Genomic DNA, 72,089 nt, shown 5'->3' with positions numbered 1-72,089 from the left:
TTCATTTGAAGGTGTTTGCATAATTACCTTTAAGCGAATATGTAACTTCATTCAAAGATTATTCAATTTTTTTTAAATGCCCATCTCAATGGCCCACTTTGGACAAAAAGTGGGAGACAATATTGTGGCATCACCTAAAATTGGATTAAATGGGCAAGTTTGTTGGCTCTTGACTCTCTCTTTAAACTCTTCCAAACCAGGTTGAAAAAGAATGATGTACAAATGTATAGGGATACATTGATATTGTTCTTTATGACAAAGGTTTCTTCCTTTCCATATTTGCATTAAAAGAAGATTTTTAAATTTTTATTCAAGTATACTCTAGTTCCATGTCCCTTTTGTTTATATCTTAATCATTTAAAGCCATTGAGTATCATAATTGATATTTTCAATAATTCAAATAAACCAAAGTAAATAATTTCTTTTGTAGTCTTCACTTATATTGAAGATGGTCTCTTTAAAGGACTTTTGAAAGCCACTAAGATTTAGATTGATGACCTTATATTTACCCAAAAAGTAGATTATGATTAAGTCTTTCAAATCTAAGAGATTTCCCAAAAATGTCCAAGCTCACCATTGAATAGATATAATGGAGGTTTTATCTATAAGCATGTAACTTGAATAGAACATTAATCCAAATGTAAAAGTACATTGAAATGATGGATGCAGTTACCAATTGTGGGAAATTATAAATTTCTATAGTTGAAATTCTTTTTAGTAAGCTCCTTCATTTGAAATGTTTGTATAATTACCTTTAAACAAATGTGTAGCTTCATTCAAAGATTATTTAATTTTTTTAAAATGCTCATCTCAATGGCCCACTTTGGACAAAAAGTGGGAGACAATATTGTGACATCACCTAAGATTAGATTAAATGGGCAAGTTTGTTGGCTCTTGGCTCTCTCTCAAAACTCTTCCAGGTTAAAAAAGAATGATGTACAAATGTATAAGGATACATTGATATTGTTCTTCATGACAAAGGTTTCTTCCTTTCCATATTTGCATTAAGAGAAGATTTTTTTAATTTTTATGAGTAGACTCTAGTTTTGTCTATAGCTTAATAATTAATCTCCAGAATTTGGTGCCCTCTTCATGAAACCCTATTAAAGGTACTTGTTTGGTCAAGCTCCTCTTTTCACCTCTTCACATATTACATGTAGAAGTGTTAAAAGCCATGAGAACATAATTTATATTTTCAATAGTTTAGATAACCTAAGTAAATAATTTCTTTTGCAGTCTCCACTTATATTGAAGTTGATCTCTTTAAAGGAATTTTGAAATCCATTAAGATTTAGGTTGATGACCTAATATTTACCCAAAGTATAGATTATGAATAAGTCTTCCAAATCTAAGAGATTTCCCAAAAATGAAAAGCCCACCACTTAATAGATATATAAAATGGAGGTTTTATCTATAAGTATGTTAAAATAATAGAATAATAATCCAAATGTTTCTACCCCACCTTCAATTCCTTCTTTAAGCCTATTCATTTTCTCAATAGAATATTGAATGCAAAGCTACTATGTTTGAACAATAGGAAGAAAAATAACCAAAATAAACATATTCAAAGGAACCAAAGAAGGATAAAACCGAAAAAAACTAGAATTTTAGCTAGAAGAAAGGCATTAATTTGTAACTAAAGAAGATAGGTAAAGTAAAGATAAAGAAATTCCAACCTCTCTAAAGAACCAATAACATATATGAAGATAGAATAAGTCTAATATCCACTCAATAGAAGCATCTAATAATGTTACATTAGGTAAACAATCTACCTTTGATTCAGTTATCAAACTCAAACCTAGAGAATGTAATAAATGAAGTTAATATCTTGGAATTTGAGAAATATAGGGGATACAGATATAAAATTTATGAGTATGTGTAGGATAATGGCGGGCCAAACTAGGCCCTTAAGTAGCAATAAAAATCTAGAAAAATAGAGTTACACAACTTGACATAAAAATTTGAATAAGTTATCAATATTATTTCAAAAATATGTAAGAATAGAATCTATAGAAAATTGAATGTAGTTTCTAAGCTACTAGTTGTTTTCTGAAAAAAAAAAAAAGTCTATTCGGTGAAAATTTGAAATTTCAATGCAGTAGTATCAAAATTTCAAGAAAAAAATAATAAGTAGGTCTCTGTCTGACCACCTATTGTGACGTATTCACACATTGCCCCATTGCAAATGGGGACCCCTGCTCTTTTGCCTTCTAGGGTTTGTTTTCTAAGTCTTTTAGGGTTTTGTCTATTAGCCTTTGCAGGATGAGTGCTGTCAAGGGGATCACTAGATAGCAGGCTTTGCTTGAGCTAGGGTGAGTCCACAGGGCCCCAGAATTAGGGTTTCTTTGAGATTCTTCCTAAGGGCCTAGTTTTGCTCTTGTTGCTAATCATGTCTTGCTTGGTGAGTGAGTATCATTCTTGAAGTTCTGAGCTAGGTCAAGTTGGTGAGTGATGAAGTCTGGAATGTCATCCTGATCTTCAAATGCCCTAAAATTTGGCTAAGTCTGGAATGTCCTAATCCTGAAATTTGGCCAAGTCTGGAATGTCTTGATCCTGAAATTTGACTAAGTCTGGAAAACTAAAGAATCCTCCAAAAACTAGATTTTGCATTATAACTCCTGGAGGTCTGAAACCACTCTCAAACATCCTGATAGTATACATGGAATATAACTTAAAGTATAAGAAAGAAGAAAGATATAACGAAATGTCACTTATACTTAAATGTTATATTCCATAAATGTTATGTCACGGAGAGGCTAAAATTTAGAATTTCATTCCTGACCCTTCCAAAGGGTCCAAAGCGAATTTCAATTTTCACTCCTAACCCTTCCAAAGGGTCCAAAGAGAAAATTCACCAAGAACTCAGGATCTCGCCTAAGTCAAGGAGTGGTCGAGCAAATTTGCAAGGATATGGAAGGAAATGGATCTAGGATCAAGTTTAAGACATAGTCAAGTCAATTTGAAGGTGAATTGAGCCTAGAATAGGAATTTCGCTCCTGACCCTTCCAAATGGTCTATGTTGGGAAAAATGGTGTCTCAACCTTGCATTTATGCGAGGTTACTATTTATAGTAAGTTTTCATTTGAGCACGAAATGGTGCAAAACTCTCCCTGAAGCTTCTGGTTGGCTAGATAAGCATTCCGGTAAAGTTGCGTCGCAAGGTCACAGCTAATTTTGAAGATATTAAAGTTTTCGTCTTGGAGGGGTGCAATAAAATGTTTAAACTTAATTTTGGGGACTTTAGAGGCTTTGAAATGCCCTGAAAAGTGGCCATAACCGGTGAAGTAGGTTACGAGGTGATAGAGCACTTCACGAGCTTTCCGACGCTTCAAACGGTTCATCAATCGGACACCCGGTTCTCAAGTTATGGCCTCCGGAAGTTTGTACTCCTGAAATAGGAAAAATAATTTGTATCGGATACATAAATGAGCTGTAAAAAGGGAGAAACATGTGTTGATGTGTGCTTTAACATGTCATAGGGCATCTAGAAGGGAGATAAGGTCGGCTACACCTTATTGGGTGGTTTTAGCCCATGGTTTTGTAATACCGTTTGACGGTTTCTTGTATTGTATCTCCTATTTATGAGGTGTGTGAGATAGAGGTTGTGTGTAAGAGTCTTATGGCTATTGACTTGCCTCTGAATCTCTGATTAGTGGTACTCCTGTGAAGAGCTTGCTCTGCAAGTATGTTGTAATCTGTTTTTGATTGTTGAATAAAATATTGAGCTGCTTTTGGAGGGTGGGGTTTTTCTCCCGAAAGGGTTTTCCCCACGTAAATCACTGTGTTGTGGTATGATTGCTATTATATCTATTTCTATTTTCTGTAACTGTTGTAATGATCTGAAAAAGTTTTGCATTACCCTCCTCTCAAGGTTAGTGTAGGAAGTTGTTTCCGCTACTTAACTTCCTGACAAGTGGTATTAGAGCCTGATCACCTTTGGTTTCAATTGTGGGCAGTTGGGTTTTTTGAACTAATCCAGATTTGAGTGGGAGCTTGTGCAGAAGACACTTTTTGATCTTGTTGCAGGAATATTCAGATGGCGAGTTCGTTAGGGAGAATAGAGGTGGAGAAATTTAATGGAAGTAATTTTGAGATGTGAAAGCTGAAGATGGAAGATCTGCTAATAGATCGAGATCTTTGGGATGCTGTTGATGCAAATGTCCAAAGGCCCTCAGATCCTACTGCGGCAGCTCAGTATGATGTTATGGACCGAAAAGCCAAGGGTCTAATCACACTGTGCCTGGCAGACTCTGTTCTGATCAATGTCCATGAAGAAAACTCTGCAAAGAAGCTATGGACTAAGCTTGGTGAGATGTATCAAGTGAAATCTTTATTAAATCAAATTTTATTAAGAAAGAAATTGTATTCCTTGAAGATGGAAGAGGGTGGACGAATTGCAGACCACCTGGAAGCATTCAATATGTTGGTGGCTCAATTAGTATCCGTCGGTGTTAAGATGGACGAGGAGGAGAAATGTCAGATCTTGCTTTGCTCTTTGCCTGATTCATGGGATTCTCTTGTTATGGCTATCGGTAGTACTTCTATTGTTTTGAAATCTGAAGACGTGGTGGGTGCCCTACTCAGTGAAGAGATGCGAAGGAAGGTATCCATCAGTTCAAAGGAAGCCCTAACCGTTCGTGGAAGACCTAAGGAGAAAGGCAAGAAGAATGAGAAGCGTGGCAAGTCCAAATCCAAAGGGAGATCGAAATCTCCTGGAAAGTCCAAAGTCATTTGCTGGAATTGCGGTAAACCGGGTCACATCCGTAATGACTGCAAAGAAGAAAAGAAGAAGAAGAAAAAGAAAAAGTTTGATTCTGATTCTGAGTCCGACAAGGAAGATGGCGATTCATTTATTCCGGCTTTGGCAACTCATGCAGGTAATGATGCCTGGCTAATTGACTCAAGTGCATCTTTTCATATGACTTCCAATAGAAATTGGTTTTCTGAATATGAAGGATTTAATGGAGGTAAGGTGTACTTGGGTGATGATTCACCTCTAGATATTGTTGGTCGAGGTAAAGTTAGAATCAGGTTTTCTGATGGTAGAATAAAAAGGATTAATGGTGTGCTGCATATCCCTGGATTAAAATGAAACCTGTTATCTGTGAGCAAATTGATAGATGCGGGTGTGCAGGTAGTCTTTTCTGAAATAGGATGTAAGATGATTAAGGGTGCTATGGTAGTTGCTAGAGGTGTCAGGTTTGGCACTTTGTATAAGCTTGAAGCATACACTGTTGAGTGTAATAGCACTTCTGTAAAAAGTAAATCTGCGGATACTTCACTGGAAGATTTGAAGGTTTCACCTTCAGCAGATGGAAATGGTTTTTGGGTACCTAAGGGTGCTCTTTCGTCTGAAGCAAAGTTACTTGCAGAGAAGACTATGTTATGGCACTAGAGACTTGGCCACATTGGAGAAAAGGGTCTAAGGACCTTGAAAAATAAAAATCTTGTTGAAGGTTTGAATGATTGTAATCTTGACTTTGATTTCTGTGAGCATTGCATTTATGGAAAACAAAACCGCGTTCAGTTTTACTCGAGTTCTCATAAAACTTGTGGTGTTTTGGATCTTATCCATTCTGATGTGTTTGGTCCAGTAGATGTCTCTTCGATTGGAAAATCCACAAATTATGTTTCATTTATTGATGATTTTAGTAGAAGGACATGGGTATATTTTCTAAAGAGTAAATCTGAAGTTTTTAGTCGTTTTAAAGAATTTAAAGCAATGGTTGAGTTGCAGACTGGAAAGAAAATAAAATGTTTGAGAACCGATAATGGCGGTGAGTTTTGCTCTAATGATTTTGATAGATTCTGTAAAGATTGTGGAATTAACAGGCAGAAGACAACTCCGTATTCTCCACAGCAGAATGGAGTTGCAGAAAGAATGAACAGGACACTGATGGAGAAGGCTAGGAGTATGTTGAGTGGTGCTGGTCTCGAACAAAAGTTTTGGGCTGAAGCTGTTGCCACTGCTTGCTACCTGATTAACAGGTCTCCTACATCAGCTCTTGTTGATAAAACGCCTATGGAAGCATTGTCAGGTCACAAGCCTTCATTGAGACATCTTAGAGTTTTTGGTTGTGAGGCATATGCACATGTGCCAAAGGAGAAGTGAACAAAGTTGGAGAACAAGGCTGTGAAATGTATCTTCATTGGGTACAGTTATGGTGTGAAAGGATACAAGCTTTGGGACCCTGTTGCACAAAAGGTAATTCACAGTAGAAGTGTTATTTTTAGAGAAATTAAGTCTCCTTCTGTTACATTGCAGCCAGAACAGACTAAAAAAGAAGATGTGATTCAACTTCCTTCTACACCTGAAAGAGTTGAATCGAGACCCCTAGATAGGCAAGAATTTGAGGAGAGCTCGTCTAGCTCTGAATCTTCAGAAGAGGAGGAAGAACCTCCAACTCAGCTTGTTCGAAGGTCTACAAGACATAGACAACCACCTGAAAGGTATTCACCTGATGATTGGAGATGTATTTTTTCTCTGAATACTAGTGTGGATGAACCGAAATCTGTAGAAGAGGCATTAGGTATGAATGATGCAGAGTCCTGGAAGATTGCTATGGAGGAAGAAATGGCAGCTTTGAAAAAGAATGATACATGGGATCTTGTACCATTGCCTGAAGGACGAAAACCTGTTGGTTGTAAATGGGTGTTCAAGAAAAAGATTGGTTCAGATGGAAGCATTGAGAAGTATAAAGCAAGGTTGGTTGCAAAAGGCTACTCTCAGGTTGAGGGTGTTGATTACGGTGAGATATTTTCTCCTGTTGCAAAAATAACATCCATTAGATTTTTGCTTTCTATTGCTACTGCTTATGATTTAGAGGTTGAGCAAATGGATGTGAAAACTGCTTTCCTTCATGGTGATTTGGAGGAAGATATTTATATGACACAGCCGGAGCACTATGTGGTGAAAGGCAAAAGTAATTTGGTCTGTAAATTGAAGAAATCTTTGTATGGCCTCAAACAAAGTCCTAGGATGTGGTACCAGAAATTTGATACATATGTGTTGAGTTTGGGATTTGAATGTTCTAAATCAGATCACTGTGTTTATTATAAATCTTATGGTGATCATTTCTTATTCATTGCATTGTATGTTGATGATATGTTATTCATTGGTAAAGGGAAAGGTATGATTTCAGAACTGAAGTCTCAGCTCACTGCTAAATTTGAAATGAAAGATCTTGGTGCAGCAAAGCACATTCTTGGGATGGAAATTAGAAGAGATAGGGTGAACAGAAAGCTATGGCTAGGCCAGAGTAAGTATGTGAATTCAGTGTTACAGAGGTTCAACATGCAGAATTGTAGACCATTGAGTGTTCCTTTTACAGTTGGAACGAAACTATCTATTTCAGATTGTCCTACATCCCCATTGGAGATGGAAGACATGAACAGAGTGCCTTACCAGAGTGCGGTTGGAAGCTTGATGTATGCTATGGTCTGTACTAGACCAGACATTACCCAAGCAGTGGGAGTACTTTCTAGATATATGTCTAATCCTGGTAGAGTTCATTGGGATGCAGTCAAAAGAGTCTTCAGATATTTGAAGGGTACTTCAGAATATTCTTTGTGTTATCATGGTAATTCAGTTGGAGACATGACTTCCCTTGATATCCATGGTTATGTGGATTCAGATTGGGTAGGTGATATTGATAGCAGAAGATCCACCAGTGCTTATGTGTTTACTTTGTTTGGTGGTGCAATTAGTTGGATGAGTAAGCGACAGGCTGTGGTTGCTCTATCCACTACTGAAGCAGAGTATATGGCAGCTACTCATGCTTGTAAAGAGGCCATTTGGCTTAAGAGACTGTGTTCGGATATTGGAATAAAACAAGGTATAGTGACAGTTTACTGTGACAGTCAGAGTGCAATTAGCCTAGCTAAGAACCCGACATTTCATGCCTTGACCAAACATATTGATGTTCAGTATCATTTTGTTAGAGATATGGTCGAAGATGGTAGGGTGAAGCTGGTTAAGGTGGAAACTTTGATGAATGTTGTAGATGCTTTAACTAAGGCTGTGAGCACAGAGAAGTTCAGATGGTGTTCAGAGTCTATGGGCCTTATGGCCCCTAGCAATTGATTCATTGTGTTGACATTCCCTTCCGCTCTTGCAAGGTGTTCGACAAGTGGGAGATTTGTTGGGAAAAATGGTGTCTCAACCTTGCATTTATGCGAGGTTACTATTTATAGTAAGTTTTCATTTGAGTACGAAATGGTGCGAAACTCTCCCTGAAGCTTCTGGTTGGCTAGATAAGCATTCCGGTAAAGTTGCGTCGCAAGGTCACAACTAGTTTTGAAGATATTAAAGTTTTCGTCTTGGAGGGGTGTAATAAAATGTTTAAACTTAATTTTGGGGACTTTAGAGGCTCTGAAATGCCCTGAAAAGTGGCCATAACTGGTGAAGTGGGTTACGAGGTGATAGAGCACTTCGCGAGCTTTCCGGCGCTTCAAATGGTTCGTCAATCAGACACCCGGTTCTCAAGTTATGGCCTCCGGAAGTTTGTACCCCTGAAATAGGAAAAATAATTTGTATCGGATACATAAATGAGCTGTAAAAAGGGAGTGACATGTGTTGATGTGTGCTTTAACATGTCATAGGGCATCTAGAAGGGAGATAAGGTCGGCTACACCTTATTGGGTGGTTTTAGCCCATGGTTTTGTAATACCGTTTGACGGTTTCTTGTATTGTATCTCCTATTTATGAGGTGTGTGAGATAGAGGTTGTGTGTAAGAGTCTTATGGCTATTGAGTTGCCTCTGAATCTCTGATTAGTGGTACTCCTGCGAAGAGCTTGCTCTGCAAGTATGTTGTAATCTGTTTTTGATTGCTGAATAAAATATTGAGCTGCTTTTGGAGGGTGGGGTTTTTCTCCCGAAAGGGTTTTCCCCACGTAAATCACTGTGTTGTGGTATGATTGCTATTATATCTATTTCTATTTTCTGTAACTGTTGTAATGATCTGAAAAAGTTTTGCATTACCCTCCTCTCAAGGTTAGTGTAGGAAGTTGTTTCCGCTACTTAACTTCCTGACAGTCTAGAGCGAAATTCTTGAAAACACTAATTTCTCCCTTAGCCAAAGTCAGGACCAAGATGGAGGTGCATGAGGAAGATCTATGTTTGCCTCCCAAAGAGGATGAGAGTTTGAAAAATCAAGAATCAAGGTCAAAACATGATTTTCGCTCCTGACCCTTCCAAAGGGTCCAGAGCGAAAATCCTTATAACTCTTGTTTTCTTCCTTATTTTGCCTAGGCGTTGACATGATGGAGGAGGAATGGGTATGTTCTTGCCTTGAGAGGGAGCTGGATGCTTTGGATAATCAAGATTTTGCCTAAAAGATGAATTTCACTCCTGACCCTTCCAAAGGGTCCAGAGCGAAATTCACTATAAACCTCATTTGCTACCTTGAATGGGCTTAAAACTTGGTTCCTCAAATGGAAAACAATCTATATTTGCCTCCAGGAGAAAATTAAAGTTTGAAAAATGAACAATCAAGCCCAAATTGTGATTTTCACTCCTAACCCTTCCAAAGGGTCCAGAGTGAAAATCCTCCTAAGGCTCATTTCCTCCCTAGTTTGACCAAATTTTGATTTGCAAGGCATCTTGAAGGGAAGAGTGGACATGTTAAGACTTTGGAAATGTTTGAAAGCTTTGAAAAATGAAGGATTTTTAGCCAAGAAGGTGAATTTCACTCCTAATCCTTCCAAAGGGTCCAGAGTGAAATTCCTTGCAAGCCTATTTTTTGACCTTGCTTAGACCACAAACCTTGTCTCTTGGGTGAAGAACGATGTTTTGTTACCTTCCAGAGAAAATTGGAGTTGAAAAGATGAAGGATCAAGTCAAGAATGAGATTTTTGCTCCTGACCCTTCCAAAGGGTCCAGAGCGAAAATCCTCCTAGACCTCATTTCTTTCCTTATTTGGCCAAATTTTGATGTCTAAGGCATGTTGGAAGAGAGAATGGGCATATTGAAACCCTTAAGGACGTTTGAACAGAGTTAAGGAATGAGTGTTTTAGCTTTTGAAGGAAATTTCGCTCCTGACCCTTCCAAAGGGTCTAGAGCGAAATTCCTTACAAGCATATATTTAACCTTGTTCCTAAGGTGAAGAGAGAGGAGATTATACCTTGCAAAGAATATTGGCATTGAAAGAATGATGATTTTGGTCTAGAAAGGGAAATTCGCTCTTGACCCTTCCAAAGGGTCCAGGGCGAAATTGTGCAAAACCTATCTTTTCCCTTAGTTTCATGCCAAATCTAGTGTGGATCATGATTAAAGAAGGCCTTAGGAATGACTCCAAATTTCCAATGATTATCAAGATTGAAGGAATTGAGCCAAATGATGAAAATCGCTCCTGACCCTTCCAAAGGGTCCAGGGCGAAATTTCTTCAATCACCTATTTCCCCTTGCAAAATCAAGTCAAACTTGGGATGGATGTGAGAGGAGAAGTGTTTTATAGCCTTTTGAGGTGAATTCAATTTGAAATGATGAAGGAATTGAGCCAAATCAAGAATTTCACTCCTGACCCTTCCAAAGGGTCCAGAGCGAAATTCTAAAATCCACCTCTTCCTTTCACATTTGTGCCAAGCCAGGCCTAGACAAAGATGATAGAAGCCCTTGAGATTTCCCTTGAATGGATTTTTGTCTCCAAAAATGATAATTTTGGGCTAGAGGAAGAAATTCGCTCTTGACCCTTCCAAAGGGTCCAGAGTGAAAAACACTAAAACCATCCTTTTCTCCAAATTTTGTGCTAAGTCAGGCCTAGACTAGGGTGAGAAAAACTATTTGGAATGCCTTGGAAAGATGTTTGACCATCAAAAAATGCAAATTTTGAGCTAAAATTGGAATTTCTCTCCTGACCCTTCCAAAGGGTCCATAGCGAAATTCTGGATAGGTCCTGTCCCTGGCTAGGTTTTTGAGCGAATTTGACCTTTTAGGCCTTGTGAAGATCAAACCAATGTTGCCAAGCTGGGAAATGAATTCAATGTGAGGGAATCCAGATAAAATGAAGTGAAGAAAGTGAAATTTAGTGTGAATAGGCAAGCAAAAAGTGAATTTCACTCCTGACCCTTCCAAAGGGTTCAGAGCAAAATTCATCAAAATCATTATTTCCCCATTGTGTCAAGACAATATTTTGTTTCCTATGGCATGAAAATACTGGAGGGAGGTTATTTAAGCCTTTCAAGATGAATTGAGGTAAAGGAAGTATAAAATGAAGCCTAAAGAAGGAATTTTGCTCCTGACCCTTCTAGAGGGTCCAGGACGAAATTCCCATTATCACCTAATTTGCCCATGTGAGAAACTAAAAGGATGGACCCCTAGATTTTGTTGGACTAAAATAAGCATATTCTCACATTCTAGAGGATTGTGAAGTCAAAAAATGTAGTAATTGAGGCCTAACCAAGAAAATTCACTCCTGACCCTTCCAAAAGGTCCAGGGCGAAATCTTTTGAAACTCCTATTTTTCACCTTGTTTAGGCCAAGCAAGGAGCCGGTTGTGAGGTAACATTGAAAAGAGGTCCAAGTTGGCCAGGAATGCAAATTTCACTCTTGACCCTTCTAGAGGGTCTAGGGCAAAATTCTTATAGGGCCTATCGCTGGGGAAAATCTTGAGCAAGCTTCATTTTAATATCTTTTGTTGATGACTTAAGGTGTAAAATACTATGTTTAAATGAATTTATTATATGTCCTTAATCATCTTTTGGTTTGTCTTGCAGATGAAAGAAGACTAGGCCAAATCAAGGATGACCTCCTCCAGTCCATCATCATCAAGGATGACCTTCTCCGGTCCAACATCATCAAGGATGACCTCTTCCAATCCAGCATTTAAAGGAAAGGTACACCATCCATCCTGCACATCAAAGACTAAGGGGGTTGAAGCAAGAGTTAATTAAAGTTAGCTTCTCAACATCACCAAATTGAACATCAACCAAGTGTCAGACAAGGTGGCATCCCAATCATCACTCCTCCAGTTGGGTTGGTCCACCTCAGCATGTCCATATGCAATGTACCTAACTCATCAAAGATGACACTAACTTCGATATACCTACCCCGGTTATCCATTGGTCGAATATTCCAAAGAAGACATGTGTCCAAATAATGTAATTATTTCATTAGCCAGAATTGATTTTGTTGTAACAAACCCTAATTAGGGTTTTCATTGTAAAATCTTAGCCATTGATCTCAAGTTGATTTGAGCCATTGAATTGTATTGAGGGTACTATATAAGCCTTGGCTCCTCATTTGTAAAGGATAATAGTTAGTAAATAGTTGATAGTCAGTGAATAGGTAATAGAATAGCAATTATAGTAGACTACAATTAGAGTAGACTAGGAAGAGAAGGCAAGACATTGTTGCCTCAATTGTAAAGACTTCTTTTTCATTGAAGATATGGTGAAATATATCGTTTCATTGCAATATGCATGGTCTCTTGTTGAATCTTCATTTTAGATGATAGATAATTAAATTGAATGAAAGAAGTTGTTGAATGCACCTGTGTGGAATTTGTCTAATCCATACCAATAGCCTCTTACTGATTGTAAGTGCGTCCTGCGTGGTCAATAGGCGTAAAATGAGTTTAATCTCAAGTCATTACACGTCTATTGTTCATGCATTAACTTGAATGATGATCAGTATCTGATGGTGTCTGATTTGAATATATTTGAAGCATCCCCCAGAAGATCGCACTGAGTTGGTGTTGAATTGTTCAACCTGATGGTGAGACCCAACCCAGTAGGACTCCACCTAGTCATTCATCAATCTTCTTGCATTCTAGGTAGTAGAGTAGACTTCCTGAACCCTGCATCTTTTTCCATTTGTTTGTCTTCTAGTTAGTTAATAGGACTTGTGATTCCAGCAAATCAGACGTTCAGGTCGTCGAGTGTAAGTCCCCTTGTGATTCCAGCAAATCACATCATATCGCGAAGAGCTTATCCACACGTAGAGATCCTACATAATAGAACCTTGGAGTTACTTCAACTGATCCTTTGGCGAGATCTTCAACAGTCGGGAACTTTGTTCAAGAGAGGATAAGGTACCTTTTAGGTATGTCATTCTGTGTTCGCATGTGCATAAAAAACACATCAACACCACCCTAACCATAATCAAATCATAATATATTTTTAATAACATTTTAGATATAAGTATAAGATTCATTTTTGTATGTGACACATATTTTTTTATAATTTTTTTCGAAGTAAATAATAAATTATGATTTTTTTACTACAAATTTTATAAAATATTAAAAATCGTACGTTTGACCACCATAACTATGTCAAAAATTTATGAATTTTCTTTTTTAAATTACTATAGTATGTGAAGCATATAATGTGATGCATGTTTCAGATTCAAAAGATGTGATACTGTTTGTAAGCTATAGATGTTTCAATTAGCCTACCAATTAGGACTTTAGCCGTAATTCACATAGAAAATGACTAAGTATTTATTAAATTAAAAATAAAGTATAATTTATATTAGTGGAAAGCTAAGAATCTCCTTAAAAAATCCTTTTTGTTTCATCAATTTCAGTTTTAAAAAAAGTCATCAACCACGAGGGTGAAGTCTGGAAAAGCAAGGAAAACTCCTAAATTGTTGAACAACTGGAATATTGAGAGGGGGGGTGTGAATTAGTATTCCCCGAATATATTTAAAAAAAAATTATTATTACAACTTTATAGATTTATTTCAATAAGATAAAAATGAGTGATTAAATCAATAGCAGAACAAAGATATCATCCACATCAATACACACAAGAGAACACTAGGTTTTTTGCGTGGAAACCCATTAGGGAAAAACCACGGAGAGGGTTAACTCTCAATATAATATAACTAATAGAATATTGCAAGTGCTCACTACAAGACTCACTTCCAGGAGGGCTCACTACCCAAGAGAATGAACAAAAGTGAACCACTAAAGTTGCATCTTACATATGCATGAAATACAGTTCCAATTTAAGCTCAATAGACAGACTTCTTACACTTCATCTGTTCTTCAGTTATCCACTTCAATCACATCTCATTACTATGTCACATCATCATCTTGTCTTTCTTTTGTTGTGTTTTACTCTTGCTGCATGCTCTGGATAGATCTCATTGAGGTCCCTCCTAATCATGACTGCACCAAGTGGTTTCAGAGTGAGATTTCATTCTCGATATTGTGTTTTCCTGAAGATTTTTGTTGTGGGGTGACAGATTGTTGATCTGACCTGCAGTTGCAGAGGACTAGTGTGAAGATGGTGTGAATAGGAAATAGGAATGGTGGAGCACGTGGGAATGTCGACCCTTCTATAATGGAAATGTTGAGAGGAATTGCAACCCGGTTGGAAGCTATTGAAATGGCCCAGAGAAGAGGTCAACATATTGAAGATGTGAGCGAAGATGAGGAAGAAGAATCACCAACATAACAAGTAGCAAATCCACCAGTGATCAATCCAAGTGAAGAGAGGTTTGTTGGTGTAAATAATTATTCATCATGGATATTATTACACTTACTTAAGTTTACTTAGGATAATGCACCTCATAGTAGTTTGGATATGAGACACTTGGGTGTTTGTGTCTCATTGGGATAGTGTGTGTAGGAGAAATTCCACCTCTTATGGTGTTGATCTTGTTATTACACTATCATATCCACTTATTGTGGAGTGATAATTCCACCTTCGGTTGGTGATCCACCTCATGTGGAATATTATATTATTTCTCCTACCTACCTACACCTATTTCCTACCTACCCTTATTTCTCATTGAGCCACTTGTCATATTTGTGTGCTCATACATCCATATGGCCTTGCCTATATATGCAGGCCTCTATTCATTGTATTGGTTAATCCAGTTGATCATTTTTATATTGATGAGAATACAGTTTGTTCTTGTCATTCTATTGTCTCTTTTATGCTTTTCATTGTGCCCTTGATCTTGGCAAAATCCAACATGGTATTAGAGCTATTGGGGCTTCGTTGATTAGTTTTTGGAGACATCGTGGAAGGCTTCTATTTTCGGATTTGGGGATCTTCATTTTTTGGAGGCATCTTACAACGATTTGGATATCACCGTTGAATCCGGGAGGCCATTTCCATAAATTTTGACTATAAAGTCGACCTATTTTGACCCCCCCCCGTGCTCCGTACGTACCTGTTACGCAGGTTTGCAGGTCCGCAGATCGTACCTGCCGCACCGTCCTCCGGCAGTACCTGCACATCGTACCTGTGACGCCGTCTGTCAGCCGAGTCTGCCGCAGAGCCTCCCAGAATCCCGCCCCGCTTCGGCTCCTTCCCCGGCTTCCGCTCCAGCCGCTGCACCGGCGCCCTCCGCCCCGCTCCGACTCTTCCCTCGGTCTCTGCTTCCGGCAAAAACTTCCGGTGCCGCCGCTTCCTCCACCGCGCCTCCCGAGCAGCTCCTCCCATGAGCTGAGCACCTCCCTCGTACCGCGGCCTCCGGCACGCTGCCCGAGCGCTGATCGTCCGCCCTCCGCTTCGGCGCCTTCCGCCCGTTCTCCGCCTCCCGCACAGTGCCTTCTCCGCCACGCGGCATCCAGGCAGGCGAATCCACGCCCGCCACGTGGCAGGAGGCCCATGGCTCGTGGACTAAACCTGACACATCATCTTTTTCCGTACTGCCACGCGTCTTCCGTACAGACGCCACAGCAACAGCCCAGTCACCCCACCACGTCATCTGTCCGTACGGTACGGACGCTCAGTCAGCCAGGCAGTGAAGTTTTGGCGACGGTCATACGGCCGTCAAATTTAACACAGTTTTTTTCTGATGTCAATGCCACATCAGCATTTTTTGAAAATTTTTTAACCCCTCTCCATTGGGCTTTTCAGTTTTGCAGTCCAACTTTGGAAGGCCATATCTTGCTCATTTTTGCTCCTTTTTTGGTGCAATTTTTTTTGAAATGGGCTAAAATTTCGTGATCTTCACAGTGGTGTGGTTATTTTCTGATTTTGATGCACAGGTTTTTCGGAATTTTCGGATTCTCTCAGCTGTACCTGTCCAATCCTCAATTCTGCAACTTCAAAGGCCTCGTTTGAGCTCATACGACCTCCTTTTCAGGTGCCGTTTTTTTTGAAAGTGCTTATTTTTTCGTCTACTTTCAGAATCTATGATCAGATTTCAGAGATTTTGAGTGAAAATTGTACTTTCAGATATTGGTCTTATTTGACCTATTAGGTACTTGTAAATTGCTTGGATCTTAGTTAGATCTCTTGCATTATCAGTTGAGTCTCTTTTGGCCTTCTTGAGGCAGTTGTAAAATTGTAAATCAGAAGTCCACTTTGCCATTTTTTGCAAGTGGCCCATTGTATACGCACTATTTATAAAGTGCCAAAATCATCACATTTGGGGGGGGTTCTTTGATTGAGTGAATTTGGGGGGGTGTCTTGTGTGATTGTGCCTCTTTTGTGCTCTTTTCATTCTTGTTGCAATGAGTCCTAATAAGTTTCCACCATTAACTCCACATAATTATGCATCATGGAAAATTAAAGTATGGAGTAAACTAATGGAAAAGGGTCTCACACACTACATAGATGGAACAATAGCAGCACCACCTGATCCTAAGGCTGATCCAAATGCTCAATTAGAATGGCTCACTAAGAATTGCATGGCTCTTGGAACCTTACGCAAGTATGTATCAGATGACCTCATTTTCCACATTGAGAAGTGTAAAACAATTAAAGAGGCTTGGGATATGTTTTAGAAATTGTATGGACAAGTTGATGAAATCAGAGGCTACTAGATTGATAATGAGCTCACCAACTTAGATCCCAAGAATTTTGATACAATCCAAGATTATGTAACCAAAGCAAATGAGCTAAGAGCAAAGCTAAAGGATTGTGGAATAGACAAAAAGGATGCTCAATTGATATTCAACTTGTTGGACAAGCTTGCACCAGAGTATGCAGCATTTGTATCTAGCTTCCAAACTCATCGTTTGACAGTGGGGAGTTCTTATGTTATGCCTTCTTTTGAAGCTTTCACAGAAATGTTGATATTGGAACAATCTAAGTTGTTGAACATGGGGCTTCTCAAGTCTTCAAAGTCCAAGGCTTTGGTAGCAAATCAAGGAAATCAAGGAAGTCAAGGCAAAAATTCCAACAAGAAGAAAAAGCAATCTAAGTCTCAACCACAACAAGAAAAGGGACAATCATCCTCTCCATCACAAGGCAATCAACAATCCTCTTCCAAGAAGGGGACAACACCTAAGAAGGATAAACCAACTTGTGCATATTGCAAAAAGTATGGTCATGATGAGCATCGATGCCACACAAAGCAAGTTGATGAGTTAACCAATCTTCTCAAGAAAAACAACATCAACTTGCCATCCGCCTACACAAAGAAGGATTCATCTTCTTCTTCTTCCTCACAGTCAAAAGGAAAAGGGCAAGCATTTGTGGCTAAAACAGGTTCTTCACAGCAATGGATACTTGACTCGGGTGCCTCATATCACATGGGTTCTAGAAAGGAGCAGTTTTCTACATTAGAGCCATCGAAGGTACCTCACATTTACATAGGTGATGATACACAAGTAGAGGTTGAAGGGAAAGGTTCAGTTGACATGGATGATGGAACATTTGAGAATGTTCTCTATGTTCCTAACTTGTCTACCAACCTTCTCTCCATCTACCAAATCACTCACTATGGGAATGGGAAAAAGGTTGAGTTTACACCAGATTCAGTTGTGGTAAAGGAACTTGATGATGATGCCTTGGTAGCAGTGGGACAAGTCAATGATAACTCAAGGCTTTACTCATTTTCCCACTTTGTGCCACATTCACCTTCTAGGGCCTTGCTTACTCATTCAAATTCAGAAAGTAAGCTATGGCATGAGTGGTTTGGTCACCTCAACTACCACTATCTTCAGCAGCTCAGCACTAAAGACATGGTCACAGGTCTTCCTCGAATCAGCTTTTCAGAGGGTGTATGTTCAGGTTGTTCCATGGGCAAGCATCCCAAAGAGAAATTTGATAAAGAGAAAACTTGGAGAGCTTTGGAAGTTCTTCAACTTGTTCACAGTGATGTAGCAGGTCCATTTCCAGCACCTTCATTTAGTAAGGCCCGCTATGTTCTTACCTTCATTGATGACTACTCCCGCTTCACTTGGGTCTACTTTCTCATTCATAAGAGTGAAGTATTTGATAGATTTCAGGACTTCAAGGCTCGTGTGGAAAAGCAATCAGGGAAAGTGATCAAGATTCTTCGTACAGATAATGGCAGGGAATATGTGAACAAGAGACTTGAGGACTTTTGTACATTTGAGGGGATTGATCTTCAGCATTCTGTTGCATATACTCCACAGCAGAATGGGGTTGCAGAACGCAAGAATCGAACTCTCAAAGAAATGGCTAGCTGTATGATTCATGCACGTTCTCTTGATCCCGCCTTTTGGGCAGAGGCTATCAGTTGTGCCACACACATCCAGAATCGGGTTCCTCACAAAGCTTTACAAGGTATTACTCCTTTTGAAGCTTGGGTTGGTAGGAAACCGATTGTGAGACATTTCAGAGTCTTTGGGTGTCCAGCATGGGCTCGCATACCTCCACAGAAACGCAAGGCATTGGAACCACAGAGTCGGCCTTGCATATTTGTTGGATATCCTGAGGGTGTTAAGGCATACAGATTGATGGATCCAGAGACACATGAGGTATTCATTGAGAGGAGTGTTCACTTTGAGGAAAGCTCTCCTAGCTTAGCCTCTCTACCTCCTCCACCTTCCTCCATTGTGGATAGTGATGTTAGTGATTCAGATGATGAGACTCCCTCAACTCCGACTCGCAGGGTTACACCTCTGTAGGGTCCATTTGTAGTTGAGGTGCCTCATTCTCCACCTCCACCTAGACCTCGTTGGGCTCGATAGACACTTGAGTCTGCGGGTTCTCTTGCTGGGGATCCTTTGGATACACGGAGAACTCGATCACAACATCAAGATCATCCACATGCATTTATTGCTACCACTTCCGATCCACAGACATTTAGGGAAGCATCAGGGGTTCCTGAGTGGGACCAAGCTATGGAGGAAGAGTATAGTTCCTTGATGAGGAACAACACATGGGATCTAGTACATCTCCCTAAGGGGAGAAAGATGGTTCGATGTAAGTGGATCTATTGGACCAAGTTTGCAGCGGATGGTAGTGTGGATAAGTATAAGGCTCGGCTTGTTGCCAAAGGTTTCTCGCAGGTTGCAGGTGTTGACTATACTGAGACCTTTGCACCCGTAGCTAAAATGAACTCCGTTCGTTTGACACTTGCTATAGCTGCAGCTCATGGTTGGGCTGTACATCAGATGGATGTGAAGAGTGCCTTTCTTCATGGTGATCTTGATGAGGAGATTTATATGGAGCAGCAACAGGGTTTCATCCAGGATACTTCTTTGGTTTGCAGATTACGGAAATCTATCTATGGCCTTAAGCAGGCCCCCAGGGCTTGGTATGCCAAGATGGATTCCTTTCTACTCTCTGCAGGTTTCACCAGGTGTCATTCCGATCCGAATGTCTACATTTTGCGACAGGATGATTCTCACTTGATACTTGTGCTCTATGTTGATGACTTGATCATTACAGGGAGTACTTCATCCATCATTAGCAGGGTCAAATCTGCTTTGCATGACAGATTTTCTATGACTGACTTGGGTCTTTTGCACTACTTTCTCAGGATTGAGATTTCACAGTCATCTTTCAGGATTACTCTATCGCAGCCCAAGTATGCTCTTGATCTCCTTGCACGCTTTCATATGGCTGATTGTAAGCCAGCCCCGACTCCCTTTCTTTCAGGAGTCAAGCTTGAGGCTCAGTGTTCTTCTCCACTAGTTGATGCCACTTTGTATCATCAGCTTGTGGGTAGTCTCATCTACTTGACTCATACACGCCCTGATATTTCATTTGCAGTTGGCATGGTTTCCCGCTTCATGCAGGAACCACATGAGCTTCATTGGAAAGCCACCAAACGCATTCTACATTACATCCAGGGTACACATCACTATGGGATTCACTATGCAGTAGGCACAGGACTTCGCTTGGTTGGTTACACCGACTCCGATTGGGCTGGCGATCTAGTTGATCGTAAGTCTACTTCTGGTTACAGTTTTCACCTTGGTTCGGGCCCCATTTGTTGGCAGAGCAAGAAGCAACATGCTATTGCTCTCTCTTCGACTGAGGCTGAGTATCAAGGCGCTGTTAACGCAGCGACTGAGACCATTTGGCTCCAGCAGATTCTCACAGAGTTTGGATTCCCTACTCCACGACCGACAGTCCTATATTGTGACAATCAGAGTGCCATTGCCATCTCAAAGAACCCGGTCCAGCACCAGCGGACCAAACACATCGAGATTCATATGCACTATATCCGAGAGCTCATCCAGGAGCAGGTCATTGATTTGCAGTATTGTTCTATAGCAGAGCAGGTTGCTGACATGTTCACCAAACCTTTCACCGAGAGTAAGTTCCAGCAGTTGCGAGCTCTCTTGGGGGTGCGGGATGTGTCATTAGGGGGGGTCAGCTGACTTCTCCTTTCTATCTTATGGGGGGGACTTTTTCCTCTTTGAGGTTTTGTCCTTCTTCCTTGAGATTCTTTTGTACATTCTTCTCTCTTTTGGGGGGGAGTTTTTTCCCACTGGGTTTTCTCCCTTTCTCCGTTTGTGAGAGATTGCATTGCATTGTTTTGCTTGCATTTGCATGATGTACATGGGTACCTATCATGGCCTTGTAGCCGGGACCCATCTTGTATTGCTTAGTTGCATTGTAGACTTAAGTGCATTCCCCTAAGTTGCACTTAAGGGGGGGTGTTGGTGTAAATAATTATTCATCATGGATATTATTACACTTACTTAAGTTTACTTAGGATAATGCATCTCATAGTAGTTTGGATATGAGACACTTGGGTGTTTTGTGCCTCATTGGGATAGTGTGTGTAGGAGAAATTCCACCTCTTATGGTGTTGATCTTGTTATTACACTATCATATCCACTTATTGTGGAGTGATAATTCCACCTTCGGTGGGTGATCCACCTCATGTGGAATATTATATTATTTCTCCTACCTACCCACACCTATTTCCTACCTACCCTTGTTTCTCATTGAGCCACTTGTCATATCTGTGTGCTCATACATCCATATGGCCTTGCCTATATATGCAGGCCTCTATTCATTGTATTGGTTAATCCAGTTGATCATTTTTATATTGATGAGAATACAGTTTGTTCTTGTCATTCTATTGTCTCTTTTATGCTTTTCATTGTGCCCTTGATCTTGGCAAAATCCAACAAGGTTCTTGAGGGTTTTGAGTAGGGAAAACACCAAACCACATTTTACCCCACTGTATTACGATGGCAAGTTGGATTTAGATGAATTAATGGATTGGATCTCAAAGATGGAGAAGTATTTTTATTTTAAGAACACCACGGAAGAAAGGAAAGTGAAATATACTTGTACTAGGTTGAAAGTTCATGCATTTCTTTGGTGGGAACATTTGCAAGTTGATAGACAGAGAAGAGGTAAAGGGAAGATCAAATCATGGGAGTAGATGGTTTCCAAGTTAAAATTAAAGTTTATGCCAGCTGATTATCAAATAAATTTGTTCTGCAAGTTACAAAACCTGAAGCAGGAAGAATCGAGTGTGAAGGAGTATACCAAAGCATCTTACACGTTGAATACCAGATCTAGACATATCGATGATGAGGTTGAACAAGTTGTTACCTACAACAATTCTCCATTATGATGTCGATCCTCTCGTTACCTACAACAATTATCCCTTTCCCTTGTTTTCCTTTGGATCTAAAAGAGCTTCCATTAAGTTCATTCTTTGGAACTATAAGGATCTTTGAAAGAGTTTCCATTAATTCGGATCACTGCAAGAGCTTTTCCATTCTCTTGACCTATAATGAGATTTTACTTGGTGTTTTACTTTGGTGACTTCAAGAAATATAGCATTGAGATTTTATATAGGAAACTAAATTAGATTGATATAAACCTTTCCTCACATACATGCTTTCCACATGCATGTGTTTCTTTGCTTTCTCATGTGTGACTATTTTTGCATGCATACATTACTTTCTCATACATGATTTTTTTTGTTGTTGCAAGAATCATATTCTGAACATGCATTATTTTTTCATGTGTTTATAATTTTTTCATGTATTTATTCTTATTTAACACATCCATTGTTTTATGCATGTATGGATTAACTTTCCACAAAGAAATTTCTTTTTTCATATATGTATGGTATTGCATCCATGAAACATATTAATTTATATTTTCTTGATTGCATGGTGATGGTATTATCTTTCTACAATACACAAATTATAATACTATTTGTTTTTAAGATTGAATTACGCAAGTAATTTCATATTGACATTTTGGAGCACACAGTAATTCATGATTGCATGTTTTATCTATGTTTTTTTATGACTGCATTTTTTTCTTCCATGCATTACTCCTTTTGTGTTGGTATATAGATAAATTTCATGACTCTAGGAGAGCATGCATCACATTTAAAAAAAACAAGCCTTTTATTTCGCATTCATGCTCTACATATATCATATTGCATTGTTTAAGAAGGTAATTACTTTCTCTTATACAACCATATATCATATACTTATCTTTTAATATAAATTTGATTGCATTATAAATTATATCAAAATATAAAAAAAACTAAAATAATTTAAGAATCAAATTTTGATTTTTTTTAATTAATTGATATTAAAAAATCTAACTTTAAAAGGTATTAATAAATACTAAAAAAATTAAGTTTTATTTAAAAAAATTACAAATACAACATAAATCTTACTATTTATTAAAAATTTATATAAAAAATGATTTTACATTCTCACTTAAAAAAAGAAAAAGAAAATAGTAAATTCCAAAATCAAGCAATAACATAGAAAACAAGAGTTGTGATACAACTAGAGTCCCTGCCTTTTGCCAAAAAAATGAGATGTGTTCTACATTTAAATAATTTGATTAATACAATGAAATATTTGTTACAATCTTGGAAATAGTTGTTTTGTGGTAGATCACTCTTTAATGTCTAGATACTCCCCATCAAGTTTGATGTTGGCAATGTTTTCTGGCCATGCAGTGCTAGTAGAACACTACTAAATATGCTTCTCCTCTATATCCTACTTTATTATATTTCTGTAATGTTAATACATGAGCAAAGATGCTACATATCAATAATCTATATTAGTATATTCTATATGACCTTTCGTACTATACTAAAAGTGCATAGAATGTAGAGTTAAATAAATTTACAATCATGCATACTATCTACACTTGGTGCCACCATAACCAATTTCCTTTGCATTGAATTGTTAAGTAATTTAACAAAACTATCAAGTAGAAGAAGAAAGCATCACTTAGATAAGTAAAAATGTGATAGAAATATTCCCAACTCTAAAGGACAAAAAAAAATTGGAAAAATGAGGTAACATGGAAAAATTAACATAAAATGTAGTGCTAAATTCTGAAGTGTAGTGAGGTTGCGATCTAATGGATGCACTATAGTAGCTTGACATGTATGCCTTTAAATACTTAAACTTGCTTCTTGCATTGAATCAAGGATTAAATTCTCTAGCAATATCAATAAAGTGTTACAAAATGTGAAAGGGTTGAAGGAAAACATAAGATCTTAAGAAAATCCAATGATTTTTTGATTGCTTGTCAAGCTAGATAGTAATCTAAGATTGGTCCCGTGATACTATTTCATGGTCAAGACCCCAAACATTATTGAAATCCTCACTTAATTTCATAGGTACAATACTTTGAAGGATATGTTTTTTGTTGATGTCTCCTTGCATTTTAGAGAAAATACAAATAGAAATTTTATTGAAAATGTCATAATGGAATCGATTAGATTATATGTCCAACAAATATCCAAGGCTCACAAAGACTGAATGTAGATATTGATGCCTTGTAGAGATGATGGATGTAGTACATAATACATAGATAATTTAAATAGGAATTGTATTCAACAAGTTGAAAAAATGGCGTCAACTAGACATCTTTCCAATTCCCATTAAAGTCAAAACTATGATAAAGGGAGAAACACACTTAAGGAAACATTTTATCTAACTATTGTTGATTTCTCTGAGCAAGTTGCCTAATCTTCTTGCACATATTAAGGCTTCAGTAAGTTCTTGACCCAATATATGCCAACATTTCTTGAAAAAGTCAGAAGGAAAGCCATCTAGACTAGGAGCCTTTCCAGAGGGAAGTTGGTTGAGAGCTTAAGATACTTCTTCCAGAGAGAATATCTCATTTAATTTCTGATTTTGTTCATCTATTATGATCTTTGGGATCAAAGCCAAGAACTTTTCCTACTCTGTCAGGTGGGAGCCTTCAACATTGCTTAGAAGATTAGAGTAATATGCAATAATTTATCTCTTAATCTCTTCAGGATCCTCTATAGTTTGATTCTGATTCGACTCCAATTTTGAAATCCAGTTCTTACTCATGCAAATCTTTGTCACATTATGGAAGAACTTTGTTTTTTTGTCTCCCATTCTGAGCCAATTCTCTCTGGACTTCTGCTTCCAGAAAATTTCTTCTTTGGAAAGGATATCCTCATATTCCATAAGTAGGTTCTTTTCTTGTTCAAAAGATTCTTTATCCATTCCCTTAGAGATAATCTTATCATTTAAAACTGCCAGCTACTCTTCTAAGGATTTTTTGGATGAAAAAATGTTTTTAAAATGTTGAGCATTCCATTGCAACAACTTCTGTTTTACTAGTTTTAACTTTGAAATGAAGCAATAGAGTTTTGAACCTTCAAATGGTTCTTCCTTCCACCAGTCTTCTACCATAGTTAGAAAATTTGGGTCTTTCATCCACATATTCTCAAATCTAAAGGGAGGTTTAGAGGCATCAAGGGTGCCTTGAAGAGATAGCATAATGGGAAAGTGGTCTGATCTTGAGTAGGGTAGAACTGAATAGTCAAAGACAAAAGGAAAGGATATGAAGTCGCCTTGCTAAAAGAATCTATCAATTTTCTCTGAGATATTGCTAAAGTCTTTCCTCCTATTTGTCCATGTGAAGGAGTCCCTTGAGTCAATTTCTAATAATCCATTATTGTCTATCCAATCATTGAAATCCTGTTGAGATCTGCCTAACTAGATAATGCCTCCTCTTTTGTCTGAAGCATACCTGATAGCATTGAAGTCACCTCCTATAATGAGTTGTTTATCATCCAATTGAGATATGACCCCATCGAGGGATAGCCAGAGGAGCTGCCTATTATGAGGAGACATTGGTCTGTAAGTATTAATGACAAAAAAGGAAGAGTTTGCTTGAAGGTGAGTGATTTTAACTAGCAACCAATTTCTGTTAGAAGTAACCTCTTCCACATGAACTTGAGAAGGCTTCTTGATTATCATTAGACTCCCAAAAGCCCCTTTTGAGGCAGCTATCATTTGAAGAGATGCATGAAATAAAGAGATAATTCCAATACTAAAGGAAATAGCTTGTTGACAATCTAATTTGGTTTCTTGAAGGAGGGTGACATCTACATTGACCAAAAGAATCCTTCTCTTGATCACCCTCTGTTTGTTAGGGGCATTGAGACCCCTAACATTCCAAGATAGGATTTTCATTGTTGTTTATGAAGGGGTTTTCCCTTCCCTACTTTCCAAACGTCTGTAATTTTAGATTGGTTCTTCGTTGCCCCATCTTCATGAGATCTAGCTTCAATCAAAGATCTGTGGCCCTTCTTGGGAGGGGAGGATCCAAAATCAGGTTTCTCCTTTCTCTCTTGACACTGACGTAGTCCTAGCTTCCTTTTTTCCTTGATCTGAGAATACATTACCTCTAGAGGGGTATCTAGAACTGAATCTAAATCTTCATCATCATTCATGTAGTCCTGAAAGAGTTTCTGAGTATTTTGATCCATAGTCATATCTAGATCTTGTGGAATCAATGAAGGCAACAACACGAGCGGATAAGGGATCTCTGTTGAAAGATTGAAGCAATGCTTTGTTGATAGAGGCTCTGTAGCTGGGGATAACTCTCCTTCAGAGATGTGAGGGTCATCTTCCACCTCCAAGTCATCTTTAATGTCATTTGCTATAACATCCTCCTCCTATAAGATATTAGCTAGATGCATAGGTTTACCTTTGCTTTATTCTATAAGTGTTGGAGCACCCCTAAATCGCTTACGCCTGACTTTACTCTTCCTTTTTAAGGCCTTTATGGGATTCTGAGAGAAAATATTGAAGACACCTCTACTTAGAGAAGGGGTTTTCTTTTGACCAAACAGACTCCTTGCAATATTATTGGGTTGGATCTTAACTATCGGAGACAAGATGAGAGGTGGACATATTGGAGGAAGGAGGGGGGGAGAAAGAGATCCTACACCTAAAAGAGACTGTATTAGATTTCCTAACTTGTCATCTGAGAGCCGAGAGGATCTTGGAGTTTGAAGATGGTGGGAGACTAAACAGGAGAAACAGTTGGAGAAACCAAACCCCTATTTTCCATCTGCAGAGTAATATCCTCAGTTGCAAGAACAACATCTAAAATAGGTGGATCCACTAGATTCACTAATATTTGAAAAATTTATTTTATATTTTATTGTCAATCTGTTGACAAGCTTACCTACTTTTATCACTGCAGATTAGTATTTTCTTTTTGTTTTGATGAAGGCTAACCCTAAAGAAGATGGCAGTTTGTTCAGCCAAAACCAGAAGCCCAAAGGGACCAACCATAGACTTTGAAGCTGCTCCATCCTTGGAGCACAGTTGTTCAGCATCTAAATTGGCATCCATCTTCTCTAAATCTGTAAGACTTGGCAGATTGAAAGAAACCTCTACATCAACCTAATCACAACAACAAAAAGTCTTAAGTACGAACCAGAACATTTACAGGAACTAAAAATGAAGTCATTATAATATTTTACATCTACTTGAATCCAAAATTGATGATCGAAATTCATGCAGATCCTGCATACAAACAACTCTATTCTATGTATGGAGAGGAAATAATCATAATACGAACCAAAAAAATTAATCAATGAGCTGCATTGCCCTGCAAATTCAGATCTTTATTCATTCCTTCAAAATACAGCTACAAAACTAACTCTTAAATACCAGCATTCCCTTTTTATTCGTAACTAAAATCTAGAGCCCCACTACATACTCCTGAATCATCAAATTACTCTTTATTCATCTTCTAAATAGACTGCAATTCATCTCCTAAATAGAAATGAGAGTACTCCTTATTCATCTCCTAAATAGAGATGAAATTACTCTTTATTCATCTCCTACATGGACTGCAAATTAACTCCTAACTCAGCTCCTTAGTGGACCACCAAACAATACCTAACTCCTACGTAGACTGTTATGTAACAACAGTTACAGAGTTAAGACAGAAATGTAAAGATAAAATATTGTTACACCATTTTTTAATTGAATTTAAGCTATAGAAAACACAAATGTCAGATTTCCGCCAGGGCAGTAACTGTTGGACAAATAAGAGGAGAACAACTCAAATAGTTCAACAAGTAAACAGAGACATAATAAACTATACAAGCTAAATCCAAAAGCTTTATGAATATCTAAAGAATTGATTAGACTATCATACAGCTAAGAGATTCTCTCTTAATTTTATAAAAATGTGGCGTGGGGCCCAAAGGTGAGACAGAATAGAAGTCAATGAATGGGAAGCAAGGAGAATGGGAGTCAATGAGATTACCTGTGTAGCTTTCACACCTCCAATCTCTATGGCAGATCCACTTTTGAGAATGATGTTTTCTTTGTAGATTTTATTTGCATGCAAGGACTCCAGCTCTGAAACCGCCGGCCACTGTATCAGCTGACTTTTCGAGATGTTGTCTAGCCATATTGCTCTTGGCATGGCATGGCCTTCATTGATAAAGATCAAAATACATTCATTACAGTTATAATTTATAGGCAATAAGACTACTACATATAAATATAAATATAAATGTAATGTATTGTTGCCTTCTTAACTCATTGATCCATCCCCACAAGATTCTTCTCTTCTTATGACCATCAAAAAATGTTTTGGTTGCATAGAATTTTCCATAATCATATCTCAGTCCTTTTTTATTCTCTGCACTTGTATTGTCTGGAACATACCGATTAGTGAAGTTCGTTCCAACCGTATAATAATATCTTGTATCATAGAGGGATGCCTTAAAAAAATATTTAATAAGTTCCAACCGTATAATACTCGTATCTTGTATCATCGAGGGATACCTTCAATACCTGTTTAATCTTAAGCCCAATAGCAGAAGTATCCAGACCTTTCAGGGCACTCCCGCATTCCACATTCATGTCTTGGAATGGAGAGGGTGCTTCAGTTGAATGAACAAAATCTTTGCTTATGTAAAGGAGAGCTTTTCCATTATGATGTCAATCCTCCTTGTTACCTACAACAATTCTCCATTTCCCATCTTTGCCTTTGGATCTCTGAAAGAGCTTTTCCATTCTCTGAACTATAATGAGATTTTAAGGTGTTTTACTTTGGTGACTTTTGAAGAAATATAACATTGAGATATTATATAAGAAACTAAATTAGATTGATATATACCTTTCCTCGCATACATGTTTTCCACATGCATGCTTCGCTTTGCTTTCTCATGTATGGCTATTTTTTTTTGCATGTATACATTACTTTTTCATACATTGAATAATTTTTTTTTGCATGCATGTATCATTTTTTTGAACATGCATTTTTTTTTTCATGTGTTCATAATTTTTTCATGTATTTATTTTTATTTAGCACATACATTGTTTTATGTATGTATGCATTAACTTTTCATGTATAAATTTCTTTTTTCATGTATGTATGCTATTGCATCCATGAAACATATTAATTTATATTTTTTTGATTGGATGATGATGCTATTATCTTTCTACAATGCACATATTATAATACAATTTGTTTTTAAGATTAAATTATGTAAGTAATTTGAGATTGACATTTTGAAATACACATAGTAATTCACGATTGCATGTTTTATTCCCATGAATAACTCCTTCTATAATAATATATAAATAAAATGCAGAGAGAACAGTTACATTCATAATTTATATTTTTATGATTGCATGTTTCTCTTCCATGCATTACTCCTTTCCTGTTGGTATATAGATAAATTGCATGACTCTAGGAGAGCATGCATTGCATTTTAAAAAATTACTGTGAAGTAAGATTAAAAGATAAAAAAATATCTTCTCTTTCACATTCATGCTCTACATATATTATATTGCATTATTTTAATGATTCTACAAGGATATATCATATACTTATCTTTTAATATAAATTTGATTGCATTATAAAATATCACAATATAAAAAATACTAAAGTAATTTAAGAATCAAATAAGCTTTTAAAAAAGGGGCTGGAATAAGCAGTGGCTGCTTATTGAAAACGCTGATATGTGGCTTCACCATAAGATTGAACAAAATTAAGCAATTAAGTAGTTTTATTATCCATGGGGCCACTTGCTCCACAAATTACTCCTGAAAAAAGTTGAACAACCCTAATACACCAGTTTCATAGACTTAAAATCAAATTTCAACAAATACATTAAATTTATGGTATTTCAATGCAAAGCTTTTTGCTCTGTCTCCAAATATCCAGAACGATTGAAATGAAGCCGGAGCGTCAGGCGCAATTTCAGGCGAACTGGTGGGCGTAAGAAAGGAGTTAAATGGTGGAGAACAAAGCAAGTGAATATAAGGAGGAAGACGGGGTAGCTCGAACCATCCCTTGGTTAAAGGGTCAAATTCCATCACTTGCCGCTTACCATAATACTTACCATAATAATTTTGGTGCCGCTTACCAAAAGAACATATACAGCCTCAAAAGACATAGGACTAAACCTTAGCAACTCAAATCTTTGCAACGCTTGCCATCGTTGAATCTTGGGATCGAATCGATATGTTACGGAATCAAAGGTTCCCTTGATGTTCACCACATAAAACATCCCATCAATATAAAATCCTCTGGGCCAAGCTAGGGAATCAGGCATTTGAGGAAGAAGATCCCATTTATCTTGAAACACATCATAAACTGCTGCTGCTTTACATGATCTCGCAACATAAACCAATTTTTCAGGGGATGCACAAAGAGCTAATTTGTGGCCAAACTTATGAATGGGCATTTCCTCCCCTCGTCTCCATATATCAGCCAATCTTTAAGGCGATATACGGTCTGCTAATTTGGGGCCAAAAATATCAAAGGGCATTTTTGCCCCTTGTCTCCATGTAAAAGACATAAAATCGTAGACCATAACAGTGATTTTCTTGGTGTTTTTTCATGTTCCACACCTATCACGATCAGTTTTCGATCGACACACAAGTAGTGAGAATGGGAGGCATACAAGGGCTTAGGGCCACTGTTTCGTGGACTGGATCATACATTGTTATTCTATTACTCCCACGACTTTGGTCCAACAAACAAATAAGTTTCTCAGATATTCCTAAACTCATTCTTTCTCTTTCTTCATAAGTTTGCCACTTTCGATCATTGCCTTCCATGTTTTGGATGTATACTTAAGGTAATTATGAAAGATGAAAGGTACTCTCACTAGAATTTCCCTCATTATTTCTTCAGGTAAACATTCCATAATTACAGATTAGATTCCAAAATAGGAGACCTGTGAGTTGCCAAAGAAAACGATTTTATTGTTAATTCTACGACCATATTTCAAAAATAGAAAGGTTTGTTTTTAAAGATGATGTCAACTACAAATAGATAAACTAAAATTTAATTCACTATATTTCAAAAACAGAAAGAGTTCATACTTCATGCTTCGAATGCATGCTGTTTTGTTTTTAACTACAAATAGATAAATCATAATTTTTAATAATTACTTCAAGAATCTTACAATAAAACATTATGATAAATTTTTAAACGATACTGTCTTTAAACTAAACAAAATTAAAAGTATGATAAGATGGGTATTCTGGAAATCACTTACAAATTCGACAAGGATGATAAGATGGTTAGTTTGGAAATCAGTTACAAATTCGAGGGCTGTGTGCTGTATGCAAACTTTCTGTGATTCCTATTTGTACTCACTCTTAGGCGGTGATTAAGGTCGGTGATATTCACAAAAGCAGTTTGCAGCTAGAAATAGAAAAAAGATTATAAAACAAATCAGCTACAAATAGAATTATATTATATAACAAGATTTTATGTTATATTAATTATTTAAATATTTATATAATTAATATTTAGTAACTTAAAAATCAAATAATTTATATTAAATGAATTATTGAAATAATTTTAAAATTAGTACCACTTGTTATATGTTATTTAGTTTTATTATTATGCTTTCATTTCATTGAGATTTATCATTTCATAATATTTTTAAGTTAACGGGTTACAATTCCGTTTTGTTTTGTTTCATTGCTTAATTTGGTTGAGTTTAGCATTGGGGTTAGGGTTAGGGTTATGGTTAGGGTTATGGTTCGATTTAATTGAGGATATAGGTTTATTTGGTTTAGTGTTTAGTGTTACATATAGGGCTGGGATGAAAACATTAACCCCTAATTTAATGAGGGTTAGGGTTTAATTATATTTAGTGTTGAATTGGGTTTATCGTTAGGGTTTGATTTTGTTTTAGTGGAAGGTGTATAATTTTTTTATGTTTAGTGTTAGAGTTAGGGCCTGCTTTGGTTTGGGGTTAGGGTTCAATTAGGTGTAGTGTTTAGGTTAGTGTATGATTTGGTTTAGGGTTAGTGTCTAACTTGGTTTAATGTTCAATTGAAGGATAGTGTTGTGGTTTAGTTTTGTTTACGATTATAGTTTGATTTTTGTTTAGTGTTATGGTTAGGTTGTAATTTAGTTTTAATTTATTTTTATTGTTAGGTTTCAATTTGTCTTCATTTTAGTTTTAAGATCAATAATTTTTAGAGGCTATAAATTCATTTGGTTCAAAGTTAGGGATATGGTTATGGTTTTATTTGGTTTAAGGTTAAGATTAAAGTTAGGGTTTTATTGTTCAATTTGGTTTAGGGTTATCATTCAATTAATGTGGTGAATATGACTCACTTTGGTTTAGTATTAGGATTAGGGTTAGGGTTCAATTTGGTTTGGTTCTATTCGGTCGTGTTAGGGTTTAAAAGGTATCTTTTGGTTTAGGATTATGGTTAAGTTTAAGTTTAGTTTAATATTCAATTAGGTTTGGGGTTATTACATTTTTGGTTAAGGGTTATAGTTTAATTTGTTGTAGTGTGAGGGTTCAACTTGTTTCGGATTTAGGTTCAATTTGATCAATGGTTAGATCATTCAATTTTATCTAGTGTTCAATAAGGAAAACGACTATTATTTGTGTGATTAATTAAATTAAATGTAAAGATGTATTATGGATAGTTTATATTATTTATATATCATTTATAATCAAGGTGAAACTTTGCATTGTAATTAAATTAATAACAATTTAGTATTGCATGGTAGTTATTGCATAAACACCTAAATGTAATTAAATTGATTACAAATAGAATGATATAAAAGGAATCTAGATTACTAGTTAATCTAATACAGTATACAAATTTAATGTTGATCACATGAAATAATGAATGTTTATGAAAAATTATTACATGGATTTATTTCTAAATCTTTCAATCTACTTTCTTCATCTTTCATTTTTTCGTAGCGATCATATGTGAATGGTGGCATTATTCTCAATCCTTGCAAAGACTTTACATGAGATACAACTACAAATGTCATTCCTTTTCTTTCAGTTGGTCCTATATCAGTTGTGGCTTTTCCAAGTGTCAAACCTTGCGACTTGTGTATTGTCAATGCCCAAGCTAGTCTCAATGGTATTTGAATTGTAGAACCTCTTTGTCTTACACTGATGGGAACTATTTGTGGATTGTGATCATCAAACGGAAATCCTGAGTAGTTATCAAACTTAACCATTACATATGTTGGTGGTTCTGGTGGCATACTTCTAGGTTTGTATACAATATTTTTAATATAACCTAATGCTCCATTTAGAAGACTTGCTTCTATCCATAGATTAGAAGTTAGCATAACTCTTGCATTTTTGCTAATCAAGAACTCCATATCGAGCTTGTCATGAGAACTTCTTTCAGTTGCATTAACAGGTCCAAGTTTTGTTCCAATGCTACGTGCAATAGGTTGTTTGAGAGAATATATTTTTTTCCTGTTATGATTGTGAACATTATCATTTGTGGAGAACAAATAAACATCATTGTCAAAGGCTTCATTGATTGTTGTACTCATGTTACTATTTGTTCTTGACATTAGCAACTTCCAGTCATCAATTGTAGGTTGTGCTTCTCTTAAGTTTGTCAACGATTGACGAAATTGTATCTGTTCAACGTCTTCTCCATCCTATCTAAAAACTTTGTCTAGGGTAACCATAATTTTTAAGTCTTGCCATAGAATCTTTGCTCGTCTATTGCTCTCATATGCACGTATGTCTTTGACGAGAGGCAACTGACCCAGGTCTTCAACTAATGATTGAAACACCTGAAAATAATATACAAACATAATTTTAAATGTTATATAATGAAAATATGGAAATTTAATACGTGGATATTACATTTATTACATTCTGAAATGCTTTTTATAATTCATGGCAATTGCGAACATACCTGCAAATATTAGATCTGAAACTTGGAATGAATAGTTGATGCTCCTATGTTGAATGCTACTACTCCAGTTGGTGCAAGCAGTAGAAGGGGAGATTGATTAGGCATTTCTGCACTTTTAAGACAGATAAGACTTTCCTGTTCATTCATATGGTAATGTGACATAATTATGTTCAATGATTTCTCTTGTTTCTACTCAAGCTTTCATAATTGATATATTATGGTATATCATCATGTATAATGCATCTATTCTCTCTCATTGTTTCTATAAAATTGATTGCCTAATCTGTGTATTCATCATTTTGATATTCGTTAGACAATTCTATTTGTCTGTCAATATTCCTTCTTCCCAACATATCTATTTCTGAGAGTTGCATTACATCATAATGATGTAGCCTAGATATGATTTCCCATTAATGCGCTTTTGTGTTTTCTTGAACGATTCCAATGTATTCAATTTCCGAATCACTAATTTTTTCATTGTTTTCTGTACTTATTGTTCACTCCAAATGCCAAGGGGTATAATTGAGTGACTCCCAGTTTGATATTATGGTGTCATTGTTGTGACCTATATCTCTTTTGATGTCACGAAATGGCTTGTAAAGTAACAATTCTGATAAACAAAAATCATAATAGGTAATATATATTATATATTATTATAATTTATAATATTAATATTTATTATTTTACAAGATTTATTATAAATATATAAATTTATTTAGAATATTTTAAAATGTTAGGATTAAGATATAATTGTTTTTAATTTTATATTATTTTTATGTGAATTTTTAGTATGTTTTTTATTATATAAATTTAGAAACTTTGTCAATTTATTTTTTTAATGTTTTTTATAAGATTGTCATAAATATCAATTTAGAAACTTCTCATAAATGATAAGATATAATCATTTCAATTATAATTTATAATATTGATATGCATTATTTTACAAAGATTTTTTTAGTATGTTTTTCTTATATAAATTTAGAAACTTTGTAATTTATTTTTTTTAATATTTTTTATAAGATTGTCTTAAATATCAATTAAGAAACTTCTCATAATTGAAATGATAAGATATAATAATTTCAATTATAATTTATAATATTGATATGCATTATTTTACAAGGGTTTTTTAAGTATGTTTTTTCTTATATAAATTTAGAAACTTTGTCAATTTATTTTTTTAATATTTTTTCATAATTAAAATGATAAGATATAATCATTTCAATTATAATTTATAATATTGATATGCATTATTTTACACAGATTTTTTTTAGTATGTTTTTTCTTATATAAATTTAGAAACTTTGTCAATTTATTTTTTAAATATTTTTTATAATGCCTTAAATATCAATTTAGAAACTTCTCATAATTGAAATAATAAGATAGTAAATTTAAGTTTTTTATCATGTTTTTTTAAAATTTTACACTATTTTTATCAAAGCTTCAAGTATTTTAGTTAGCTTTAATTATGTGTTCATAAAGTATTTATTTTACTTCTTCAATTTTTGAAGCTTAAAATATTATTTTACTTAGCTTTTAGCATTTATTTATTTATTTTTTTTTTACTTGTTTCAATTTTTTAAGCTTAAAATATTATACAATATGTGAAACAAGTATTTATTTTTTTATTTTGATTTTGATTTCTTAATAAAATTGGATTTTTATTATTTATTTTATTGTAACTTCAATTTCAATCTATGAAGCTTAAAAGTATTTATTTCAATATTTGATTACTATAGTTTCACTATTTATAAATTTTAAGTATTTATGAAGATTAAGGTATATATTTAAATTTTAAGTATTTGTTAACAAGTTCCATGTAGTGGTTCTTCATAATATTGTAATAAAACTAGTATATTTATATTAAAAAAATATAAGTAAAATATGTTGAGAGTTATCTTGTAATAGAAAAGAATCATTGTAAAATAAATGTTCTTCTAAATTACTAAACACCAAGAATACAAATTCATTACTACATGCAAAAAGTTGTGAATCTAGTTAGAGACAAGTATCAAGATTGTATTATAATTTTGAATGAATTATTGTTATTTTTTAATTATTTTATTTAAATTATATTTATGTAATATTACTTTCAATTTAATAAAATAGAATTAATAATTATAATATAAATATTATAATAAAGATATATATTTTTCTTAAAAACATGATTTTAATTTAATTAAAAAATTTATAATTATAATTATAATAATAAAATTAATCTTAATTATTAGTTTAACCTTATATAATTTAAATTATATTTTTGTAAAATTTATTATATCTAATCTTAATAAACTAACTACTAATAAAAATTAAATTATATAATATAAACATTAGAGTGAAAATATTTTTTTATATATATTAAAATGATAATAAATCAAATTCTCCCCATGGTCTTGAGTTTGAGTCCCTAGCTTGCCTAGTCGTGGATCACAACTTAAGGCGTGGGTATGCTCCCCATGGTCTTGAGTTCGAGTCCCGACTGTGTTAACTCTGTGTGTGTTGCTACCTTGTGAGCGGGTCATACACACTGGGGGATTAGTCTCGCTTTGGCGAGGACACCTCCAGATTCCACGATAGTGAATATTAAAAAAAAAAATTCTGATTTTAAAAAAGTATTACCAAATAGATGATCTCAAGAAAATTATACAAAATATTGTTGTGTAATGGTTGTAATGAAATATTTTATTTTTTAATTTTATTTAATTTAAATAGTCTGTAAAATAGAAAAATCTTTTTATTTACAATAATTATAAATAATTTTTTTTTTAAAATTACTATTTAAAATACAAATCTATTTACATTTCTTTTCTAAATATAAAGAAATCTCAAAAAACTTAAAAAATCTATCATTCCTAAAATTTGCTACTATAACACCAAATTTTTTAAACCAGTCACATTGTAGATGAATAATTTCTTAATATATTAAGTTTAAAATTATAAATCCCAACATTATAAATATCTAAGTTTATTTTGAAAACAAAAATAACAAGGCTTATGGTAGTGGCTATTTTGTTATAATAGTATAGGATACCAAATAATTACAGAGATTTGTATAAGCAATATGCACTACCAAGTTTGAGATCCACAAATCATGATTTGAGAATGCTTATGGTCAAGCAATTTTAGGAGGGGAGACTGTAATGTCCCCATCTTTTTCAAATCACGACAACCAAATATATCAATTTTGTGAAGTATCTAGAGAGACAAAATTGCAATAATGAATCAAAATGATCATTTTGTATAGGGAGCAAGACTTATTATCGATGATGCTTAACTAAGGTAAGAACATTGAGAGAAGAAAATGGCTAGCAACGATCAAGAAATAATATTGATTATGGCAAAAGAAAATTAATGGTAGGGATTAAGTTCGATAATCAATTAGCCTTGTAGTTTGATGGTAGCCTCTGGTGAGTTGGTGTTTTCATTTTCTGGTTGAGTCTTTTTATGTGTATTTGTTATGTATTATGTTGTTAGTCTTTAGTTGTGAATGTCTATATTATGTTCCTTGGTTGTTAGGTGTCATCTTAGGTCTAGAGTGTGGGGGACCTTGTGTCACTCTTCGGAGCACAGGGGTGGACCTTATTGGTTCCACATGTTCGGGTGATTTGATACCTTCTTCCATTATGATTTATCTTTGTGGGATTTTTGTGTGCGAGATTGAGGATTCTTTATCTCTTCATCTTTGTGCTTGGATTCTTGTAGCAGATGCAGACTATTTCCTATGTTTGAGATATATCATTGTAATATTTAATATGGATAATTATCCATGTAGATAAATATTATTACTCCTTGTTGGATTAGATGATGTATACTTGTATTGGTCATAATTGTATCAAATGTAATATGAGATATGTAACATGTATTATGTATTAATAGCTTATGTAGATTCTTCTATTAAGGAATGGATTTGATTATGTGATAAAGCTGATATGGATTGCCTAGTTGTTGGAATTAATGGTTAGAAATATTTGGATTTGGTGCATTAAAATGAACTCTTGGTTTTAGAAGTTTTAATGGGTTATATTTCATGTATGCATAATGGCATAGTTAAATGGTTACTTTCCTATGTGTTAAGAGATGAAATGTATATTGGGTTATTAGGAGGAAACCATGCATTAGTGTTATATGATGATGTTCATGCCTTAATGTTATGTTAAGTAGTGATGTTGAGATACCCTAGGGAATGTGAATCTATATGTGGTAAGTTAATTCTGCTTGCGTATTTATGTTTTATGAGATCATGTTTAGTTAAGTTAATGTATGTGTTTATTTGAGATTTAAGTGTTGTAATAGTTCTTTAAAAATAAAAAAATTATCTCTATTTTCTAGTTAGTTGGTTATTTTCTCTAGGGTATTCTTGGTGGGCATTACACTTGTCTAGTTGGCTAATAGATCAATCTCTTAACTAAACCCTCTTACTTTATTGTTACTTGTAGTTCATATTTTTTCTTGTCATGCTATATTGCAACCTTTGACAAATCCTAAGAGAATGGTCATTTAACTACAGAGGATTCTTATTAGTCTCTATAGCCCATTGCTTTAGCAATAAAATCATTAGCAAGATAGGTTCAAAAAATATCTAGATGGTTATAAGGAACATACCACAAGCTACTTATGTGTATGCAATATTTAAAAGGGTTATATTTTTCTCTTTTTAAAATTTTGAAGTATAATATTGTAGTACATGGTCAGCAAGGTTGAACTCTACTATCTCCCATTTGTAGGGAGAAATTTCAATTCTTTTTTTATTTTATTTTATTATTATTTTAAAAAAAATATATGGCGAATCAAACTATATAATAAGGGGATGGGATAGTGATATATAAGACAATAAAAATAGCATGTGGCAATAAATTTATATTATCAACTTGGGAGAAATTTCTAGTGGGGCTACACGCTTGGCTCATATGAGAAGTACTACATTGTAGATGGACTTGATAGAATGTGTATAAACTATAACTTATAAAGAAAATTGGGTTAGATCTAATGAAGAATTTAACAATTTTCTTTCAATCCTATAAAAGATGATGGAAAGGAGAGATGAAACATGTAAGGAAATCTTGAATCATTTTCAAAACATCTCTTGGTATTTGTGAGTTATAAAGACTTTGATTGCAAGACTGGATCATGTTCTTTAGCAAGATCATTTATAAGAAAAAGAAGGAAGAATAAGTTTGAAAATGATTAGATTTGTGAAATTTTATGAATAGCTTTAAAACATCAATCATGTCATAGTGCTAATAAGCTACCTATTAATAGAGTCTTGTAATTCTCAAATGCCACTCAAGGGATCATTAATCAACATTTACAAAGATTGTAAATGTTTAGTACTTTTAACTAGTAGATGAATTTTTTAAACTTAATTTTCAATGAGGTGGTAGTGGAGAACATAAAATGCATGGAGTGGAAATTAGACACAATCCAAAATCATGGGTAAGCAATTTCCTATACTAAGAATTTTTACTTATCCTTTTGTAGTGCCAAATTAAAGCTAAGCACCATTTAGGTTTGATGAGCATGCAGTAAGATGAAAGGTAGTTGAAGGAGTGGCATTCAAGAAGGATGTTAAAGGGAAAAATTTTCCCTAGGATTTATTAAAACATCCCATACCATCATCCACTTGAATGATCAATGCATATTTACAAAAGCACAAAAGAGAATCAAATTCATCAAAGCATTCATATGAATGAATTGCTTGATTAGCCAAGACATATAGAGGTTTATTCACCTCTTTATAGCAATGTACATATTGTAAGAAATCAATTGTGTTGAGAATCTTCCAATTCCTTTGCAAAATATAAGATATCTTCTAATTTTGAACCCTTCTTTGTGTTATAGAGTTTACCATTAACATGGTGTCACGAGTAGTATAATTTTTTTAAAATCTCTTTTTTGCTTGTTCAAGACCTAAGAGTAGAGCTTGTTCCTTCGCTTCATTGTTAGTACCTTTTTGTAGTTTTTTAGTAGTAGTCATTCAAAAATTTCCTTTGCTATCTCTAATAATCATGCCTTTCCCTGACAATATTGAGTTTCACAAGGCTCCATCAAAATTTATCTTAACAAATTCAAGGGAAAGAGTTTCTCATCTTGCCAAATTTTTGCAACTTTACTTATGTTTTGTTTCATTGAACCATTCTTTGTTGGCATTGTATTGTCATTGATGTCAACCGACAAGTATAGCATGTCACTAGTATGGATGGTTACTAGTATGTAAGGCGTATGTAGGATGCAAGAAGGAGATGTTACTGACATGGAGGTTCACCGGTAAGTTAGCATGATTAGCATGAAAGGTATGTTACCAATACGAAGGCATGTCCACCAGTAAACGGGATAGAGACAAGAAGGACACAGAGATACCCAGTGTCCGGTTGGGTGAAAAGACCGGTAGCATAAGGCAGATACCGATAGGATGCTTTTGGTCGGTGACCAAGCTTGTACCGACTAATTAGATTATGTTGAGGTGGAAGCCGATGAAGGATGACACATAGGATCCAAGTGTCTAATGTATAGTAGTCAGTGAAGTTTACTTTATCGAGGTAGTTGAAGAGTAAGTCGACATTAAATAAAGATTGTGAAAATCACGGGTGAGTGGCAGAAGCTTGTGGCTTGATGAAGATTGATGGAAAACTCTTGTGTGTTGATTGATGTATGATATCCGATCTCCTTATTGACCTGGAGAAGAAAATTGTTGGAACTTTAATGGTGATTGATAGAAAGTGAGTCTTGCCTGCCAAAAATAGAAAACATGTACAAATAGAAGGAGATGCGATGGTGCAGTGTTGCCTTGTTGCAGTGATCGATCTTAGAGGAGAGATTTGTGGAGATCTGATCTCATTCAAGTAGGTGAAGGAAACCCTAAGTGCATTAAAAGTTTGAATCTGTGTTTTGGTGGGAAAGAAGATAAATAAATATGCATATCAAAGATAAAAAATGTGATGCCAGTTACAAGAAGAGAGTGTGCCTGAGAAAATAAGAGTGCAGATCAAACTGAGAAGTGTATTGCATCTAAGGAGAACCAGTAGCAAAGGTGTAACTAGTAAGGAGGTTTAACTGAGGTTTAACCAGTAGATAATAGAGCTGAGGTGAACCAGTAGGAAGGCATTTGAGAGTGATAAAATGCAAGGTAAGTATCAGAGCAAGTCAACAAAGGGAGGGATTGACTGGTAAGGGATCGGAGAGAGTGAATTGATAACTGGTAGTGAAAGAACCGGTGAAACAAAGAAGAGTTGTAACCGACAAAGAAAAATTGAATAGGTGTTACCAAACTCATTTGTAACAAGGTACCTTCATTGTAATAAGTTGTTATTTCATTGTGTATCACTGAGTTGGAGCTCAATGTAGGGGTTGGTGCTCCTTGGGTTGGTGCCCTAAACATTGTAACTGTTGTTTCATTATGAGGTTGGATTGGAGCAGTATACTCCAACAAAATTTATCACCAAGGTTTTTCACACATTGGATTTTCCTTGTATATCTGGTGTTGTGAGATGCATTCTTTGTGTGCTTGATTTCTAATGTCTTCATTTCTTCACCAGATGCACACACATAGTTGGAAATTGTTTGAAATCAATGATTCACCCCCTTCTTAGTGACGCGTTGTGTTCTAAAATTGGTATCAAATCCTAGATTCTTGGTTAGTTAAATATTTCTCTATCTTGGGTAGATTTTGGTCTAGGAACACAATGGCAAGAAAGGAGTCCTCCTCCTCCAAAGCTCCCATGTTTGATGGAACCAACTATGCCTTATTGAGTAGAAGAATGGAAACCTATCTATCATCCCTAGGTTTTGATGTTTGGATGTTGGTCAAGAATGGGTATGTTGTCCCTAGTGTTACTCCTATAGATCTAGATGCTAAGGAGTATGAGAACAATGCTAAGGCTAAACAAGCTATTATTAGTAGGTTGTCAGATTATGCATTTGTCAAGGTAATGCATTGCTCATCCGCTAAGGAGACTTGGGATAAATTGCAAAGATTATTTGAAGGAGATGCCAAAGTCAAGGAGGTCAAGCTGCAATCACTAAGAGGTCAGCTTGAAGGCTTGAAGATGAAAGATGAAGAAAAGATTGCAGACTATCTTCACAAAGTTGATGGAACTGTGAATACCATCAGAGGACTTGGAGAGGAAATTGCTGATGAAGTTATTGTCAAAAAGGTGCTTAGATCACTCACACCTAAGTATGATGCTAAGGTCTCTGCTATAGAGGAAGCCAAGGATCTGAAAAGCTTCTCAATGGATGAGTTATTTGGCTCTCTAACTGCTTATGAGATGAGGACAACCAGTGAAGGAACTTCCAAGAAAGAAGTTGCTTTCAACTCCACCAAAAAGGGTAAGGAAGTAAGTGTTCATAGAGAATCCAGTGGAGACTTTGATACTAAAGTTGCAAACTTTGTAAGAAAGCTCAAAAGAGGATCCAGTAAGTATAAAGGAAAACTGCCTCTCAAATGCTTTAACTATGGTAAAATATGACACTTTGCTGCAAAATGTACTTATGGTGAAACTGGTGGAGATGAGCAAGGGAGCTCTAGCAAGTCTTCTGGTAAAGATAAAGAGAAGAAGGTCTACTGGCAAGAAAGTAGAAGTTACCAGAAGCAGAACAGTCTATATACCTTTGAAGATGATGCCATAGATGAAGAAAGTACATCAGATGTTGACTACCATGAGGATGAAAGAGAAGTTAATCTCTTTCTGACACTAGATGAACCAGTTTACGAAGTAGATGAAGATGAGGACATTGAGGCTGAAGTGGATTTAGAAGGTGATCTCATAAGTGCACTTGAGGAGTTGAAGAAAACTAGAAGAGAACTCAATAAAGTTAAGCATGTTGTTGCATAGCAACAAGAACAGCTGGAGGAAGCTATGGAGGAATCCAAGAAGACAATTTTTATTCTACAACTCTAGTTGGAGGAAGCTAAGAGGATATGTGAAGTTACATCCTCCAACTTGGTAAAGAAGGAAAAGGGGCAAAAAAAGATGGAAGAAGAGATTGTAAGGCTCAGAAAAGAACTAGAAAAGAGCAAGGATGAATTGAAGATGAGGAGCAAGTATGAGGGAAGCACTAAATCCTTAGACAAGATGTTGAGCAAATAGAAGCAATCCAAAGACATTGGTGGTTTAGGATTTGAAGAAGGACAATGTTCAAATAGACAAGACACATCCGGTAAGGAGATTCAATTCACTTCCTCAAGTGAAAGTAAAGAGAAGCAAATCTTTACAGTAAGCAAAGATACGAGTAAGAAGACCTATGCTGAGTCTTTAAGAAATCAGCCTGTCAATCAGAATTCTCAGAACCGGAAGGGTCACACACCTTACTAGTATGCAAATCATAAAGGCATGCCCAAGGTGGATAGTGAAGGATTCACCAGAATCAACATCATGAGAGGAAGATATCGGGTGAGACAAAGGTTTACCGGTCCAAAGCAACAAGACTAGTATGTACCCAATTTCCATAGTTATTTCTACCAGTGTAATAAGTTTGGACATAGAGTAGCTGATTGTAGACTAATGAATAATCCCCCTGTTAGTTTTGAGAGTAGAAATTCTTTTTCTACACTCTAGGATATGGATGTTGGTTGTTATCATTGTAATAGATTTGGTCATAGGATTTTTGAATGTAGGAGAAGTCAACCGGTGTCCTACAATAGTTATAAAGATTCATCATTTAATGTAAATATAAAGTGTTATAATTGTCAGAAGTTTGGGCACATTGCAAAACATTACAAACTTAAGACAACCAAGACAAATAATTTAGTATCAGATCAAGAATCAGTAGTTAAACTGGAACATGAAATTGCAGTAGGCAAGAAGAAGGAAGACAAACCGGTTTGGGTTGAAAAATGCAAGAATAAGGAAGAATCAAGTCTGATTGTGCAGACTGCCCTGCATGTGGAGAGAAGGAACCTATGGGTTGTAGATAGTGGATGTTCCAATCACATGACCAGTGACAAAAATAAATTCATTAAGCTAGAAGATTGGAATGGAGGCTCAGTAAGATTTGGAGACAACTCCTCCATCAAGATAAAAGGAAAAGGTACTCTAAATATAGATGGAAAATTGAAGGCCCATGATGTATATTATGTGGAAGGTTTAAATAACAACTTATGAAGTGTGAGTAAAATATGTGATAAAGGTTACAAATTCATTTTTGACTCTACTGGTTGCCAGATAAGAAAAGAGAGTACCAGTTAGATTGTTGCAGAAGGTAAAAGAACATATGGAAATGTGTACAATCTGAAGGAATTCTTTGAGTCCCAATGGATGATGGGACAAGTGGATGAGAGCTAGCCATGGCATAGGAGATTAGGCCACATAAATTTTGATAATCTGGTTATAGTGAGCAAAAAGGGCTCTGTGAGAGATATACCACCATTCATTAAACCGATTAGCACATTTCGTGATGAATATGTAAAAGGAAAGAAGACTAAGGTGAGCTTCAACAGTAAGGAACATAATACTTCAAGGATACTTGAACTGGTGCATGCTCATCTATGTGGACCAACCAGAACTAGAGCTCTAGTTGGTGAAAGATCCTTCATGCTCCTCATTGATAATCTTTCAAGAATGACATGGGTTACTTTCCTACAGGACAAATCTCAAGCCTTTGAAAGATTCAAGATTTTCCGAAAGATGGTTGAGAGGGAAAGTGGAGAGTTCACATCAAATGAGTTTGAATAATAATGTGAGAGAGATGGAATAAAAAGACAGTATTCAACTCCAAGGACACCACAACAAAATGGTGTTGTAGAAAGGAAAAAAACAAAACAGTCAAGGAAATGGCAAGAACCATGCTAAATGAGGTAAACATACCGGATATATTTTGGAAGGAAGCAATTCACACTAATGTATACACTTTAAACCAGGTTCAACTAAGAACACACAACAAAATGACACCTTATGAACTATGGTATGACCGAAACCCATCAGTTAAATACTTCAAAGTGTTTGGAAGTAAATGTTTCATCAAGAGAGATGTGGATGGCTTAGGTAGCTTTGATTCTAGGAGTGATGAAGGTATCTTCTTGGGCTACTCAACTCATAGCAAAGACTACAAATGCTACAACAAAAGACTAAGAAGATTCATTGCGAGTGTGCATGTAAGAGTTGATGAAGATATGCATAAAGGAAGACAAGCTCAAGTAAATTGGTATGATGATACCGATGATGAAGATGAATTTCAGATTGACAGTGAACCTAAAGAAGCATCAAACAAGTCCCCCAGCCGGTATGTACAAAAAAATAGCCCAGAAGATCAGATCTTAGGTAATAAGAATGATGGTGTGCAGACTAGAAGAAGACTTGCTTGGAATGATGAGCAAGTCAATTTCTGTCTCATGACTGAAATGGAACCCAAAATATTTAATGAGGCCAACAAAAGTTAGAAATGGATGGATGCAATGGAAGAGGAACTGTAGTATATTGAAAAGAATAAGACTTGGGAATTAGTCCCTAGACCGGCAGACAAGAACACTATTGGCACAAAGTGGGTCTATCAGAACAAGATGAATAAAGAAGGAAAGATTTTGAGGCACAAAATAAGATTAGTGTGCAAATGATACTCTCAAGTAGAAGGTACAGACTTTGAATAAAAATTTACATCAGTTGCTAGGCTTGAGATCATTAGAATGTTCCTAGCTCTTTCAGCCTACAAGGGATACAAAGTATATCAAATAGATGTAAAATCTGCTTTCCTAAATGGAAATTTAGAAGAGGAAGTCTACATGGAACAACCGAAAGGTTTTTTGCTACATGATGAAAAATTTGTGTGTCGGTTGAAGAAAACTTTGTATGGTTTGAAGCAGGCTCCAGGAGCATGGTACTCAAGGCTAGATAAGTACCTAAAGGAGTGGGGATTCAAAAATGGGAGTGCAGATAGTAATATGTACATTAAAGTAGATGGAAACCATATGGTTATTATGGTTGTATATGTGGATGACATCAGTTTTTGAGGGAACAAGGATACCTTCTGCAAAGAATTTGCTAATCAGATATAGTCTGAGTTTGAGATGTCGATGCTTGGAGAGTTGTCTTACTTTCTTGGTTTGCAGATTTCACAACAAGGTAAAGTGATATTTATCTCACAAATCAAGTATGCCAAAAATATGTTGAAGAAGTTCCAAATGGAAGACAACAAACCAATAAGTACTCCCATGGTGACCAAATGCAAGTTGAGAAAGGATGATGAATCACCAGTAGTGTATCAAACATTGTATAGATCCATGATTGGTAGTTTGTTATATCTTACTACTTCTGGATCGGATTAGTGTAGGCAGTATGCATGGTGGCTAGATTTCAAGCTGCACCTAAACAATCAAATGTGAATGTAGTTAGGAGGATATTCTGGTATCTATAAGGGACACTTGATTATGGACTATGGTATCCCAAGCAAGGGGATTTTAATTGCAAGCCTACAATGATGGTGATTGGGCAGGCTACATTGATGACTAGAAGAGCACAAGTGGTGGTGCATTCTTCCTAGGTATTCGGTTAGTCTCATGGTACAACAAGAAGCAGGATTCAATCTCCCTATCTATTGCTCAAGAAGAATATATTGTTGTTGCCACATGTTGTTCTCAGGTGTTGTGGATGAAGAAGACCCTCAAGGATATTTATATAGGAACATCTAACCCTATTTCTATTTGGTGTGATAATTCAAGTGCAATCAATATACCAAAGAACCTAGTTATGCACTCAGGAAAAAATCACATTTCCATCAAATATCATTTTCTCAGGGAAAAGATGGTAGATTAGGAAGTTAAGGTAGAGTATGTCCCTACATGTGAACAAGTGGCTGATATGTTCACCAAGCCTCTACCGGTAAGCACTTTTGAGTATCTGAGACACAAATTAGGATTTGTGTCACTTACTTCATGCACTAAAATGTGTTTGGAAATATATGGTTCAGGGGGAGTTCACTACCATACATTTTGACTCTTGAACCCATTGATAGACTAAGGGGGATATTTGACTAAGGGAGAGATAAGTAAATTCTAAGATTGTACTCTTTGTCATGGATGTCAAAGGGGGAGAAAAGAACTAGTTGAAGAAATGTAGAACATGTTGACATCAATGTCAAAGGGGGAGTTGTTGGCATTGTATTGTCATTGATGTCAACCGGTAAGTATGGCATGTCACCGATATGGATGGTTACCTGTATGTAAGGTGTATGCAGGATGCAAGGAGGAGATGTTACTGACATGGAGGTTCACTGATAAGTTAGCATGATCAACATGAAAGGTATGTTACCAGTATGAAGGCATGTCCACCGACAAACATGATAGAGACAAGAAGAACATAGAGATACCCAGTGACTGGTTGGGTGAAAAGACTGGTAGCATAAGGAAGATAGCGATAAGATGCTTTTGGTCGGTGACCAAGCTTGTACTGACTAACTAGACTTTGTTGAGGTGGAAGCTGATAAAGGATGAAATGTAGGATCCAAGTGTCTAACGTATAGTAGTCGGTGAACTGTACTTTATCCAGGCAGTTGAAGAGTAAGATGACATTAAATGAAGACTATGAAAATCATGGGTGAGTGGCAGAAGCTTGCAGCTTGATGAAGATCGATGGACAACTCCTATGTGTTGATCAATGTATGATATTTGATCTCCTTGTTGACTTGGAGAAGAAAATTGCTAGAACTTTAATGGTGATTGACAAAAAGTGAGACGTACGTGCCAAAAAAGAAAACGTGTACAAATAGAAGGAGATATGGCAGTTCAGTGTTGCCTTGTTGCAGTGATTGATCTCAAAGGATAGATTTGTTGAGATCCGATCTAATTCAAGTCAGTGAAGGAAACCCTAAGTGTGCCAAAAGTTTGAATCTATTTTTTGATGGGAAAGCAAATAAATAAATATGCAGATCAAAGATAAAAAATGTGATGTCAGTTGCGAGAAGAGAGTGTGCCTGAGAAAACAAGAGTGTAGATCAAACTGAGAAGAGTATTGCATCTAAGGAGAACCGGTAGCAAAGGTGTAACTGGTAAGGAGGTTTAACTAAGGTTTAACTGGTAGATAATAGAGTTGAGGTGAATTGATAGGAAGGCATCCGAGAGTGATAGAGTGTAGGGTGAGTATCAGAGCAAGTCAACAAAGGAAGGGATTGACCGGTAAGGGATCAAAGATAGTGAATTGATAACCGGTAGTGAAATAACCAGTGAAACAGAGAAGAGTTGTAATCGGTAGAGAGAAATTGAATAGGTGTTAGAAAAATCATTTGTAACAAGGTACCTTCATTGTAATAAGTTGTTATTTCATTGTGTATCCCTGAGTTGGAGCTCAGTCTAGGGGTTGGTGATCCTTTGGGTTGGTACCCTAAACATTATAATTGTTGTTTCATTGTGAGGCTGGATTGGAGCAGTAAACTACAACAACATTTCTCACCAAGGTTTTTCCCACATTGGGTTTTCATCGTATATCTAGTGTTGTGAGATGCATTCTTTGTGTGCTTGATTTCTAGTGTCTCCATTGCTTGACCGATTGCACAGACATAGTTGGAAATTGTTTGAAATCACTCATTCACCCCCCCTCTTAATGATACATTGTGTTGTACATTCTTATATTGGAATTTTCATAATGATCATTTTTAGGAACCTTGATGGAGTGTAGAAAACACTACCTGTAACATCCTAAAATTGTATCCCTTGCAATTTTTTACTACATTTGGGTCTTTGCCCTAGTGTTTGCACCCCTCGGCCTAATCAGAGACCTAATTATGCTTGCACAAGTCAAAATCTTCATCCTAACTCAAAGTGCACCAAGATGCCACCTTGATCCTACCTCAAATTAGGGTAGGACTAGGGCATGGCACCTTGGTCCGCCTTAATGGGGAGGTATCTGGGACCCCCCTAACCTATCTCAAATTTAAAGCACGAAAATCCCCTCTATGTCAGGTCAAGTTGTAAAATTAATCAGTTAAACCTATTGGCAAGTAAATAAGAGGCATTTGTTAGACAATCCAAATAACCGGGAGACAACTAAGAGGTCGGGGGTGAATCAGTTGTCACAGATTAACAAAACTATTAGCAATTTAAACTTTAATACCGGAACCCAAAACATTAATACTAGAATAAAAGTTAAACCAATTAAGCATAAACAGTAATCATAGAATAAATACCATCCACATAACCAAGATTTATACGTGGAAAACCCAGTAAAGGGAAAAACCATGGTGGGAAGCCTACCCATAGTTAGATAATACTTCTGTAGTAAGTATGTGAATTATAATTGAGGGGCCTGTACTTGTAGGAAGGCCAACAACCTAGAGTGAACTACTCATCACAAAAGGAGCCTCACTGACTACATAGAAATCCAGACTACAATCGGGAGAAGTATTGAATTGCAAAAGATAGCATCTCCTATGCTTGAGTACAGCTTCAGTTAAGCTCAATACCGGAGGACTAAATCCCCTTACATAAACCCAATTCAATCTCCAATGATCAACCAACTCCTCTTCCTAAATGATATTGCATTATTTTCACATTGCATTCCTTGATCATGACCTCTAACCATAACCATGATGATTTAAAAATGAGATCTTACATCTATATATACAAACCCTCAACCATAAATAATTAGGTCAGCCACCAGATAATAAACCAATTACATAATTACAAACCATGTTAGCCTTAGACCAAACAAATAATATCCAACATATAAAACATCCCAGAAATACATCGAGAGGCCCAATCCACATGTTACATTAAAGTCAGTCCATAACCTAGATCAATCGGGACCCAATATAGGTCCACACTCTATAGCAATGATCTCCATCCACCAATTCTCGAACATGATCACCAACAACATCCTGAAACTCCACCAGAAGCTACACCAACACCACTTATGCAATTCATCATAGATCTCCATATAAAGCTCTGCTAGTGAAACCCTCGCCGGAACCAGAAACTAAGCTTCCAAGCAAACAGGATAGCATCCGATCACCAGACCAAAGCCAACTAAGCAAATATGAGCATGAGTATCATGAACAAGCCAATTCCATCACCAAACTATACCAAAGCCTACTGAATCATGTCAGATCTAGATCAACCAGAAACCACTCAACCTACCAGGATGAGAAGGGTGTCAGTAAAGCATCCAAACAACTAGTGTTGGCATCAAATGACAAAACATCAATGCAACACATAATACATTCCACTAAATGGCCAACAATCTCCCACTTTGGTGTTGATGGCAACACTAGATGTGAAAAACATCTAAGTACCAAGAAATGCCAAACAAGTCTCCCCCAATGGAAGACAACCAACAATCTCTCACATACAGCTCTGAATATCAAAATCTCTCCCTTTTCTTATTCATATCTCTCCCCCTTTGACTTTTTCTTCTTCTTTCTTTGTCTTTTTCACATCAATATCTCTCTCCCTTTGACATCAATGCTAGAAATCTGACAAAAATATCAAAGCAAAAACATAAACCACTGAATCACAAAGTTGACTATTCCCCCTAAGCAGTAGCATCCCACATCAGTGTTGGAATGAATAGTATCTTTGATAGTGCATGTCGGATTGATGCCAAACCGCATCAATCAAGTCTCTACCAGAGGGGTAGAAACTCCCAATCTATCTCTCAAGTACTCAAATGATTCCTTGGGCAAAGGTTTAGTGAAAATATCTGCAATCTTCTCTTTAGTGTTCACATAAACTAGTATAACTTCATTTGCTTCCACCTTTTCCTTTAAAATGTTATACTTGATAGATATGTTCTTATTTTTAGAATGAAATACCGAATTCTTTGATATATCAATAGCAGTAGAGTTATCACAGTGAATAACTACTGGTGCATCACAATCCACCTTTATATCCTTCAACATTTTCTTCATCCATAAAACTTGTGTACAGTTAGTAGCAACAACAACATACTCAGCTTCAACAGTAGATAAAGAAGTGCATGATTGTTTCTTGCTGATCCATGAAACTAACTTCTTTCCAAGAAATAAAGCTCCACCGGAAGTGATTTTCCGATCATCAACATCTATATATGAACATAAAGTAAAGTTGTCATCCTTAGGGTACCACAAGCCATATTCTAATGTACCTTGTAAGTATCTAAACATCTTTTTCACCGCAATCTCATGATTTTCTCTAGGATCACTCTGAAATCTTGAAACAATATAAACAACATTCATAATGACAGGCCTAGTCTGAGTCAAATAAAGTAGACCTCCAATCATAGATTTGTATCTTGTAGAATTTACCGGTGTAGAAACATCTTTTCTTGTCAATTTCTCACTTGTAACCATAGGAGTGCTTACCAGTTTAGAATCTCCCATACCAAATTTCTTCAACAATTCCTTAGCATATTTAGTTTGACAGATGAAAATACCTTTGTCAGTCTGAGTAATATGCAAACCTAAGAAAATTTAATCTCATCGATCATAAACATCTCAAATTCTTTCTCCATATTCTTAGAAAATTCTATGCATAACTTATCTTCACCTCCAAAAATAATATCATCAACAAATACTTCAATAATCATTATATCATCATTAGTGATTTGATAATATAAATTACTGTCAGCACTACCCTTAGTAAAACCAAGCTTCAAAAGATATTTATCCAACCTTGTAAACCAAGTTCTAGGTGCTTGTTTCAATCCATATAAAGCTTTCCTTAACCTGTAAACCATATTTGTATCATCTAATAGTGAAAAACCATCAGGTTGCTCATTATAAACTTCCTCATCAAGATCGCCATTCAAAAATGCACATTTAACATCTATCTGATAAACCTTGTAGTTTTTATAAGCATGATAGGCAAGAAATAATCTTATAGCTGCAATCCTAGCTACAGGTGCAAAATTCTCTCCATAATAAATTCCTTCCTTCTGAGAATATCCTTTACAAACCAATCTAGCCTTATTCCTTATAACTTGACCATCCTCATTTAATTTATTCCTAAAAACCCATTTAGTTCCAATAACATTTTTATTTTTAGGCCGGGGAACCAAGGTCCATGTGTTATTTTTCTCAATTTGATCTAATTCTTCTTCCGTAGCTTTCAACCAATATTCATCTTTACATGCTTCAATTACTGATACCGGTTCAACTTGTGAAATTAAACATACCTCATTAGTTGTCAGTCTTCTTCTTGTCATCACTCCATTGCTCTTATCTCCAATGATCTGATCTTTTGAATGATTCAATCTCACATACCTAGGAGTCTTCTGACTTTTTGTTCATCTTCCCTGTTCTTCAATTACTATAGAATTCTTTGATACTGCTGGAGTAACTGGTTCAACACTCTATTTCGATAAAGGTGCTATCGGTTCAGATATAATCATTTCCATTGCTGGTTCCTTCTCATAAACTCTTATTTGACTTCTGTTCAGCTGATCTACTTTGACATTAACACTCTACACAATTCTCTGCAATCTCTTGTTATAACATCTATATGATTTGATTTCATTAGAATAACCAAGAAATATGCCTTCATCACATCTAGGATCAAATTTCCCAATTATATTAATCTCTCTTGATATAACATTTACTACCAAGAATTCTGAAATACTTAACTATAGGTGTATTGCCAAACCATAATTCATAAGGTGTCTTACCGGTTTCTCCTTTGATATGTACTCTATTGAATATATAAACCGATGTGCTCATTGCTTCTCTCCAGTAGATATGAGGTAGACTAGCTTCCATCATAATTATTCTAGCAACATCCAAGGTAGTTTGTTCTTCCTTTCCACAACTCCATTCTGTTGAGGTGTCTAGGGAGTAGAAAATTGTCTACTTATACCATGCTTCTCACAAAAGTTATTAAACTCACTAGATGTGAATTCTCCACCATGATCTAACCTCAAAAATTTAATCTTCAATCCTATCTCAGTTTCCACTTTAGCATTAAAGATTTTAAACTTTTCAAATGCTTCAAATTTTTCTTTTAGAAAAGTAACTCACATCATTCTAGAATAATCATCAATGATTAGCATAAAATATCTATCACCTTGAAAACTTTTAACTCTAGAAGGGCCACAGAAATCAATATGAATAAGATCAAGAACATCATTTGATTTATCTTGTATACTCCTAAAAGAGGTTTTGACCTGTTTACCCATTTGACATTCTTTACATATAGGATTATAGGGCTTCATAATCTTAGGTATATCCCTAATTGTCTTAGTTGAACTCATCTTCACAATGCAATCAAAATTCACCTGACATAGCCTTTTATGCCATAGCCAACTCTCATCAATCTGTGTAATCAAACAAGTCATCTCACCAGAGTTCAAATGAAATATATGGGTAAGTGCACAAAGATGGTGGTCAAAAAGGGGGGTATAAGTGTACACTTTTTTTCTAAAATCAGGTGAACTTGAACTTGGAGGCACAATATGAAAGTCATCCACTCAAGATATGAAGATAATCAAAGAACAAATATTGTAGTACTCTAAATCTAGTTTTTAAACTATTAAACTTTTTCAAAATTTGATAAGATTAAGGGGGTCAAATCCTTCACGCACAAAAAACAAACCCTGATTTTTTTAGAAAAACATAACATAGTATTTGACATGCGCATCAAAAAAGTCATAGTTAGATTTAATATTTTGACAAATCCTTTGGCAGAAAGATAGCTAAGAGTGAGCACTAGAAGATGTGTATTTTTTTGTTGAGTATTTTTTTTTTAATGATTTTTCCAATCGAGCACATCTTGAAAATTAGGTACTTGTTCGTGCGCGAAGCATAAGTTGCACTAAAAAAATCGAAAATACAATTTTTTTTTTTTAAATTGTAAAGAATCAAGTGCACTACAATAATATATAAAGTTTTTTAAATTTGATACGTATATGAAAAGTTATTAAAAAAAAATGGTCCATGTATGTCTATGAGAACTATAGAGACACTAGTAAAAGAAAATTCAATAATAATATGTTATTGTTGTTCAAATTTAAAAAAAATTATATGGTTAGAAAGCTTAGAAGATGGGTGAAAATATGGTGGAAATTTTAGAAATACCCACTTGATGAAGTGTAAACCTGATGATGACAAAGTCGATAAACCAAGTTGATAAAATAAAACACATCAAAAAGGAGGGAAATGGAGGGAAATCAAACTTCCAAACTGTAGCTTTGTCATCCAGGCCTATTTCCAAGCCTAAACAGTCAAAAGCGCGTATGGGGTACCTATGGTATAAAAAGTGCATACGGGGTACTTATGGTGTAAGGAGCGTGTACGCTCTATCTTAACTATAAAAAGTGCGTACATGCTATCTTAACTATAAAAAAAGCATACATGCTATTTTTACTATAAATAGCACATACACGATAAGTTTGTTTAAATTTTGGGTGTGTATAATATGATATTATATATATAATATGTGTATATACATATAATATATAATTTATATATAATATAAAAATATATAATATATAATATTTATATATATATATATAATAATATATATATATGTTTATATATAAAATATTAAATATATATATATACACACATATGTGTGTATGTATGTGTATTGTCTCCCTCTCTCCCCCTCTCGAGCGCGTACAAGGTGCCTCTCTCTCTCTCTCTCTCTCTCTCTCTCTCTCTCTCTCTCTCCAATATATCTTCTTTTTGTTTGCATATAGATGAGGTGATAAGAAGATTGACAAGGTGGTCGGTTGTTTTTTTTTAAAGAAGATAGGATATAAAGTAGAACGTTTGAAGAAGATGAAAGTATTGGTTTCTTTGGATCATGTGGATGTATTGGTTGGATAATCTTTATGGGTTGTATGGTGTACTAAGGGGTCATAAAATCCATATGACCCCTTAGGTTTTGTTATGGGTCATATGGTGTCCTAAGGGGTCATATGGTGTTCTATGATCCCTTAGGACACCATATAACCCCTAAGGACTCCATATGGTATCAGTATGGGTCGTATGGTGTCCTAAAGGGTCATATGGTGTTCTATGACCCCTTAGGACACCATATGATCCCTTAGGTGTCATTAGAGGTCATATTGTTTCCTAAGAGGTCATATGGTGTCGTATGACCCCTTAGGAAACAATATGACCCCTTAAGACACCATACGACCCATAACAACACCACATGGTGTCCTAAGGGGTTATAGGATGCCATATGACCCCTTAGGACACCATATGACCCATAACAACACCATATGGTGTCCTAAATGGTCATATGGCGTTCTATGACCCCTTAGGACACTATTTGGTGTCATTATAGGTCTTATGGTGTGCTAAGGAATCATATAATGTCCTATGACCCCTTAGATGTTGTTAGGGGTTATATTGTGTTCCAAGGGTCATATGGTGTCATTAGGGGTCATATGGTGTCCTAAGGGGTCATTTGGTCTCCTAAGGGGTCATATGGTCTCCTACGACCCCATAAGACTCCATATGGTGTCGTTATGGGTTGTATGATGTCCTAAGAGGTCATATAGTGTTCTATGACCCCTTAGGACACCATTTGGTGTCATTATGGGTCGTATGGTGTGCTAAGGGGTCATATGGTGTCCTATGACCCCTTAGGACTCCATATGACCTCTTATGTGTCATTATAGGTCATATGGTGTCCTATGACCTCTTAGGACACATGCATGGATCCCTAGGATACCATATGACCCCTAAGAATACCATATGACATTAAAAAACACAAAAGGATGCCATATGACCCCTAAGAATACCAGATGACATGAAAAAACACAAAATGGTGTCCTCCAAGTTCAGGTTCTCCTACGAGCCATTAGGACACCATTTGACCCCTTAGGAGTCCATATAGTGTCCTAAGAGGTCATGTAGTGTTTTATAACCCCTTAGGACACCATTTGGTGTCATTATGGGTCATATGGTGTGTTAAGGGGTCATATGGTGTCTTATGACCCCTTAGGACTCCATATGACCTCTTATGTGTCGTTATGGGTCATATGGTGTCCTATGACCCATTAGGACACATGCATGGATCCCTAGGATACCATATAGCCCTAGAGAGGGAGAGAGGGGGAGGAGAGGGAGGGAATGGGAGAGAGATACACCTAAGAGAGGAGGAGAGTGAGATAGAGAGATAGAGACTGAGAGGGAGAGACAAGAGATAAATGAGAGAGAGAGAGGGTGGGGAGACAAAGATAGAGAAAAGGAAAGGGGGGGGGAGAGAGTGATGGAGAGAGAGAGAGAGGGAAATAGAGGGAGAGAGACGCAGAGAAGGGGACTCAGAGAGAGAGAGAGAGGGAGTGGGGGAGATATAGAGAGATCTAAGAGGTGGATAGAGGGATTGGGAGAGAAAGAGAGACCTAAGAGGTGGAGGGAGGGAAGGTGAGAGAGAGAGAAAGAGAGGGTGAGAGATAGAGAGAGTCCAAGTGAGAGGGAGGAAGGGATGGAAGGAGAGTACAAGAGACTAGAGAGAGAGAGGTGCGAAGAGAGGGAGAGAGTGAGAGAGTGAGAAAGAGAGGTAATGAGAAAGGGAGAGAGGGAGGGGGGGAGAGATGGAGAGAATGAGAGAGAGATACACCTGAGAGAAGGAGAGAGTGAGATAGAGAGAAAGAGGATGAGAGGGAGAGACTTCAAAGAGAGAGAGAGACTTAAGTAAAAAATAGAAATGGAGGGGGGAGGTAGGGAGAGAGTGGGAAAGAGATACACTTGACAAAGGAGGAGAGTGAGATAGAGAGATAGAGGCAGAGAGAGAGAGAGACTTAAGAGAGAGAGAGAGAGAGAGAGAGAGAGAGAGAGGGGTTGATAGCCAGACACTTGATAGAGAGAAGGAGAGAGACTTGAGAGAAAGAGAAATGGAGTGAGAGGGGGAGAGAGAAAGAGAGTTAGAGGGAAAGAAATACTTGACAAAGGAAGAGAAAGGGAGGGGGAGGGAGAGGGATAGAATGAGAGAGAGACACTGAAGAGAGGGGGAGAGAGTGAGAGATAGAGATATTTGAGAGAGGGAGAGAAAGAGAGGGATATATGAAAGAGAGAAAGAGGGTGAGGGAGATGAGAAAGAGAGGGAGAGATACTCGAGAGAGGGAAGAAAGTAGAGAGGGAGATGCATAAGAGACAAAAAGGTAGGGGTTAAGGAAGAGAGAGGGGGAATATAGGGAAGAGATGAGAGAGATAATGCTGATATAAGCATGTTGATTACTGAAATTTGACTAAGTCTGAAATTTATAAGAATACTCAAAAAACTAGAATCTGCATTATAACTCTTAGAGATCTGGAACCACTCTCAAACATCTTGACAATATATACATAAAATATATACTTAAATGTTATATTTTATGTATATATCCTACCAGAAAACCTAATGGAATGCTAAATGAATTGCATTTTATTGACAGACAAACACGTACATGGTTTACAAATTAAAACCGTGTACAGGGTTTTTAGTTTCTAAATCATGTACACGGTTTTAGTTTTTAAACCGCATATGGGGTTCTTAGCTTCTAAAGCATGTATGCGTTTTTAGTTTTTAAATTGCATACATGGTTAGTATACTTTAAACCCCATACATGGTTAGTATACTTTAAACCCCATATGCGGTTTAGGTTTGGTTATTCTCAACAAAACGAGCCTAAACGCGTACGGGGTTCTTTAAATTTGAAATACCTCGTGCGCGTTTTGTTGTTTTTCATGTTTTTTTAGGTGTGTCCACTTTTCTGACCACCATCTTTGTGCACTTACCCTAGTTATGATTTGATTGCACTTTTGTTGTTTTTTGTCAATTTTTTCCCATTTTTTATTTTTATTTTTGTTTATTTGATAGAAACTAGGTTTTTTCATTTAATGCATTGTTATTTCAAATATTTTGATATTGAATTCAATCAAGTTAAATGGGGGACAACAATGATAATCCTGAACAACCACAACCACCACAACCGCCACAACCACCAAACCCTCCACTAACAAATGCCCCCTCAATTCAAGATTTAATTGGTCAAAATTTGAACCAATTGAGGGGCATTGCAAATGTCTATAGTAGAATCCCATATCCAATCCCAATGTTAGATGCTTTGAATGTCATTATAAACATTGTAGATATCATGGCCGTGGAGCACAATGCCACTCTTTTGTGCCAAGATTCCATGAGGGCTATATATGTGGATGGCTTGACCTATGATCAGGTCAAGGAGATTGAGATATCGAAAGTCGATATTGCTGCATTGTTTGTCAATCCTCGTACTAGACAACCTGTAGATGTGAATTTTTTTTTTTTTCCATCAAATGGTGTACAAACGATGATATTGTAAATAACTTTTGGGATTGTTGGTGGATGGTTTTTGATAGACCACCCAACAACAATCTTGATGTCCCATTTTATTTCATTAAAAAATTGTATTTTGAGTTTGTTTTCGGAAAGCATGTCAACTACTTTGACATCAAGCCTTTCCAGGGTGTGGGTTTCTAGGTATGCCTCAAGATAGACTTGGGGCAGTTTGAGTATTAGGTAAAAGCACAATGTTGTGTCACACTTTTATAAAGGCACTAGCTAATAGAACTAAAACTGTTTAACTTCGATCATAGAAAAGTGACATTTCTGGATTGAATTTTGAAATGATGTAAACTGGCCAAATGTAGAAATATTAATAAAATTTATGTCTGTTATTTTTCAATTCTTTTAGGAAAAAAATTGATATTTTTTTTTTATAATTTCAAAGAGATTTTCCATTGCTAAAAAATGTTGAAAATCAGGGGTTCTAGTCGGTGCCACACAAGAAAATGAAAATGGACTTATTTTTTTCTTTTTTTTTTTTGCAAGTAAAGAACATGTATATGCAATGTTAAATAATTTTTTAAAAAATTTGGATGTATCTTTTTCTCTTTATAATATTTTGAAGTCCAACATAGCTAAATTTGATAGTTTTTGGCCAATGCCACTTCTTGACTAGTAAATTTACAATTAACCAAAAAAAAAAACCCTTTTTGAGAAGATTCTCTCGTCTTGTGAAAAATTATTTTTTAGATTTTTTTAAATTTTATTTAATATTTATTTTTTAATTTCTAATCAGACTCTTTTTTTACTTTAAAAAGCTACTCGCAATGTTTAATTAATAAAAATATTCAAAATTATCAAAATAGTTAAAAAATTATATGACCGGAATCGTGACTTTGAGATCTACAAAAGAGTATATTTTGTGTAAAAAAAAAAAAAGTTCAAATTGATGAAAAATTAGCTAGAAGATGAATTTGGCAAAAATGCACAAAAAGTGGCCTTTTTGGTGCCACATGGCAAGCCACCTCAGCCTGTTTAGCTGAACACTTGGGTGCCAAACCTTGGCCCCCACCCGACTAGAGGACAAAATGTTTTTTTTGTCTTTTTTTTTGTTTTATTTGCAAAGCCAACTGCTAGGTTATCGGGCTTAATTTGATGACCATTTGGACATATTGTTGACGATTTTTACAAGGTATTTTTTATTCAATTAAAAAAAAATTGATGTTAAATTTAATTTATTAATATTTTAATATTTAAATTACATGTATAATTTGAGTTTTTATGCATTTTTTATTTAAATACTATTTGAAATTTTGTCTACATGACTGTCTGTTTTTCCTTTCTAGTTTAATTATGCTCACATATTTATTCTATTTTGGGGTTAATTAGCTTGTTTGAAGTGTTTTATGCCGTTGGCATGCTTTGTGTTTAGATAGAACCCTCAATATGATAACAAAAGTATTTGAGCTCCCCTCATCTTCCATTGGTCATTGGGTTAAAAGAAATTGTTATCATCTTCTTTTTAGGTAGAAGGGCATGCCCTCCTATAAAGCCCATAAGGCTGGTGAGAGGGGAATGACCCAAGCTGTACTTTCTTCTACCCACTATATAAATTAATATGTTAGGCAAAAGCCACGATGCCTTGGTGACGTGTATCTACACCGATGGTACTCCCTAGTATCTGCACTATGTGTATGCACTCATGAGGAGAATGAGGAGTGGGTTATTGAATGAGATGCTACCGCATGGGTAGACACCGAGTTTCGTAGAAGTTCCCCCATTAAACACCTTAAAGTAGTGGCCCACCCTTTTTTTGTCTGAACAACGCGATAGATTTAGTGCAAGGGGCTAGATGGTTTTTCCCCCAAGACACTCACCATAAGGTTCTCGTGGGATGAGAAATAAATCCTTGACTTAGCATAAGCTACTTGTAGCTTTCCAAGGAGAGGGTGATAGGGTCATCCTTCCAGTCTTGGAGGCCCCTAGTTGTCCACTCATGAAAAAAGGCAAAATTAGTGAATATGCCCCTCAAGGTATACCTACACTTGAGCTGACGGAGATTTCAGGTTGTGGGATGAAGTTGCTGCCATGAGAACATTTACCTTAGGATAAGAAAATGTTTAATGTGTTTTCGATTGTGTTTAAAGACCTGTGGAAATTGGGCCGAATTTGGCCTATGAACATACACATTGGTCATGTTAGTTTTTATATTATCACTAGTTGTAATGATCATTGTGTCTTCTTGTTTGTGATGTTTGAAATGGCTTAGTATGTGTGTGTATATGTATGTGTGCATGTATGGGTATGTGTATGGGTGTGTGTATGTGCATGTATGGGTATGTGTATGGATTTGTATGTATGTATATATGTGTGTGTATATGTGTGTATGTGTATGGGTGTGTGTATGTGTATGTGTATGTGTGTGTGTATGTGTATGTGTATGTGTATGTGTGTGTGTGTGTATGTGTATGTGTATGTGTATGTGTATGTGTATGTGTATGTGTGTGTGTGCATGTGTATGTGTATGTGTATGTATGTGTGTGTGTGCATGTGTGTATGTGTATATGTGTATGTGTGTATGTATGTGTGTATGTGTCTATTATATGTGTGTATGTATGTGTGTATATGTATGTATGTGCGTGTATGTATGTGTATGTGTGTGTGTATGTGTGTGTATGTATGTGTGTATGTGTGTATCTATGTGCATGTATGTGCATGTGTATGTGTATGTGTGTGTATGTGTATGCGTGTGCATGTGTGTATGGGTATGTATGTGTGTATGTGTATATTATGTGTGTGTGTGTGCATGTGTGTGTATGTGTTTGTATGTATGTGTGCATGTATGGGTGTGTATGTGTGTATGTATGTGCATGTGTATCTTTGTATGTGTATGTGTATATGTATATGTTTATGTATGTGTCTATATGTGTGTATGTGTGTATGAGTCTATGTGTGTGTATGTATGTGTGTGTGCATATATGTGTGTGTATGTGCATGTATGTATGTGTGTGTGTGTGTGTGTGCATGCATGTGTTATTTGTTGGCAACTGGCACTCTATTGGCTGGTTTCATTATGTTGTTATTGATGGCAACATGATTTTGGGTTTTGGCTTCATATGGTGTATCGACAGGCACTTCACAGACTCTACACCAACACCGACACCAACAAGATAGAAGATTTCTTTGGTCACTGACAATGTAGGCCGACATGGTATAGTAAAGGTCATCAGTATTGGAGATCGACACATCTTGGATCCGGCATCGACAACTTGTTTTAATTCTTATTCATTTATGTTATATGGCCGACATGTAATATGATGTTTTATATATCCTTGTAAGTCGACATAAGGCATAAATTTGTATAGGGTATATAGGGTAGATTGATTACATCATTTTGTAAGAAGAGAATAGGGATAGACATGTGAAATGGATATATATGAATATAATGTAATGCGAAATATATCAGAGAGACTATGTATGTGAGGAATACATTGTAAGGGTTATTCCAGTACTGAGGTTTAGGGTTTTAACCGGAACAAATAGAGCTTAAACTAGAACTGTATTCTGGCATAGGAGATGCTATATTGAGCAGTTCACACTTCTTTGGATTGTCATCTGGATTGTTATGTAGTCAGTGAGGCTCCTATTGTGATGAGCAATGTGCTCTAGGCTGTAAGCCTTTCTGCAAGTGTAGGCGCATCATATATTGTAATATCTCTTCATATGTCTAGTGAATTGATATTGTGGGTCACAAATCCCACCGTGGTTTTTTCTCATTGAGGTTTTCTACGTATAAATTTGTGTGTTATGGTTCTCATTTATGTGTTTAGCTTATTGGTTGCATTACTTATTTCAATTTTGTTTATACCAGTATACTGGTTGGTGTATGAATGTTTTGTTAAAGCTAAAATCTTCTATTCTGGTATAACACTGATTTACCCCCCTTGCTCAGTGTTATTGGTTTCCAACAATTGGTATTAGAGTGTTGTGCCTTGGAGGAATTTTAACAACTTGAGGAAGATCCTAAAACCAAAATCATTAAATATGGCTTTGGAGAAGTAGCTTAAGATGGTACTTGAAGATTATGATGCTGAAAGATTGAAGAACTTAAAGCTACAAGATGAGTTGAATTCTGCCAAAGAATTTATTCTTGTCCTACAAGAGAGACTATCATCTGTTCAAGCTAGGAGGAAGGAACTTTTGCAAAATCGGGATGATGAAGAGAAAAATGCACTTAAGGAACAATGTCAGAAATTGAATCAGGAAAACATGGTTATGAAGAATGAAATGCAAACTATGACTATGAGGATGTCCAAGGATATTGAGGATAGAAAGAAAAAAGAAAGAAATCTTACTGTATCCCTGAAGAACAAATTTGGTTGACTCATGAAAATGAGAGGTTAAGGTTTGATTTGGTACAATCCTAGAGTAATGAGCAAGAGCTTGAGAGATAAATTATAGTACTAAGAGATGATTTAACTGTTGCAAGTGACTACAAAGAAAAATTCAAGATCAGCTCAGCACAACTTGATGAGTTACTAAAGAGACAGAGGTAGATTGGAGATTCCAATGGACTTGGATTTGAGCAAGGACAGAGTTCTAGTATTGCTAATGAAGATCAAAACCATAAGGCACCAGTAAGGCAATTCAATGCTTATAAATTCAATGGTAGATGTTTTGTTTGCAATAGATTTGGACACATGGCTAGGCAATGTAGAAATAGAGAAAATCAGAACCCTGATTCTGCTCCCGATAAATATTCTAAATGCAATAAAATTGGTCATAAGATAGAAGATTGTAGAATGGATGTAAAATTCTATGCTTGTGGAAAATTTGGACATATGGCTAAGCAGTGCAGGTCAAGCAATTTCACCGGTTTTAGCAAGGCAATTCAAAAGAACAATGTTACATGTTATGCATGCAATGAAGTTGGACATATTGCTAAGTTCTGCTAAAGCAAAAATCCGTTGATTGGCAATGGAGGATCAAATGATAAAGGTAAAGAGAAGGTTAGTGAAATACGACAAGACCATACTTAGAGATGGGTTAGAAAGATTGAAGAGCAATCATTAGATGGGAATGTCCCGGTTACCTATCCAGTAGAAGAGGTTGCTCCTGCACCGGTAGTGAGCTCATCCGGTAACTAAGGCAGATGCCTTAGGGGTAGGAAAATTTCATGGAAAATGATGCATATGCCCCTGGAGGAGATTCTGGAAGATGTTCCAGATATTGGAGAGGATTATCTGGCATTAATATATTCAGAGTAAGATTCGGTATCATTTATCGACAGTCATTTATGTCAACAAAAAATTAGGGTTTTCTCGATGGATAAAAGGTCGATTACACTTCATTGTTAATCACCCAAAATTTAGAATGATTTCATAGCGATTCAAAGAGACTTAGTGCAATCAAAATCTATTCAAAGGTGAGAAAATTTCTTCTTGAACGATCACACTGACATTTGGAAGGATTTGTTAGAGGTTTTTCACTAGAAGCGTTCTAAAGGTATTTTTATTGAATCATGGAACCGGGATCATCTTCTGCTCCTATTTTCATTGCAAATCCAATTGTAGTAGAAGTTAAGGACCACCCCAGGCCAATTTTCAAACGGTATCCACATGTGGCTACCAAGGAAGATTTGGTTGGAGCATTTTCTTGCATCTCGGAGGGAGTGGTATATGTTTAAGATATTAGGGCCTATATTCATTGTCATATAGAGGACTTAGGAACTTGAGAGATCAAAGGGATGTATATGAATGAAATCATGAGAGAATCTAGTAAAAGAAAACTGGCATATAAACACATCGAAGATCTAGGGTTCACTGATACTCTGGATATTCCAGAGTTTGAGGATGAAATAGTTAAATATGTTCTAAGAAGAGTACATGGGGAATTCATATGGCTGGACAGACCCTATAAAATCACTAAGGAAGTCATCCGGGCAATTACTAGTTTGCCATCGATAGGGCAACATCTAGATAAGAAAGTATCAAATGACTTCGTGAGGAAGATCACTAGCACTACATCAGACAAGAGATCAATGGAGGTGAGCACCATCACTTACACCGACATCAAATTTGAAAGCATGATCATAGGCTACAAGGTAACTCAGTCTAACTGATTGAATTCAGTTTCTAGTTCATGTATTTTGGCTGCTTATAAAATGATGAGAGAAAATATCAAGTTAGATCTTTGTGACTGGATGCTTGAGGAGTTATTGATCAATTTAGGAAAGATTAAAGGTTAGAAGAAGGGCACCTTCTGGTATGAAAATCTGTTAGTCTACTTAATGTTATACTTTTAGAATGATACTCCTAGTTCTAGAAGGAAGCAATGGGCTTTTTATATCCCAGTAGGAAGACAGCTTAAGCAATCAATTTCTACATTGGGAACTCTTAGAGATGACAAGGTATGGGGTTAATTCAAAGCTTTTCATAAATCTATGAGGTCTATAATAAGAGTACCTGAGCATATAGTAGAGAAATACTCTACCAAAATATGTTTCATGGCCAAGAAAGATGACACCCTCATGGAGGAAGTCAAGCCTCAGAAGATTTGGATAGCTGAAATGGTCTATGAGGTGGTTGCATTAATTCTTGATGCATATGCTAAAATTCTACTTAATGCAGATATAGATGAAGCAGAAAAACCTTGTGGAACAACATAATAAAAGACTCTTGAGGTTGAAACTAAATTCAATTGAAAGAATTGGGAAAAACAAGAAGGTAGGGCAAGCAAGTTTGTACAGGAGGTTTCAAAGGACATTAAGGCACTCATTGATGTTGTCCCAGAGAAAGGGAGAAAGAGGAAGGATCCGATAGTTCACATTGAACCTGTGATTGCAGATTATGAGCCTGAAGCTGACACACCATTAGCATTGAAAAGGGTTGTGAGGAAGAAACCAGAAGAACCTAAAGTGGAAGCAAAGAAACAACTGGTTAGGAAGGTCACCATGAAATTACCAGCACAGAAGTAGGCACCCAAGGCTACACCATCAGTTACATCCAGTACTGCCAGAAGGAGGAAGAAAAGTGACATTGATTTGGCACTTGAGACTAGTAATGTAACAATTATTCCGCCTAAGACTTTTGCTGAAATTGTAGATGAAATAACTAAGGATGGGATGCTGAAAAATGTTAAGTCTTATTATGATACATTTGAAGATGATGAATAGAGAGAGGTAAAGGAAGCAATTCTTCTATATTTAGATATCTATAAGAAAGCATTAATTAAAATAGAAAATCAAATACCGGTAGAGCTATACAACATGTTAGATGCTAGAAGGTTATTTGCAATGCAGGAAGACAAACACATTAAGATGCAAGAACCTCTAGCTATATGTGTTGCTATAACTCCAGATGAGATGGAGAGGACAATTGAGGCTATAGATAGGAAGGTTTTTAATAACAAACATAAAATAACTAGCCTAATGTTAGGAAGGATGAATGAGATAATAAAGGAAACACAAAAGGGTTGGACAAAATTTTTGGGAGAGCATAGAGGATTCTTCACTTCACCGGAGATAAAGATTGATATTGTAGATACACCGGTTGAAGGGTAAGGTAAAGGAATTATGGGTACTCCACCCTCAGTTTTGAAGAATATCAAAATAGTGGAAATTGAGCCACTTGTTAACACAAATGTATAGACAAATACAGAGAAACTGATTAATGCAGAGAACATTGTACAGGATACTAACATTGAGGACACTTTTCCTTCGGATATTAATGTACAGGTTGAGGATACTATTCATATAGAGGAACTGATAGTTGCACAAACTGCACCAAGTGGAAAAGCCACCGGTGCAAGTGAGGAGGTAATAAAGGATAAATTGTCAGAGAAAATAGGGGAATCCAGTAGGGAACTAGTTGCTGGCACATCATTATTGACAATTGACACTTCTCTAGCAGAAAAGAAAAACATCATAGAGATGAGTCCCATAGAACTGATGATGATGGTTGCTCAGAAATTGATGAAGGAGGGAACCATTGACAAAGGGATTATAGATCAATCCATAATTGTTTTGCATAGATTGGTCCCGAAATGTAAGATTGAGATTGAAGCAATCCCTTCCGGCAAGATTAAGATAATAACATAACACATCTCTAAAGATTTTCAATCATTACAGCAGATCTCTAACTAGCTAGCACTTGAAAAATTCACTTTAGCTAAGAGAGCTGCTTTTGATCAGATCGTTGATAGAGAGAAGAAAAAGATTGAGAAGTTAATTTTGATAGAAAATTCTTTGAAACAGGGTACTAATATATACAGTGTATGTTGCAATTAGATATTCTTACAACAAAAGTAGATGAAAAGATAAAAGAGGTACAGGACAAGATTGCTAGTATTGCTATCTCTTTTGATGGACTAACTTCACTGACCACATCTATTGATAGACAAATTTTAACTTTGGAGAATCAAATTTCTTCTCTTGAAAAGGAAAGAGATAAGATCATTCAGAAAGCCAGAAGTCTCAGAGGTTTGGTGAGTCCAAGATTGGATTCACTTCATGTACATAAGAGGGAATGCATGGATATGCTTAGTAAGCCCACACTGGTAGAAGTTACTAAGAAAGAATCACTTGCATATTTATCAGGGAAAACTTTAAGAAACCCCCCCCTAGATAAGGTGTAAAAATATGGTGAAAGCTGTATAATTCCCAAGGAAAATTTTAATTTTATTGGAAAATTTTTGTGGTTTTTGGAGAAAAAATAATAATCTCCATTGGCAAATTTGCCATGATCGCTCAAAGTTCATGAAAAATCCTGGTGAATTGTAATGTTTTTAAAACAAAAAAAAATATTTGCATGGGCGAATTGTAATGTTTTTAAAATGAGAAAAATATTTGCATTGGCGATTTCAACGTATTTTCAAACCATTAAAAAACAATATTGGTGATTTTAACCTATTTTCAAACCATAAAAATAAAATATTGGCGATTTCAAGTTATTTTCAAACCATTAAAAAAATATATTGGTGATTTCAAGATATTAAGTCATTGAAACACGTGGCACACAGTCATCAACTCTCTGCCTAAAAGACTGCCCATTAGTAAATCTCGCGACCTAGTGACAAGCCCTTACGACTCTATCTCCAACTCGCAAGCTGAAAATGGTAAGCCTTCATAACCTCAAGATCTAGCGACTAAGGGAAACTGAACTGCCACTCACCAATTCTCAACCACAAAATGTTAAGTCCTTGTCACCGCAGTGACTTGGAGATAGTGGTAACTTTAACCCTTGTCGCGTACTCGCGAACATAAAACTATTTATCTCTTAACCACTAGCACTTCACTTGCAAGCTCGCGGCTTGATCACGTGTTCAGAAATTTAACTTCGCGAGCTGGCGATAACCATAAAAATTAACCACAAACTATCTAATCACTAGCTTGTGACCTAAAAATGCTAACATTAAACAAACATGAGAGATAGCGACAATTGTATGAAATGAGTTACTCGCTAACTCTCGTGACTATAATGTATGACATCAGACCAACTCGAGACCTCGTGACCAAAGCAATTTCATTAACAATCTTCGGCTTAGTAACATAAAATGCTAACACCCAAAAAGCTAGAGACCTTGTGATGAAACCCCAAACTAAGCTAGAGTCAAGGTTGATTAGACAAGCGAGGATGATGGTTTTAGAGGCATAAAAGGATTGGATAGCTTCTGAGTTAGAGATGGGAGATCATGGATTTCTCTATTAAATCAGAGCTCAGGTTGCTTGTTGTCAAAGATTCTAAAGTAGAATTTGTCCAATCAAGGAGGAATAAAATCAGAACAAAATTGTTCACAATAGATGAGCCTTAACAGGATGTAGTGGATTTGATAGGCATGAAAATGACTTCTAGAGTCTACAGTCATGTTGAAAAACACCAAAATGATGATTTTTCATGTGAAGTGTTAAAAGGTTATAAATACAATGGAGTGGTGACTTAATTGGTAGAAGAGGAAAGAAACCTTTTTCATTTTCAGAGAGTGGTTGTTTCCTCAGAAAGGAAGATGATGTTTGAGTAGGATTGTGCATGGATTTGTTGTGTGCTCTGTGATATCGGATGGGTTTTTTTGTTTTCTCCTATGTGAGTTTGTTTATTGTCAGAGGGGTTGTGAAAGTGAGAAGGATTGCCAGAGGGGGTGTGAAAGCCTTTTCTTATCAAGAAAGGCCAAGCATGGAACATCCTCTACTTCTACTCTGCCACAAGATGGTAGGGGGTTTGAAGAAGGATCCCATAGAGGAATGAAAGAAGGATTTGTTTGGGTGGGGAGTGGTAGCCAGTCATCTTTGTGACAACATGGAAGCTGCAACCTCTCCCCAACATATTACATTTACCCTAAAGCTCCTCTTTCCACTTTCCCTGATCATGTGCATGAAGGCTCGAGCTCCTCTTTCCATTTTCTCTTTTCCTAGGCATGAAGGCTTCCTCCTCTATTTGGAAATGATCTGTTGGATAGAACATAACATGTCACATTCCATCTGAAGGCATCAAGATGATAATGGCATGGCTCAAGTAGTTTTGCAAGTTGTATAGTCATTGGGGTTCCTTTTCTGGTTCCAGTAGTGATTCTAGACTCTAGGTGAAGGGAGCAAGTTGTATAGTCATTTACAGAGCAAATGAAAAGCATTTAGTGTCAATCTTTGTGCAGGTTCTTGAAGGAGTTATATATAAATTTACTTTGTGACGGTTGACAGAAGTAGTAATTTTATTCAATAGAAGTTAAATTCTGATCTATTTCTCTCTGGTGTATAATTCTATCTCTTTCAAATGATCAGAATCATGAGTTTTAACTTTTTTCATTTAATTCTTCCTATTATGCCCAATAATGCATAGGATATATATTACATAAAAATCCATAGCATATAAAATCATAAGAGTATTAAGAATGAAAGTATCAAATACCACAATAGATAGGAATACAACATAATTAGTAAAACATGCATGCAACTCAATTAAAGGGAATATCTTTTGAGGATCCAATTCCATGATAGATGTTATAGACAAATCACAATTTCATAATCAAAGGCAAACAAGAAAACATATTCACCCACAATGAATCAACTATTATAATTGGAAGGTCACTTCACCAAGTCAACATCAAGACAACAGACCAGTGCCTTATCCTAGGGCATAGAGTCACTTACAATTCAAAGACAACTTGATAATAAACTTCAATAAGATTCATTTGCAGATAAATAGGAATGAATATGCCATTACATACACAACCCAGATTCATACGTAAACTAAAAAACCCTTGACCATTCAATTCATAGTGAAAACATAAATTCAACACAAACACAATTATGTGAAGATCTCAAACTATAAATGATAATGATATTATATTCATAATGATATCAGAAAGTAAATTCAAAATGCAATTCAACTATGCACTTATCAAATTCTTGAACAGTTGAACTATTATAACTATATAAGATTTTTTAACAATAATAAAAGTGGCCAACTGGCCATCCCTCACCATCAATCAAAAAGAAAAAGTGGCTATCCCTCTCAAATTAATCTTATAATCCTTTTATAAGATGAGGATTCAACAAGCTTAGAATTACTGTGAAGAATCTTGGGTAGCTACCTCAACCTCATATTTCTTCTTTTGCTTTGCTTTTAGCATGGCTTGCCACCTATCCACCTCTTTGTCTGCTGGCCAACTGAATGCCTTTACCTCTTCCAACTTTGCAACTAAATCTGTCCATCTGGCATATGTAGCTACCCTAGCCTCAACAATAAACTTTGTATGGTCAACCTCAACCTTGAATAGTGAATCAAGCATACCGTTAAGGAAATCAACATCAACCTATTCATCTATTTGCTTGATTATTTCTTCTTGCTCCAAAATCAAGTCAAATTCACTGGTCCAATCAGAAACTAATTTCAGATCTCCATTACTACCATAAATTGAAGACACCAATTTACTATAACCTTCCCCAAATGACTGCAATTTTTCATTTATAAGAACATCCTTCCCTATGAAAAATGCATAAGCTGCATTCATTACCTCCACCATGTCTTTAGTGTCACTGATCTTGGGAGGGAACTCATCACTATACATCATTGTAGTATCTAGCTTATCCATGAATTTGCTTCTTCCTGACCAAACATTGAACAAAGGTCCAAGAAAAGCGACAGCCTCAAAGGAAGTTTTACTTGCCTCTTTCAAAGAAATTTGCAAATCATGCACTACCATCAATTTTCCTTTCAATACATAAATCCTATGTTTCAGAATTCCTGATATCATAGAGATAGCCTTGACATTTTGTTCCTTTTCAATATTTTCAATTTTCTTTGTGTATTCCTCCATTTTTGCTATCACATCAGCTAGTATTTCTTGTACTTGTTCTGTAATCTGTACTGGAGGGGACTCATTTGCAATTTTTTCTTTCAACTCCACTAACTCTTCCTACAAAGTGCCCTTCTTCATCAGTGTCTCTTAATATTTTTTAGATAATCAAATCAATTGGTTATATGTTTCTATGTATCTTCTTGACAAATCCTTTGTTTTTGATAAATTCATGAAATAAACTTGAGTAAAAAATGAGGCAATCTCCGTGTCAGTTATGTTCTGCAAATTCCAGATCATTCTGTCAGCTTTCTTTTCTACTTGGATATTTAGAAGGTGGGGCTTTTGAGTGGAAGGGGCCAAAGACCAAACAACAAGTGTCTTTGACTTAGTATTAAATCCTGATCCTCTTATTGATAACTTAATGATGAATGAATAGTACCAAACTGATACTAAGAGGGGGGGTGAATCAATACAGACAAAAACACAACCTTAAATAGTTTTGTCAGCAGACACTATGCACTAACAGACAAATAGCAGCACTAGTCCTTCAATAGAGTTCAACTGGCAAAACCCAGTATAACTGAGACAAGCAAAGACCGGTTGACACTTATCTTCTTATATAATCTAACACTTCATTCCCATTTCACCTTAATGCATGAACAGGTAATCTACCATCAAAGATGTACATATTACTACAAGATCAACATGCATCACTGCTTAACAGAAAACAATCATAACATCGCATGAAGAAAACATCACACTTGACACACATATTTTTCATGTGGAAACCCAACTGGGAAAAACCACGGTGGGGATGAATACCCACAAGCTTTTTTTTGAACTCTTTAGAAGTCCGCTCTATTAGGAGCCTTGTCCAGTTAAAGACAGATACAATAGGTTCTGTTAGGAACCGATCTTGTTAGGGATCACCTGGTTAAGGGATGGCTACAATACCCGGTTTAAGGGTTAAACCCTGTTAAGGGTACCTTGTTAGAGGATTTCAAGAACTCAATAGCTAAAGGATATCAATGACTCAGTAGCTTCGAGTTACCCTGTTAAAGGATTTTCAACAAGTCGGTTAAGGCTACCCTGTTAGGGGATTTCACAATTGTTGAAGTAGTTAAAGATCAATAGGTATATCAATGACCTGATAATAGCACTCAATGCCAATGCAGATCCTCTTAAGCTCCTCTTCACCTTCTGCACTTACACTCTATAGATATAACTTCTCTCCTCTGGTCTGGCAAGAATCACATATCTCTTCTCTTAGATACATACACACAACTTTTGCCAACAACCTCTGAAATAATCACAACATCGACCTTATAGGACAGCAGACAGGTCAGTAGCATAAACCCTAAACCCTAAACCTGTTAGGTTAAGGAATTCAAATGGTTCAATCCTGACCATTGAGCATACTACATTGAATGCAACAGTCATTCTCCATCATTCATTTTCCACCGATTTCATGGCGGCTTATAACCCATCACACATTATCACCGTTTACAGACTTCGCACATTCCTGAGGTAGATAGGAACACTCTCCTTCATGCAAGATCATTCATGCGTACAAGGCTTACATGGAAACGGTATCTGTTCTTCATTACCATGCTAACTTCATCACATAAAGTCACCAGTTGAACCACATAGGCTTGAAGCACTCCAACCAAAAACCCTGAAGTTGAGACCACCAACCAGTAGTCATACACTGCTTCCATGTTCCAGTTCCCATAACCTTATGCTGGTTCACCTTGAACAAGCACACCGCTTCACTTTGGTATAGATACTAGTTCATAGTATTATACTGGTTCTTACATATGCCGATTCTCACCTCTTCAGTGTATTGGCATCAATGACAACATACAATGTCATTATATCCACATACTGGTTCACATAATGCCAACAATCTCCCCCTTTAGCATTGATGGCAATATTCAAATATATCTCTCCACTTCACATCTTCTTCCCCAATTTTTGCAGATATCTTCTCCGCTTCACATCTTCTCCCCCTTTGACAACAATGCCAAAGTGGAGGCACAAGCTTTCCTGTTCCATTATGCTACTCCCCCTAAGGAGTAGCATC

General features: G+C 36.0%; 1 protein-coding gene across 1 annotated transcript; it reads right to left on the bottom strand.

The window, feature by feature from the left end:
* Positions 1 to 32,524: 32,524 nt before the first annotated feature.
* Positions 32,525 to 33,193, bottom strand: LOC131856633 (uncharacterized). The gene has a single exon (XM_059208481.1). The coding sequence runs from the start codon at positions 33,191 to 33,193 to the stop codon at positions 32,525 to 32,527; it is 669 nt and encodes a 222-aa protein (XP_059064464.1).
* Between the last annotated feature and the right edge of the window lie 38,896 nt (positions 33,194 to 72,089).

This window comes from Cryptomeria japonica, chromosome 7, assembly GCF_030272615.1.
Source record: "Cryptomeria japonica chromosome 7, Sugi_1.0, whole genome shotgun sequence".
Lineage (NCBI taxonomy): Eukaryota > Viridiplantae > Streptophyta > Pinopsida > Cupressales > Cupressaceae > Cryptomeria > Cryptomeria japonica.
This window is presented reverse-complemented; position numbering and strand designations above follow the sequence as displayed.

Excerpts from the sequence above, each read along its gene's own strand:
- LOC131856633 (XM_059208481.1), bottom strand. The coding sequence starts at position 33,193 with ATGAGTACAACAATCAATGAAGCCTTTGACAATGATGTTTATTTGTTC.